The following is a 60,948-nucleotide window of genomic DNA, read 5'->3' as shown; positions in this document are numbered from 1 at the left end:
TTTCTCGGTTGAATCCAAGGGTGCAGGGATTTGTATTATTTTGAAGTACCCCCGGACGCCGCCATTGGCTAACGGAACCCCACCTCCAGTTAGCATCCCATTGACTCCCATTCATTTTGGCGTCACTTTGACAGCGAATAACTTCACATCTGAGGCGTTTAAAGACTCCATTTGTCCATTATTTATTTCTAAAGAAACACAACAATGTATAAAATGCTCCATTACCTTGTATCTTACGTTATGGCCCTGTAGAAGCAGTTTTTGTAAAAGTAGGCTAACGATTGCGTCACAGCCACGCGACTCTCTGTCGCACAGTAGAGAATTACCGTATGGACAGGAGGAGAAGCTCGCGGGCAATCGGGGGACGTCGAGGCAAAATGACAAAGTAATTAATCAGAACACCTACAAAAAGTTTCTCTTGCTCCAAGATCATGGACAGCTCCTACTCACGCTCTCCGTCTCTGCGAGTTTCGGAAGGTAATGATTCAGATTGATCTTGGCACAGCTACTAGAAGACAGACGGTTTGCTCACGTCACATCTACGTCGTCGAGCTCAGTTTGAGTCTGCGCAGTACGCTGGACCCCCAGGAAGTAAGATTTTCTAATTGGCTTCACTTTGTCTCCGTTGAATTCAATGGGGTCGCTGTGTCCATTTCTTTTACTGTCTATGGTTGAATCCAACTGTGTCCATTTCTTTTACTGTCTATGGTAGTACGTCACCTTTAATAATATATCAGCCATTTTGGATTTTAGAGCTCATGGTGCAGAGTATAGAGGTGCATCCACATACATCCTTCTTGTTTTGCTCTTGAAACGGCACAATCTGTAAGTTTAAAATACTAATCTAAGCGGTAAAATACGATTATGTATTCTGATTTGCATGTGACATGTGACGATTTGCATGCGACATGTTAAATGTAGCCGAGGCATGCAATTGTGATGCTTGATTGTTCTTCTTAACACAGCTATCTTCTAAGTTATGTAAGGGTGATTTATGTGCATCTTAAATATTTTTTTGATTTATGTGAACTGAATGTAACATTGTAAGAGATATTTTTTTTAATATCATTGTTCATTTGTGTTACAGTTTCACAAATTGGGCTTCAGTAAAAAAGTTTGACCCTGACAACTGTCTATGACGCTGCAAAAGCAAACATAAGCTGAAGGCAGAAGATTAACCAAAGGCCCTAAAGTTTTTGTCTTGTCTCTTTTGTCTTTATTCTTTATTTTGAACAAATACAGTGCTATGCATAAGTTTAGACACCCATGCTAAAGTTGACTAAAAAGAGGAATAAAAAATCATCTTTTGGAAATTGAACTTAATGCCTTTATTTAAAAAATGAGAAAAAATCCAACCTTTAAGGACACCAATTTTCTTTGTGAATGAATAATGTATCGTAAATAAATAAATGTTCTTCCTTAAAATACAGGGTGCATAAGTTTGGACACCCCTATGTTAAATTCCCATAGAGGCAGGCAGATTTTTATTTTTAATGGCCAGTTACTTCATGGATCCAGGATACTATGCATCCTGATAAAGTTCCCTTGGCCTTTGGAATTAAAATAGCCCCACATCATCACATAGCCTTCACCATACCTAGAGATTGGCATGGTTTTATTTCAGTTAGCCTAATAGCTAGTTTGATTTGCATTGAGAGATGATCTTATGGAAAGTACTCCATGCCAATCTCTAGGTATGGTGAAGGCTATGTGATGATGTGGGGCTATTTTAATTCCAAAGGCCAAGGGAACTTTATCAGGATGCATAGTATCCTGGATCCATGAAGTAACTGGCCATTAAAAATAAAAATCTGCCTGCCTCTATGGGAATTTAACATAGGGGTGTCCAGACTTATGCACCCTGTATTTTAAGGAAGAACATTTATTTATTTACGATACATTATTCATTCACAAAGGAAATTGGTGTCCTTAAAGGTTGGATTTTTCCTCATTTTTTAAATTAAGGCATTAAGTTCAATTTCCAAAAGATGATTTTTTTATTCCTCTTTTTAGTCAACTTTAGCATGGGTGTCTAAACTTATGCATAGTACTGTAAAAATATAGAAACACAATAAGAGTGTTGCAACATACCCTAGGAAAAAAACAATATCTATATATATATATGATAACATTTTTATCATATTTACCTCATGACGGCCGACACTCTCATTCATTAACATGGGCAGCGACAAAATATGTGCTGTTCATAAACCATGACAAATACCTTTAGTGTTTTTAAATCATCCCTTCAAACTTATTTTTTTAGGGTAGCTTTTATACAATTGCCATATTATTATTATTATTAATATTATTATTATTTATCAGACTTTTGATAATAATAATATTTTGATAATTTCACAGTTCTTTTTAGGATTCAGTTCAAAGTTTTATTGTTTGTTTTTAAGGCACTTAATGGGTTGGCCCCAACCTATACAGTATCACTGACCTTGTACGACCGTACTCAGTTCAAAGGTCACTGAGATCCTCAAACAAAGGGCTCCTGCTTGTGCTGCGCTCACGGCTCAAACAGAGGGGTGATAGAGCTTTTGCAGTTGCTGCTCCAGGTCTGGAACCAGTTCCCCCTGGATATTAGATCTGCCCTCTCCATTTCTGCCTTTGAATCCAGGCTAATGCCCACCTGCTGATCAGGGCGGGTGAGGAGGATGTTGTGAACAACGGTGTCAAAGGCGGCACTAAAATCCAATAATATCAGGATGGCATTATCACCTGAATCTAGTGTGAGAAGAAGATCATTGGTTACTTTGAGGAGGGCTGTTTCAGTGCTATGAAGGGGTCTGAAACCTGACTGAAAAGGTTCTTGTATGTTGTGAGTGGTCAGAAAGGAATCAGCTGTGACAGAACAGCTTTTTCCAGAACTTTAGAAATAAAAGGAAGCTTAGAAATGGGGAGGTAGTTTTTTAGACATTTGGCATCGAGGTTGTGTTTTTTAAGCAAGGGCTGGACAACCGCATACTTAAAACACGCAGGGACAGTGCTGGATGCAAGGCATGAATTTAGAATGATCTGAATGGAGGGGCCAACTGCATACAAAACATCCTTTATAATAGAGGAGGGAATAGCATCATGGGATGATGTAGTAGGTTTCATATGCGATACTAATGGAGCCTTCACGTGCTATGGTAATTATGGTAAATACCAAAAGCCGACGTGGAAAATGCACATGAACACCCCGTCATGTGCTATTTTCCACTGGGCAGCTTGTAGAATATTTTGATGCACGAGTTGCCGAGATGAAATAACCTTTGACCTTTTCAAGAGTCGTGAATGGTAAGCATTGTACACAACTAAACGTTTTTTGCAATTTCCTTGGTTCATATTTAGTCATTTTATGTCATGTTTTATTTTTTTAATGATTAATTATGTTTTAATCATCAGAAAGCACCACATTTACTTTTTTTTTTTTTGTAAAGATAAAAAAGATACTTTACTGACACAGACCTTGCGGGTACTACATTACGACAACAAAAGCACTTGAACACAACACACTGGTAAATACCAGTTCACAAGTGGAAAATATCATCTTTTCCATAGCACGTGAAGGCTCCATAAGTCCCTCAATTCAGTGAAATTGGTTAAAAGTAACAAAAATAACAGATGAGGTGGGGGTAAACAATGATCTAATGTTCTCAATTTTGTTAGTAAAAAACTCTCCAAGAAGCGTATCAGTGGATACATCAACGATTGGGGAATTTGGGGGGGTTGATAACAGAGTTTATAGTACTAAATAAAATTTTGGGTCTGTTTGAGTGTTTACTGATCAAATCAGAGAGGTGCTTTGCTCTGGCTTTTTCGCTGCTGCCTGGAAGGAAGCTATTGCAGATTTAAAATTTTGAAGCTTTTGTAAGGAAACACCGCCGTGTGTGGCTTTGTTTTGAACTATTTTCCTTGGTGAAATAGAGCAAAAACAGGCAATATGGTGTCTAAAATCTAAGTCACTTAATGTTAACTTCGTTTATTAAGTAATCCGCAGTTAAAGTGACGGCAGCCTAATAAACCTGCTGCTGTCTGTCATCAAGGATAATCAAAGAAAAAGAGAAAATCCCTCACTGCCCTTGACTGAATAACTTTTGTTGCTTTAATAAGGATTATTAAAGATTAATCTATATTTAATATAGAATTTATGCAGTGAAGACTGTGAAGTGTTTGATAACTTATTACATTTCTTCATATATCCTACCTGTTAGACCTATCTGATTATCTAAAAGCACTGTTTACAAGGTTACATGGGTCAACAACAATGAAAACAATAACTTTTTGTGCAGGTTGACAGGGCAATAAAAAAATTGAGCCCAGTAAATGTGACATTTATAATGGGTCTATGTGAAGCTTTTTTTTAAGTTCACTTAAATTAAATGTTGTTTCATCAAAAAAATCACTTTATAGGTTACTGACTTGGTTGTTTTTACATAAATTTGGAGATTAAATTACAAATGATTAAAATAAAAAATATAAAAGCTTTAATGTTAGATGCGATTAATCATGATTAATTATAGAAAAATTTGCGAATAATTAGTTATTTTTTAATCGATTGACAGTACTAATAATTATAGAAAGTTGTCCCTATGTAATGACTGCAACGGTGCATGAATTCGCTGATGTCGAGGACTTTTACTTTGAAATACAGACGTCATTAAATGGGTGGAGTTTCGACCTGGAAGTAAACAGTACACTTCAAGCTGATCGATTTGAAACTCATGCTGACTCAGAGATATTAGAAAATGTTTAACCTCACATCTGCTTGTCCGTAGCGTAACAGTCACGCAAGCACATTACTGAAACCACTGTTTCGACATACAGCGACAAACTTCAGTGTCACGCAGCAGCTGGTCGTGTCTGCGTGCTCGTCACTCAGCACGCGCTTGTCACCGTCATATTCACCTGCAGCGCTTTTTAAAGACTGAAAGGACATGAACAACGAAAACTTCATCCTGAGCGAAAAATTGGTCTCGTCCTCATATGTGCGACAGGGTCTGCAGGCTCGTCGCGGTCATGAACAGCTCATCCGAGTCCTTTTACAGCAGGTAATCACTCTATGATTGACTACTGCTGACTGTCCATGTGCTGGTTTGACAGAATGCCATGACGCTCTTTTTTGTCTGGACCTTTAAAATTATATATTATATAACATGCATTTTATAACATTTAAAATGCGTTCTATGTCTGAATTAAAATTATATTAATTTGATACGCTGTGATGTGCAACAAAAACTACTCTGCTTAATGTAACGTATATAAAAAAAAAAAAAAAAAAAAAAAACCTTGTCTGCGAAATCAGTCATGTGATGCAAAAAAAAAAAAGAGCCTTCCTGACCCTCGACTGTCAAACCATTTTGAAAAAGAAGCATACTTTAGCATACATATACAAAGAGTACTTATTACGGATACGGTTATATATAAGTGCAAACTGAATGTAATGTTTTAGGACACTTTAGGCAATTAAATGAAAATGAGTTTAAATTTATATTAAATACAGTTAGCTGAATTTAATAGTGTTTTATTGATTTAAGTAGAACTTAAGTACATCTTTATTTTCATAATTATATTTATGAAATAGTTGCACATTTGTTTTAAAGTTCCCATGAAATCAATTTCCTCAGTTCTTATTTTTTTACCGAATGTTGCAGTGTTTATTATAAATGATTTAACATTTCATAATTATTATTAATTTTTTAATTTATCTGCACTCGTAATCTTTAATCAAAAACATAAATCTCCTCTCCCCCTCCAAACAACGTCTGTTCTCTTCATGACGTGTGCCTCGGCAGAGAGTGGGACTAAATACCCTCCACAACTGGCATTTAGTTAGCAACACCCAACTTTCTACGACCCAATCAAAACCCGTGGACTTCCAGAAGCCGTTTCACTTGGATACGTCACAATTGGGAAGAAAAGACTATCACAACTTCAGTTTCATGCCGACTTTAAACTAGATTTTCAAAAGATTTTTTATCATGGTGGACACATAAATGGGTGCTTGTGACTATCAGGTTTCTCTTTCCTTGTAGGGCAAATGTCCAGAGGAGGGATGGAGTGAAAGCACCATAGAGCTCTTTCTAAATGAGCTGGCCGTCATGGACAGCAACAACTTTTTAGGGAACTGTGGTGTGGGAGAGAGAGAGGGCAGAGTCGCCTCCAGCCTGGTGGCCAGGAGACATTACAGGTTGGACACATTTAAGAAATTCATGTGAATTCATTAGTTAATGGGTGTAAGTAACAATATATCGTGTCACAAGATATCACAATATAAAAATGCAACAATATGCATCATGTATAGTTATCACAGGTTTAATTAAGCATCAAATATGGTAAACCCAGAGGGTCACACATTTGCACTTGCTATTTTTATTCTGGTGTCACCATTTCAGTGTACATGGGGAAGAAGTAGGCCTACCGAGTCCAAACCTTTTAGTCCAGTCATTTTAAGCCAAAATGTGGGTCAACCTTGAACAAATTGCAACAGAAGCAAACTCAACTGATTTTGTATCCTCAATATGTCCTGAGTAAGGAAAAAAAAGTCCCGAAGAATCCCATTAGGGAAAAGTTTCAAAAAGACCCAAATATATCCTATTCATACGCCTATTCATTCTTTTTCTTACGTGAATAGGGTAAACATTTTAACCTTTAGATATCACCATGAAAATTACTGAGTTGATTACTTACATCAAGACAAACAAAAAATGTATTACAAGTTTTTTGAAATTGTTTGTTAACATGGACAAACGGTGCATAATCTAATTACGTATATGCTAATTTGCATGAATACCACAACAGGTCTAAACATTGGGTCTAGCCAGGTGAAAATGTCTTGTTGAAACTTGTTGACACATAACAGTAAAATACTTAATGTTAAGGTCTGAATGGAACCTATTTAGGCTACCCATGAACATTAATACATAGAGGCAGGAAGAAGTACTTTAAACCAGCCTTTATTAATGTTTAAGAGATGGGGTTTGGGGCTGGGTCTGTGGGACTGTTTCTGGGGATTCACTTTTTATTTTGCCTACCTTTTGTCTTCTGCATTCTCCTTACCATTGTCTCCTGTTCTTCCCTAAGACTCGTCCCCCAGAAACAGTCCCACGGACCCAGTTTTTTTAAATGGTTGTTAACAAACCATTTAAAAAAACCTGTAATACATTTTTTGTTTGTCTTGATGTAAGTAATCAACTCAGTAATTTTCATGGTGATATCTAAAGGTTAAAAATTTTACCCTATTCACGTGAGAAAAAAAATGCATAGGTGTATGAATAGGATATATTTGGGTCTTTTTCGAAACTTTCCCCTAATGGGATTCTTTGGGACTTTTTTTTTCCTTGCTCAGGACATATTGAGGACACAAAATCAGTTGAGTTTGCTTCTGCTGCAATTTGTTCAACCTTTTTTCATAAAATGATTGGCTATGTACCAAATTTAGGATTTTTATGAACAGTAACTTTTGTCATTTGTTTATCATATGTCTTAGAAGTAATAATTAAAAAAACGTAACATTTTAAATTGGATTTGTGGTCTCAAACCGGTTCCAAGGAGGGCCTAGTGTATGCAGGTTTTCTCTTTTACCTTGAACCAAACTGATTGAGTAGGTCACTAATTGGTTAAGATCTCCCTTCACCTGGTAGTCTAGGTCTTAATTGGGCACTAATTGAAGGGAAAGACCAAAAACCTGCATACACTAGGCCCTCCGTGGAACCGGTTTGAGAACTCTGGTTTAAAGTATCGTATTGTGTATCGAACCAAATCGTGACATGAGTTTATTGTTACTAATAATTATTGTGCCCCTATTGTGCTTTTTCAGATATTACTTTTCATGTAGTGTGTAATATAGTTGTTTGCGAATGTAAAAGGTCTGCAAAGTTTCAAAGTGCAGATAAAGAGTTATTGTCTACTTTCTGCAAAAACCTACATAGGTTTGTAGCACATTTGCATAATGCCAGCATATGGTCTTCATTGGCTGCCTGCTGCACAGCATCTATTTTGCCCCGCCCTCAAACACTGTAGTTGTAGCTGAGACTGGAAGAGCTTGGTTCGTGTTGTCAAACATGTTGAGAAGATGCTGTTTTCTGTGCTGCAAAAGCAAATCCACTTTGCATACACTTTGCATGATGAGGACTCGGGGTTGAATTGATAGAGTAAAACCAACGCCATTGTTACTGTTCGTATCTCTGCATCAAGTGCTGAGGAAGCCTCCATAGCTGAAATTCAGATATAGTAATGAACGTTTGGTTTCCGACACTCGCTGTAAGCGGTAGACCAATCTCAACAGACTGGGTCATCTGACCAATCTGGGGTGTGTTTCCCAAAAGCATCATTAACCTACTATGGTCGCAAGTTCCATTGGATTCTATTGGTACCCAGAGTAGAGTAGACCAATCATAACAGACTGGGCCATCTGACCAATCAGAGCAAAGTAGGCTCTCAGAAAGGAGGGGTTTAGAGAGACCATATCCTTGATCAAACCAATTCAGACACTGTGAGAAAAGAAGTGATGCTGCAATGTTTCTTATGAGAAAAGTGTTTTTTTTAACTTGGATGCATGTAAACCTATTGTAGGAGGCCTCCAAAACAAAACAAGGAACCTTTAAAATAGCATGATATGTGCAATTTATAAAAAATATATATTTTTGGGAAAAAAAATGAATTTACTTTAAGGCTTTGGTGTTTTTCCCCTCAGACTGATCCATGGAATCGGCCGATCGGGTGACATTGCTGCTGTTCAGCCTAAGGCTGCTGGTTCCAGCCTCTTGAATAAAATCACTAATTCAGTAGTTCTGGATGTGCTGAAGTTTACAGGTACTTTCTGTGATGTTTTATTATTAAACAACATGCTTGGTAATGGGACACATCACTAAGCAGAACAAACAAACAAACAAACAGCAAGCCTTCGCTTATAATCCAGTGTTTTTGTGCATTTTTGTAACTGTTTTCACAGGTGTTAGGAGTGTGTCCTCGTGCTTTGTGGTCCCCATGGCGACAGGAATGAGTCTCACGTTGTGTTTCCTCACCCTGAGACACAGGAGGCCAGGAGCGCGATACATCCTCTGGCCTCGCATTGACCAGAAGTCATGTTTCAAATCCATGGTGACTGCTGGTAAGATTCCCTGAGGGCCAGTTTTCAATACAGCCCACCACAGAGAACACCTGTGTTATCTACAGTATATACTATTGAATTATAATTTTAAAATTATAATTGAATTAGCTTTTATATTTATTTTTTCAGATTTCATTTTAATTTTAGTTTCAGTTATTTTGTTATATGCTTTTGTCATTTTTGTTATTTTAAAAATATATATTTCTAGGTAACACTTGATTTTACAGTGTTCTTGTTACATGTCTTACATGTAGTTACTATAGTAATAACTATAAATTATGCATAATTATATGCAAGTCCTAGTCCAAAACCAAACCCAAATCCTAACCATAACCCTATAGTAAGTACATGTATTTAATTAATATAACTCAGTACTTAAATGTATAATTGCACTGTAACAAGGACACATTAAAATAAAGTGTAACTGTGTACTAAGATTGAAATGAATCATTTGATACAATGCACTGATTGTGTACATACATGTTTTTACTTTGCACGTATTTTAAAAAAAAATACCTACATGTAATTACAGCTGTAATTAATTTCTGTAATTGCATCTACAATTACATTTTTGACCTTTCCCTTAGTCCCTAACCTTATCTGTAACCCCCTCAGTAGCATCAAAAGTGTTTTGCAGTACAACATGATCAGAATAAGTACATTGTAGTTAAAGACCCCTAATATAAAGTGGGATCCGAATATGTCACAGTTGACCCTCATGGTGCTTTCCTTTATTTTAGTGTAGAAAATTATTTTAAAATGAACTCTTTTCACAAAAGTACATCATGTTTTCCAACTTTTGAAAGGGTTTGAACCTGTGGTGATAGAGAATGTCTTGGAAGGAGATGAGCTGAGAACAAACATGGAGGAAGTGGAGAGGAAGATTGAGGAGTTGGGTGCTAAAAACATCCTCTGTGTCCATTCCACAACATCCTGTTTTGCGCCACGTGTCCCTGACAGGTCAGTTTCTTTACTAAAACAAATATTTTGCCTGCAAAGTTTCTGTAAGCATGTAGACATAAAGTTTAAAGGAACAGTTCACCATAAAAAGAAAATTATGTCATCATTTTATTTTCTTTCTTTTGTGAAACAGTAATGGAGTTATATATTGCACAGTCAGTTTGCATAGTCAATTTGCATAGTCACTTTATTTTGTTTTTTTTACAGGCTAGAGGAACTTGCTGTTCTGTGTGCCAAGCACGATATTCCTCACATAGTCAATAATGCCTATGGAATGCAATCATCCAAATGTATGCACCTTATTCAGCAGGTAACATACTTTTTTGTGTAAATTTACTGCAATAATTTACTTTATTTCAATGAAACCAAATTGGCTTATGAGGTGTTTTTATAGGGGGGTCGCGTTGGGAGAATCGATGCCTTTGTCCAAAGTCTTGATAAAAACTTCATGGTCCCAGTTGGTGGTGCCATCATCGCAGGGTTTGATGAGAGCTTCATTAAGGAGATCAGTAAGATGTACCCTGGTATGCATATTTTCTTTAAACAGCAAATATGTTGTAGATGAGTAAAATGCAAGACTAAAATGCTGCTATCCCTTTAAACATACTGAATATTTACTGTAAAAAGTGGTCTGCCAAATAAATGTGTCCATTTATTTCCTCTTGCACGTACACTATCTCTAGAAATCTAGAAGGAGTTTTTGTTTGTGCAGTGTGCCACTTCAGAACTGCTCTCTGCTGGCTCCCACATATCCCTCCCACTTTTTCTGCACTGCAGAGGAAATCCCAAACACTCCTAATACTATTGATTCACTGAGTGTGCTAGAGTGAGTTAGACAGCGGAAAGCGCTTGTAATTTGGTCCATTGTCAAACAAGTGAATACTGCCTATGAATTTTACTGCAGAGGTTATCAAATCCAAAGGATATGCATCACTATAAGGAAATGAACCAGTATTAAAATTCAGGCTGAGATGACAAGCGGCTAATAATTTTCATGTTATTGCCAATAACTATCATTCTATAATGTTTTGTCTAAACAACTAAAAAATAAAAACGTAAAACTAAAATTGGTTTATTTAAATTCTGCAAGTGAATTTAGGCATCACAACATTATATTGTACAGGACATAATTTTTTTTTATTCATTTAGAGATATTATGTGTTTTTTTGTTGTTTTTTTGTTTTTAATTGTACAGGACATTTTTTTTTTAATTCATTTAAAGATATGTTTTTTTTTTTTTTTTTTTTTTTTCTCTCGTTTTTTTACATTTTCAACTTTCTTTAGTTTGTAATGTTGCTGTTTGCGCATGAAAATGGTCTGGAAAGTTACAAAGCACAAAGTCACTCCGAAGGCAGTTATTCTCTATATCAGTAAGCTTTTGAACTCTCTGAAACGCCTCGATTGTAGTCTTGAGTTTTCTTACGGAAACGAACGTCATAATTGTCAGGCATTGGTTGTATTGAAGCACACAATGAAAGAGTAAAGAAACAAAATAGTCTTTATTATTATCCACAAACTAAAACTCAGGAGATCGCTGCAGAATAATGTAACACAACCATATAACATGGAAGAGACCGGACAATGGAACACAGGGAATTAAATACACAGAATGAAAAAGAACAGGTGTTTACTAAATAGGAAACAAGGAGATTAACAAGGAACTAAGGAAAACGGGAACACAGAAAATAAACAAAAAAGAGCATACATGTGACAGTAATGTTCCTCATTTAAATAATTTCCGCCCAAGGCGTATGCAAAATAAAGGTAATGAGGCCCGGTTGAGTTGCAGTAGTAGTGTGTTAAAATGCGTGGTTATGGTAAAGGGCATGGCTTTTCAGAAGGAGGGGCTTCATTGAGACTGGAACAAAGCATTACTGACAGACTGGGAAAGGAGGTGCTGCAACAATGTACAAATATGTGAAAAATAATGTGTTTTCAATATTCAAGAATGAAAACATATTCTAGTAGAACCCAAAACCAAAATAAAGACTTTGAAAAAGTCCATAATAGATACTTAATACATAATAGAAATTATTTTAGTTTTTAAAGATTACCATTAGATCCCAGTCTAAATGCAGAAATAGGGAAAAAGGCATGTTTAATTAAGTATCCAATATCAGTCAATAATGCTAAATTCTTGAGAAATCTGATAACTGTTATGGTACTGATATATCAGGCATCCTTATTATGTTTGTACTTGACTTTCTTAATGTACTGCTATAAAATTTTGCAATGAGAAGCATTTCTTTAATGCATTATTTACTTAAGCAGTACTATTGCAAGCTGTTGATGTTAAAGTCATTGAGATTACCTGCTCTTGTCCAGGTCGAGCTTCTGCTTCCCCGTCTTTAGACGTCCTCATTACGCTGCTCACACTGGGGGCCAGCGGCTACAAGAAACTTCTGTCTGAGAGAAAGGTAAAAAATAAAATAGCCACTGGGCTCATAACTTCAAATTATAGCTGGCCAGTACGACTGTTAATTTAGAATTATTTATATACTGACATTATTTAAATACTATATATTTTCATTTGATTTTATTTCCCCTTTATATTTGTTTTTTTATATTTATAAATTTAATTTATTTTTATTTACTTTTATTTCTTAATTTAGTATTATGTATATATTATTTTTTATGAATATTAAATACATATTTTTACATTTTACATTACATATTGGACATTTTCTTTTGTCATTTTTATTAGTTTTTGTTTTTTAAATAAATTTCTAAATAGTTTTCATATATTTTCTTTTTATTTCAATTTGAGTTTTATTTCAGTTTGTAATTTTAGTACTTTAACTTTTACTTTAGTTGGAGACATTTAGTTTAAAGGTGGTTGCTAGGGCATTGCAAGGGTGTTTTGGGTGGTTGCTAGGCAGTTGCTAGGGTATTCTGGGTGGTTGCTAGGGCGTTGCTAGGCAGTTGCTAGGGTGTTCTGAGTGGTTGCTAGGGTATTCTTGGTGGTTGCTAGGCAGTTGCTAGGTGGTTGCTATGGTGTTCTGGGCGGTTGCTATGGTGTTGCTAAGCAGTTCTGGTTGGTTGCTAGGGTATTCTTGGTCGTTGCTAGGGTGTTCTGGATGGTTGCTATGGTGTTGCTAGGCAGTTGCTATGGTATGCAGTGAGTGATTTCTTTTTGGGGGGAGGGGGGGTTAATTTTTTATTGATTTTTCATTGATAGGATCACATATAATTACCCAGAGTCATCTGTCATTACCCAAATTAAAATAGATACATAAATACACAGATACAGACCGCAATATGAGAAACTTAGGATAGGTATAATAACACACAGATCATCTGAGGTTTACAAGTTCAGATTGTACCCCAAATTAAATTCTTCCATCTTGAAGCTTTCCTGTCAGTTCATCATGCAGCATGGATCGGACCAAGTGCCACAACACATTTCTAGCCAATTAGCAGTAGGGGGCGAGTCCACTCATGATGGGGGAGGAGAGAGAGTGAGCAAAAGGAAGATTTGAAGAAAGACTGTAGAAAGAAAGATGGCTGAGAGAGATTACAAAAAAAGGTCAAAGGAATATCACTGGAAAAAGAAGGGTTATGATCAGGCAAGAGCTTTAGGATTCACATTAATATTAGAAAAGCTTTCCAGTGCTGGAGAGTCCAAAGCAGGAAAGGGAAAACAGTTGTAGAAGTTACGTTGTTACTGCTCTATATGCGAGTAACTTTCGTTTTTGCTATGTTTCACTGAGCCAAGATATGCTGGTGTTGTTATGTTAGCTATAGTAACAAGGATAGTTTTGAGTGTCATAGTAGATCGTGTGTCATAGTGTCTAGAGCTTGTGTGCTGCTGGTGTCTAACAACAAGCTTGTATATACTCTTGTGTACTGTATCTTCATTTTTTTTCTTCCTTGTTGTTCGTTCATCATCTTCGCTTTATTTTTCACAAAGCATTATTTAGCTTTGCTTCAGCTATGATAAAGAGACATCCACTCTTGGTGCATTTTGGGGGCAGAGCAATGAAGGTGGGGGTGTGTTTGTTTGGGTTCATTTCAAATATCAACAGTGTTTTTCAGAAATCGCTTTCCACACCTTTAACCAATATAAAGTCATTCTGTGGCCCCCTTGGAAGTTATCTGAGGACCCCTGGTTGGGAACCACTGGCAGGTGGGCATATTATCCCAATGAGACTTGAGTACATGGAGGAAAATACCATTAGCTATTATGTGATAAGGAACTTAAGGGGATATTGATTTACTGCTAATGCATCCGGATTATTAATAATTTACCACCTTTGTTGATCAAATAAGATGTTCTCTGTGGTCGGATTTGGTGATCTAACATGTTTTAGCCAATAGAGAAAGAATATTTGGACTGTACCCATGAGAAAAAGGAAGTGCACTTTAGCATACTTTTCAAAAAGAGTACTTGTTACAAACAATGTCATTTTCCAACACTTATTTACATGTTAATTGCAATTAAATAAAAAATGTATTCTAGTTTAAATTTATATTAAAGGGATACTTCACCTCTGGAAAGATGAATGTGTATTTAAATTGGGTAATTTATGTAGTAGAAATGTGAAATTATTTTTGAATTTGGAGACTTCTAGACTGAGAAAAGCCAAAAAAATGATTTTTGTCTCATGTGGATGAAAGACAACAACTCCCAGAATGCACTTGCTTCGCTGCCCTACGAGGCCCCTCCCAAGCCACGCCTACCGGTTACAGAGGGCAGCTACTAGTTGACTCGAAACTGAAAAGACGCCGTTTTATCGTGAGTCTCCGTGACGAGTCTGCCCGGGATTTCGAGATCGCCCAAAATGTATGGGATTCGGCTTTTGCGTTCTACACTCGCCATTCATTATGTTTACTGTGGCGAGCAGGACGAGGCTGAGGGGCGCGGGAGAACGGCGTGAGACCGGTGGCGTGATTACTGATGAGCGACACCTGTGAGACGCACCGGTCTCATGGGCTATCTCTCAAGGAGGAGCGGAAATTTTCTTAGCAATGCTATAATGCACATCAACCGATCACTTGTTTAGTGTTCATGTAAACACTACATTCAGATTCACCAATCGGAATGAATTCAGTTAGATTGAAACAAAAGGTGTGCATGTAAACAATGAATGGCGACTGTAGAAAGCGAAAACTGAATCCCGGACATTTTGGACGATCTCAATGGCCGGACATGTACGAGAAAAAGAGGACCCCTACTACTCAGCTTTCTCCACAGAGCGAGAGCCTGTTGGCTTACCTTCCAAAAAAAGATGGCTGACACTATTTGTGAGTGAGATCCCACCCTCTCTGGGCGGGTTGAAAACATGTGGAACTAGCTCCTACTACTGGCTGTAGTTTCTAGCCTCTGGCCAAAAAAATCCTCCGATGACGCAAAATGACGATTTTTGCGTCATCGGAGGATTTTTTCCAGACAAAAAATACAGAAATCTCTCGTCTCAGGGGGATATGAGGGAGGGAAGCATGGTAATTCGAAAATACTACAGGTTTTCTACTGATACAAAGCTTAATGCTAAATACTGAAGTATCCCTTTAAATACACTCATTCAGTCCCACAATGCACCGCAATAACGAGTGCACAACCGATGTATGCTGAATGGCTAGAGAATACCCATAATGCACAATGAGTGTCGGGCGCCGAATTAATTCCCGCGTCTGACCAGAAGATGCCATCCGCAGCTGAATCATTTTCTAAACCGCTGGTCCAATGTGGCTACAGCGTAATATCATACAGGTAAATTGTTCAATTAAGGTTTAAACATAGTTGCCATGACAATGTTCTTTAATCTTACTACTTGCTATGCAAAAGCGGCAGCCCTTTCGGTTCTCTGTGTCCAAATTCTCTCACTTGCTTTCATTTACTCCTTCAAGTGGACTATATTAGTGGAGTAATGTAGGGAATAGTGAATGAGTGTATAGGGGACGATTTCGAACACAGCTCAGGACTGCAGACTGAGGCGAAGGCGGAGCGACCGAGGACCAAGGCAGAGCTGAAGGGAAGGAGTAGCCCGACGGAGCCAAAGGGGTGAAGGGACGAAGTGCAGCTGATGCCCCTGAAGTCCATGGTGCAGGCAGTGCGACGGCCGACCAAGGCGAAGCCGGAGGGAAGAGGGAGCCCGGTGGAGTCGAATGGGGGAGGAGCCAGGGTCGACAGGCCGAGATGGAGTGACGGGCAAGGAAGTTCTAGGTGGAGCTAGTGGGTTGACACTTCTGAGCTGGACTGTCAAACTCGAGGATCATAGCGCATCCTGGAGGGGAGGCGGAGCCAAGCGTGGAAGGAGTTGAAGGGCTGAGAGAAGACAGTGCAGACAGGGTAGGAGGACTGGGTAGCGCAAATATGAATTTCCCAAATCTTTGGAAATACACAGGACAGACAACTCTCTCTTGAACAACCCTCTTGGCTGACAGGGAACAGGCATACAGTTTTTACTAGGCAGACTTTAAACTTTCAGAAGAGATGGGAGAGGTAGGCTTTGTGGGAACATTGATATCAATAACTGATATCAGCTTGTTGATGGGACAGGAAAGATATACTCACAAGAAGTCCATTAAATTCTCCTGTTTTCTGCCATAGTAGAGGGAGTAGGGCTCCAGTTCTTCCCCTCATACTCCACCAATAGGTTCACAGGCACAGATGCCGGCTCACACCCCTTGTCAGAAGTGGCTGGCTCGGGATCTGAGGCGATCTTTAGCACTTTAGCACAGGTATCGCTGGTGCTTGGCTGTTGGTGGTGGCTGGAGCGCTGATTTCCTCCCTGCTCTCGCAGATCATAAACGGGGAACCATTGTGGAAAAGGACCCATTCCACTTAGTCTTTAAAGCTCCCTGGAGGCTCATCCTCAATGAAAAGACCAGGGTGCGCCTGCCCGGAAAAACACACGCAGGCTTGCGTCATCATAATGAACCAGATGTTGTAGCTCCAAGAAAGCCTGTGTGTGGGCCAGGATTCTAGTGCAGCAGTCCGGTCTTTAATAACAGATAACAAAGACTGATCGGACAGAGAACTGAAAAACAGGGCTTAAATAACAGAGTGAACCAATCAAGCAAAACAACAGCAGGTGCAGGCTAATCAATCAGTAACCAAGGAGACAAATGACAGGGAAAACCAACTCCTAGTAAAACAAATACAGATAACAGATATCAGAACCCTGACAATTACAAAGTACAAATTTTAAGTGTACTTAAGTCTGTTAAGACAGTCATGAAAGTATACTGTCCTTAAGTACACTGAAGTGGCCTTTTATTTCATTGATATCTGCAAGTACAGTTTATTTTTTCTTCCAATATTTACTTTTGTTTAATTTAAAGTATTGAAAGTACATTTCATATTTACCTTTATTTAAAGTATTTCAAGTGCACGTTCAAAGCATTTAAAACATTTTCACAAGGGTGATTTGCCTGTGCAAAAAGTCTATAGTCTTGTGGGTGATTGCTAGGGCATTGGTGTTTGGTTGCTAGGGTTTTCCATCTGGTTGCTAGGATGAATTTCGTTTGCATAATGTGGGCTGCTGGATAATATGAACTGTCAAAGACAGCAGCAGGGGCCGGTTTCACAAAGATAGACTTTGACTATGGCTTACATATAGTAGATAGTCAGACTTCAGATAGACATCTAAATCAGACCGTTGCACAAAGCACTTAAGACTGACTATCTTAAGTAGGACTACACTGCAATGCATTCTGGGTAAAATAATTTAACACTTTTCAAAACAAAAAACATGGCGGATCGAGTAAGCGCATTCAACCGCTCGGTGCAGTTTACCCGAGTGGAAAATATGTGTTTGTTGGAGGAGTATAAATGACAGAGTATGTTTTTATGTTTCCACTGTTCGATCGCGCCCGTGCCTCTCTCTCTCTCACACACACACACACACACACACACACACACACACACACACACACACACACACACACACACACACACACACACATTCCAGCATTGCAAGCTTGACATCGCAGCCTGTTATTATGCAGCGTTCACACCAAACGCGAATAGAGCGTCAAATTCGCATCTAGTTCGACGCTTGAACATTTTAAATCCATTCGCGCGTCCAAGGCGATTAGGACGCACGTATAAAGCGAGTGTTTGAAGCGAAATAGACGGTGCATTCAGAGCTATGACTCCACTATGACTCTACTAACCCCTGTTTGAGCAGTCACAGTGTATTGCATTTCACGCATCGCCAGTGAAGCTTGCGTATGAAAGGGAGCACGTCGATCGTTGCTCGCGTTGACTATGTAACGGCCCTAACAGTTACAAGGACATTTTACTTGGGAATGTATTAACAAGAAGAAATGTTTAAATTATGAGCCATTTTCCCTTTCCTTTTTGCAGTTTGTAATGTAACTGATTGTTACTGCTGGTTGCCAAGGTAACATAGAGTCTTAGACCTAAGTTAGTCTGGGGGTAAGGTGTCTAATTTTTTTGGTTTAAATTAAGTCAGTCTTTATTTTTGTGAAACAGTCTAACTTGCATTAGACTAGTCTATGAGCAAATTTTAGACTTGTCTAACACAATAGATCGGTCTAAAATAGCTTTGTGAAACCGGCCCCAGGTTATTGTCTTTGTGTTTTCATACTGTCTTACTAACAGCATCATAATAGGGGGCTGTGACCTCTTACAGTTCATTTATAATTGATCCCAGTGGTGGACCCACAACTCTGCCAACACAGCTTGTACTGTTGACGCAATTACATTACAGCTTCAGATGGGAAAGCAGGCTGCGTGTTTGCCTGGAAAGGAGAGAGCTAGGGGGGCTGGAGAATGATGCAGGTGGTGGGTGTACTGAAGGCCAGCAGACACAGAAATGCTACATTAGCAGAAAACAGAATGTGCGACAAGAAAAGGTGTGTAAAGTGGAGTGTGGAAATCTATTTATAACTGGAGTTTTGTATGGCCCACAGGAGCTGTACAGCCACCTGGCACAGGAGCTGAAAGCTCTAGCTGAGAGGCATGGGGAGAGACTGCTGCATACGCCACACAATCCAATATCACTGGGTGAGAAATAATACGTAATATTTAGTGCCGTGTCATACGAGCAAGAAGGCTGCTGCTGTTAATATAAAACAGTTTAATGAACAAGTATTGTTTGATTGTAAATAAAAATAGTTCCAAACGTTTTTGCATGTCGCACAAGGGGTCAAGGGTTGGTTGGTTAGCATAAACCTGTTAGCCCCTACTGGTAGATGCTGTAACTACACCATCTGACTGTATTTTGACAGAATTTTTCTTTTTCTTTTGCAAGCAACATTTAACACACACACACACACACACACACACACACGTTGGGTTTCCTTCGCTGGATTTTTATACTTCAAACTGTATATTCTATCTCCTAAACCTACCATAACAGAAAACTTTCTGAATTTTTACATTTTCAGAAAAAAATCATTAATATGTATAAGCTGTTTTCCTCAAGGGGACCAAATAAATGTCCCCACAAGGCCGTGCAACATAGGGTTATATGGCTCCTTAAGCGTTCTTGTGGTGCTATCAGTCAATCACCTTTTTGTGAAACCTAGTTGTATTAATATAATTATAATATGATTAATAAAATAAAAAAAACACTTAAGTTCACTTTTAAAAAGTGCACTTTGAAATCATTAAATTAATAGTTTTACTTTAAGTAGATTTTAAATCAGTATGTTTTAATAATCTTTTGCCATGCTTTAATGTACACTTTGTTTGATGTGTTGACTAACATACTAAAACACATGTAATGTACTTGATTATAAATTTAACTGTAGTGTGTTATTCAATATTACATTTAAAGTTAATATACAGGTATATTAAATGTACTAAATTGGAACTCCATTACAAATGCGTAATTAAAAATATATTTAAATACATGACATATACTTTAATGTAATTTCTGTTGAAACTTGTATTTTTGTTATATAAATGCTCGTCAGTATATTCAGCAGTACTTTGTAAATTGTAAAATTACATATAAAGATGTACTTAAATCCTACTTAAAATTTCTTTCTTCTGCTGAACACAAAAGACGATATTTTGAAGAATGTTGGTAACCAAACAGTTGATGTACGTCATTGACTGCCATAGTATATTTTTTTTCCTACAATGGAAGTCAGTGGGGTACACCAACTGTCTGGTTACTGACATTCTTCAAAATATCTTCTTTTGTGTTCCACAAAAGAAAAAAATGTATACAGGTTTGAAACAACTTGAGGGCGAGTAAATGATGACCGAATTTATTTTTAAGTGAACTATTCCTTTAAGTTGGTTAGAGAAGCACTGCAAAGTTCAGCTAATTATATATAATTTAAATTTAAACAAATAGTTTTAGTTAAATTTCAGTCATACAATTAAGCATCTTTTTCAAACTATTTTCAAACTGAAACAAATGTACAAAAGTGCAAATGTATGAAAAGTTGTCTAATGTCGTTCCTGTACACTTCAGCTATGTCGCTGAACCATCTCCAGACACACAGTAACGCAGCAGTCACTCAGCTGGGCTCCATGCTCTTCACCAGACAGGTGTCTGGGGCCAGGTGAGCATATATACATATATGTTGTCCTCTAATTTCACTTCAAAGCAAAAATTTGAAAAAGTATGGATGTGAAGTCAGTCTCCTCAAGTTCACAGATGAGAACTAACTGTGATGAACTGCATGCCCCACTGTTTGACAAACAGAAAGTCTCTAAATACTTTGTAACATTGTGTCAATTGTTATATAATCTATAACCTAACAGTTAACTAACTAACCTAGCTTTTTTCGTGAAATGTTTTGATTCAGAAGTGTGCATGTTATCCTTATGCCACTTAAAGTATGGATTAAGTCTCAAAATACTTTCTGGGGTCACTGTAGCTTACATTTAACTTCTTATATACTGTATACAAGCTGACTACTTGAATATTTTCACATCCCAAAGCTACATTATTTTTCTTCTCTTTATATTTTCGGTTACACTTTTACACATTTAATACAGAGTAATAATAATTAACTACATGTACTTGCTATAGGGTTAGCATTAGGGTTTGGTTTAGGGTTAGTTACAGTGCATGTAATCATGCATAATTTATAGTTATTATAATAACTACATGCAACGTGTAACAAGGACACTGTAAAATAAAGTGATACAATATTTTCTACTGGACACTATTTGATCTGCTGAAATATTGATGAAACCTTCTTTCTGCTGTCCACTTTCATTATTTAAATGGGAGTCATTCTCATTCTCTAGGGTTTATCTTGTTGCATTATCCTCTCCACCTCCTTTTAGTCTGTCACAGACTGTGCACTATATCTGCAGTGATAGATGTGCAATGAATAAATATGACACCATAATTTAAGATTGAACTAAATGTCAGTGAATATGGAAAGAGTCATGTAAAACTCTCTGAATTGGCTCATGTTTTGTTTTAGAAACTCTTTCGCCTTGTAAGAGAGACTCTTAATTGTCCTCATTAATCTTTTAGAGGATCAGTTTACTTGATCATTTTTAGTAAGAAATTAATCATTGTAGTGTTAATAATTAGGATGACACAACTATTTGGAACAAGTATTGAGAACTTTTGTTTTCATTGTCCAAATTGCATAACATTAGATAAGCTTCATCAATAGCATACTGTAAAGTATGTTTGATACTTAGGAAATCTTTGAGAAGAGACAGTAGACAGAATAATGTTTAATGTTTCAGTTGAAATAAATTATGGTGCCACTACCATATCGATACTACTGGAAATTTCAGTTTTCTGTCATTTGTCCTTGCCTGTTTACATCATGTTCGTAAATAAATAATTCTATTCTTATTCAACTTGCTCGGATAACATATTTTTTTTAGATAATATACATGTAGCTAGTCATGCATGCAGAAAACCACAGCACAAGGACATAAAAATGTTGAATGTCATGTATTTAAATTTATTTAAATTTATATTTATTTATTTGTTGTAAAGTTGTAATTTTACTACGTTAAATATATTAACTATATATTTTATTATTTTGAATAAAACAACAGTTTATTATAATCAAGTACTTTACATGTGCTTTAGTATGTTAGTCAACACGTCAAAACAAGTGGACTTCTTTAAAACACGGCAAAAAATTAATAAAACAATGAGTCAACATGTTCTTACTGAGTACTGACTGAGTAATAATAATTAAATACATGTACTTACTAAGGTTAGGATTAAAGTTTGGTTTAGAGTTAGTTGCATATAATTATGCATAATTTATAGTTATTACTACAGTTACTACATGTAACAAGGATGCTAGAATAAAGTGTTACCAATGAAAGTGTACTCTCTTTAAATACATTCACATGGCCTCTTATTTAATTAATATGATATTGTCTTCAAGTACAGATAATATAAACAAAATCTGAGGATGGATCATTTCAGTCAACTTCAGTCACTTTTACAGATGTAAAGCATAACCAGATTTGTCTCTTGCAGAGTTGTTTGCTTTATCTTGCACAGAAGAAGCTACTGAACAAAACAGTGATGTTTCTGTTGGAGAAGCAATGCGGAAATGAATCGGATGGCTTGTTCATTCATGCAAAATTTTGTTGCAGGGTGGTCCCACTGGGTGTGGAACAGACCGTGAGCGGACACACGTTCAATGGCTTCATGTCACACACGGATTCCTATCCATGCCCGTACCTTAATGCAGCCTCCGCTATTGGAATAACCAAAGAAGATATAACATTGTGCATCAAGAGACTCGATAAATGCCTCAAGAGCCTTAGGAAAGAAGCCTCTGCAGAGAAGAGTGAGTCAGTATCTCCTGCTGAAGATTTGGAAGACTAAACAGTCCCCTAATGCTCTGGTTGTTTACATAGGATTCAATAGCCCTGTGTGTGAATGTTGATATCAGCGTATGCATCTGTTTGTTTCATCTGTGCATTTAGACTTGTGTTTGAAAGCTGTGTATCCTGACTGACAATAAATACAGATTGTTTCATAATTTTAAATCATTTGTTGCTGTTGTTTTTTTAGAACATCATTGTGGTTGAATATACAAATGTAGTGGGAATTATGAAAAGAAAATTCACTGAAATGTAATGTAATCTTCACAAAGATGTAGTCTCTTGATGTACCAAACCCTACAATTAGTACAATTTGTAGTACAATTAGTAATTAGATATAATAGACAGTGGTTGTAATGACTGTACTTAAAAGGATGGTTCACCCAAAAATTATTATCCCATAATTTACTCACCCTCAAGCCATCCATAACATGGTTATCCATAACCAAGCCAGGCATGGTTTAATACAGTGTATAATAATATTCAGAGCCCACTTGACCAATGCCCAATTGGCCAAATTTTTCCAAGACAGGAATGCAGTCTGCAACTGTTACAAATATTCACCTGCCAATCCCCTGCCGATATTTTGGAGGTGTTCACAGTTGGAAACTTTTTGGCCCAGTGTATTTGACGCACTTAAAAAAGCTCTCAGCTCTAATATAGACCCTGATCCCTTGCAAGCCCTCTTTGGGGTTTCATCTAGGCCTGCATTGACAGCCCAAGATCGCAAGGTTGTTGCTCTTAAAAAATTAAAATTGAAATTAAATTAAAATTAAAGGCCTATCTTGCTCACCAGTAACTGACAATGAATAATATTTGCCTGCAATTAGAAGGAACTTCTTTTCTTCTTTTCTTTTATTTTACCTTTCCGATTTGTTTGCTTGTTTCTTGTCCATTTGAAGGTTTAATAATGGACAATGTTTTACTGTTTACCCTCTCATCAATGTACCATTCTGTATCATCACTCAAAACACCTATAAAAAAGATTTGGAGTATTATTTTTTTAAAGAATGGACGTTAAAGTTCACAAAGTGGTTGCACAATGCAGTGTTTAAAGTCTCAACTCCACACAATAGCCCAGCATGTTTAATAACATCTGTTCAGAGGAAGGTGCACAGTATCTGTTTTCACGTCAGAGGTGTTGAATCAGCTTCTCATCCTGCTCTGTAATGCATTTTATGTGCAGTCCAGCAGCATTTCTGTTAATGATTTATGTCGGATCAACCTCTGCTGTTCTCTCACTCTGCCATCTTCATCCACCGATCCCTCTGCTACACTCCACATCCATATTCCATCTGTTCAACAAGCTATGTCTCTTAGTAAAAAACTATTTTACTGTTTATCTTACTGGTTTTGCTGACACCGATTTTTCCTCTCACTTAGGCTACACTTATCCTTTTCCTCCCATCATCAATCACTCTGTGTTTATGACTGCTCTTAAAGGTATGGTAGGCATTTTTTTTTCATAAACACTTTTTGTTATTCTGGTTGAAAATCCTGATGGCAATCAATTATAGAAGTGGTCTAAATATTTAAAAATGTGCATATATTTTCTGTAGAAGTCTCTGGACCAAAAAATATTCGTCCAATCACTGCATTCGGTCCGAATGCAATGCAGAATGCAGAATTTTTAGTTATAAACTCATCGTTTCGAAATAGTTAGAATTGCGATAACTTGCAACTTGTTATAAAGTCAGAATTGAGCGATATAAACTTGAAATTGTGAGGGAAAAAAGTCAGAATTGTGAGATTAAAAATTGCAAATGACCTTTTTATTTATTTTTTATTCCGCAGCGGATACAAGCTTCCATAGTTTCCAGCTTTTTAAAGTAAATTAATGAAAAATATAGCCAGCTAAGAGGTGTGCAGTCACTGTAGAACTCTAAATCTATATTGTTTATCTCCAAAATTACAGATAATTTTAAAAGATGATCACTCCAGATGTTTTACTCTTATTGTTTACTCTCAGTCATCAATATCTGAGGGACGTGTCTCATTGACTTATCACCTACTTTAACTTCAAGTGCTTTAAAAGCGGTAATAGAACAGGCTGCTGACAATAGCATGTGTTTTTTGCATTTAGGTAATGCATTGTTTTGACAGTTAAATAGATGTTAGAATGCTGACGATTTTATAACAGCGAGACTGCCAAACTGTCCACAGAAGTTCTCTTAATGCAGAATTTGTTACATATACTCACTAATCATTAAAGAAATTGTTTAAAGGGATAGTTCACCCAAAAATTCTGTCATTAATTACTCACCCCAATGTTGTTCCAAACCCATAAGACTTTCATTCATCTTCGGAACACAAATGAAGATCTTTTTAATGAAATCTGAGAGCTTTCTGTCTCCCCATTGACATCTACACAACTACCACTATCAAGCCTCAGAAAGGTAAGACATCATTAAAAAATAATAATAATGGTTTCCATTAAGAACTGTTCACTGAATGATTTTTTGGGGAACTAAAAATGCTGCTAATATGTTATTGCTGTGAAAAAAACCCTTTTGGAACCTTTATTTTTAGAATTGTTTGCGAATGCAGCTTGGCCAGTTCTAGTGATGCAAGAACAACTTTGCCCATTGTTGTGTTGCAAAATGTTTTGGCATGGAATTAATAATCTGTGCTAGTTACACAGCTGCATTTTTATAGTGTAGCCTAGCTATTATGTATTTGTAGCTACTTGCAATATTTCTGAAAATGACTGGCCTACAGCAAGTAGCAAATCATGGTTCATGGCTGTAATTTACGGGTGCTTCTATAGCCTATTCCGCCCAAAAATCCTGTTTTTATTAGGAAATACATCACCACAGAAAAAGAAAATTGAACCGTGAGTGATTTCATGGGGGCTTTGATGGTTTTTGAAATTACAAGAGGAAAAGTCTTTCGGTTCTCTAAAATGGAAGAGAAAATGTCTTTTTTTTATTATTATTTTTTTAGAAGGATTGCATTTCAGAATTGCTAAATGAATATTGGCCGAGAACGATATGCATGCAGCTATAAAAGTAGTCATCATCATCATCGAGGCTGTTTAACCATCATCCACCGTTATTGGTCGCCCTAATAAATAAATAAGTCGCGAGAGGAGCTCTGCAGCCGAACTGCTGATGTCAGGCGCTTCAGTGCTGCATTTCATACTGCAGGGTGGATGGCGACCGAGATCTTCTCCGGATTCACACATGCGAGCCTGACAAACAACATGCGGACTGTCGTGATTATATCGGCGCTACTGTTATACCTGGCCCCGTTAGGGAACACGGGGAAAAGGGTTTTTAAATGTCCGTCCTCATGTAGCTGCTCCAAGGAGTCTATCATTTGCGTCGGGTCCTCGCATGTCCCGCGATCCATTCCCAACGATGTCAGTTCACTGTAAGTCACTCGTTTTTCTCTATTAGACCATTTAGTGGGTTGTATTCTTGTGCTTGAATTCAGAGCTTAGTTGGAAACAAAGCATTTGCATGACCATATTCAGTCATACATTGCCGTTATAATCTAGGCTATGTAACATATTTTGTGTCTGAATTGCACTGAATGTCTCATATGGCCGGTGTTTTACAGGAGTATTGTGAATGGGACCTTCTCTGAGGTCAAGGAGGCGATGTTCTCACACATGCCGTCCTTACAGTTACTGTAAGTGAAGCCCATCTGACTAAGCAAATGTCTATAGCATGCTAGTAATTCTCTTGTAAACTGTTCTTCTCATTAACTTACATTTGTAGAAGAATTTAGATTTTTTATAGTAGGCCTAGCTAGAAAATCGCTCCGATTTTTGTACAGAAATCATATTTGCTATAAACTTAAATCCACTGTCTCCTTTTGGTGATTATCTTTTCCTTTTTAGCTGAAATACAGTTTAGCTAATTGTTTTGATAAATTTACATGGCGGTAGTATCGCAAAAAGAAAAACAATTATTTTACCTACCAAATTATTATGCAAATTATTTTATATAATTATTATGCAAAACCAAAAATATTCAGTTGACCTTACTATTGGATAAACTGCTTTCTGAATTAAAAATAGCTGTCTTAATTTAATGAAAGCAAATATTTTGACCTATAAAAATGCATTCAGCCCTTTGAGTAAGTATCTAGTTGCTTTAGATGCATATTGCACAATTTGTTAAACGTGTTTTGCCTTGAGCTATTTAGCACTGGAATCCAATGCTCCTACACATGAAGGTTACGTTTGGAAGGTCTCTTTGAATCCCCCCTATAGCTATTTAAAAAGTCAGGGGACATTTGCTTTCAGAAAGTGACAGTTTTCCTCCCGTTCCCTTTTTGACACTGAGTGAGAACATAGTGTCTTTTCCATTCTGTCATTGGCGTAATGTAGGATGTCAGCGATTTGATACACTGACTTAGGGATATAGAGAGATATGTGCCTGCCCTGGCACTCATTGAGTGAGAGGGCAAGTTTTATTTGTGTATCGAAACACTGTGCAAAACACTCCATTTAAATAGCACTGCAATGTAAACCCTCAGCCTGATAATGATCATTGATAATGGTTGTGACTGTAAACTTTGACAGGTTGCTGAACTCCAATGCCCTCACTACAGTAAGGGATGATGCATTTTCTGGCCTTCCGCACCTTGAGTACCTGTAAGTTTTCTTTTAAGGATTAGTTATGTATATAAATGTCTATTGCAATACTGTTGCTATAGGAATGGAAGGTCTAAAGTATTTTAAGTAAACCAAGATATGTTGGGAAGCTGCAAGTGATATCTGAAGTTCTATGTGTGTTTGTTTACATATTGAAGATATGCACACAGTCTTTGAACATCTGAATGCATAATAATCCTAAATGTATTCTATATATATTTAATTAAAATGCTTTTATCTTATTTGATTTACTTAATTGTATAGCATATTTCTCACAGTTTACTTTATTAATGGTTCAGTTGATCATCCTGGTTCCATATCATGTAAACTGACCATTATCTTTTACTCTTATTTCTCTCTCCATTCTTTAGGTTTATAGAAAACAACAAGATTGAGACAACATCAAAATACTCTTTCAGGGGACTTAGGGATTTGACTCATCTGTATGTTTTATTACAATCAATTAATGTACCGCTGCTAATTATTTGATTTGTACATTACTCTAAAGTGTTGCTGTCTCCCTCACAGGTCTTTGGCAAACAACAACATTAAAGCTTTGCCCAGAGAGCTATTCATTGATCTGGAATCATTGATAGAGTTGTGAGTCTGAATTTCTGCAAATGCTTACTTAGCATTGTAGTAGACTTTACTGAATATGATATGTTCCTCGTTTCACAGACAGGGCTTCAATTAAGCCAGGATTAGGCTTTAGTACAACTAGGACATTTAAGTAGCTTTTAGAACCGTGCCTTAGTAACATGACTGGTGTGCATCTTGAGACAAAACAATCGCACTGACATATTTTAAGATATGTCAGTCTCAGTGCAAGTTGCTTTCAGTTAAAAAAGCTCAGACATGCATTTTAGTCTGGGAATAGCTTAAGCCTTATCTTTGAAACTGGGGGAAAGTCTCTATATTTAAACCTACAGAAAGGGGCACAATATATTAATCTATTCATGCTTGTTGATTGATTTTGTTCCTATGTATTTCCTTGCAGAGACCTGAGGGGTAATGTTTTTGAGTGTGACTGCCGGGCGAAATGGTTGATGATGTGGCTAAAGAGCACGAATGCCACTGTATCAGACGTCCTCTGCGCCGGTCCTGAGGAGATGAAGGGCAAACGGCTCAATGACATGGCGAGCTTACATAACGAGTGTATCTCTACAGGTATGTGAATGAGCGTGTGTGCATGCTTGGTATTGTGTGTGTAAGCCTTTTCAGACTATAAATCCAATCCAGTGCCTTTTGTTTGTTGTTTATAGCTATTCACCAGTAGAAACAATTCGGTAACATTTCTAAATTCTTTTATGGATTTTTGACCTGGTATTGTTTAGTCAACATGTCGTAACAGGACTTTCAGGTGAAACGACAGACTTCTCTCAGTTTATGTAAAGTATGCAGGACTTCTGCAACACATTTTTGCTTTTTCGATAATCCATTACACTAAGATGCACATCACAATACAGAAGAAAAGATCTGTTGCCACTTCCATTTCATCGACTTTAAAAGCCAATGGATTGGAAAACATTTACATTTATTCAATAAGAAGTTACTTTTGGAAATACACCCCCATTTCCAGAAAAGTTTTGACATTTTGTAAAATGCAATAAAATCAAGAGTCTGTGATTTGTTAATTTTCTTCTTCAGACAGGCAGTCAAGCACATGCACTCTATGGTGTAGAGTTTCTAATAAACCACTGTTTTAGCACATGCACAAAGAGAACTGGCATTGTCTTGCGTCCCAGGAAAGATGTCATCCTGATTGCAGTATGTCTCTGTATAATCCCAATATATGCCTCCACATCAATGGTACCTTCACACATGCAAGTCACCCATACCGTTTTGTAGCCTGGAAATCCAGACCTAAATCTGAAAGATTAATGGTCTGGCATCGACTAATGAAAATCAGAACCAAGCATGCATTTGAAAATCTCACTGCACGCAATTGGATAACACTACGACCAATCACAACAAGCCCCTTCCGCTTAGCTACCAGCAGAGCTAACTGGTAGATTAGACTCTTGCCGTATCCGGTCGGCAAAACAGCAAAAACGCCCTTCTAGCAAAGGAACGATTCGAGCGGCGTCTTCTGATCCTCTTTTAGATAAAAAGCCAAGTCTAACTTGTTCATTGTAGCGGCCAAAGCCATTTCAAACAACTGGTGTTTATCCATAGCCATCTTGCAATGTTTACTAATGACTTTGGCGCTGTCGTCATGTGTTTAGCTCGCCTCTGGCCCGCCTATATCAGATAACCTGATGTGATTGGTGCAGCTCGGCTACAAGGGCATGTTTAATGAGCATCATTACTCAACGCCAGAGTAAACTCGCTGAGCAAATTCAACTGTGCTTTTGCAAGAACTCTGGATTTCCAGGGTAACCGTTTTGCACCTGTTGCTGATGAAAGTCTGGATAGTCCTTTTCATCTTTGAGAATGGGTTTCGGGTTGAGAACTCAATGTCCATTTTTTCCAAAAACAAACTGAAACATGGACTCATTTGACCAAAGCACATATTTGCACTGTTTTTTGGAGCATCTGAGATGAACTATGAATGTTCTACTATGATGAAGTAGATTTTTTTCTTGATGCAGCGACAGACTGTTAAGTGACAATGGTTTTCTAAAGTACTCCTGAGCACATGTGGCTGTATTTAACAGAGTAGCATGATGGTTTCTCATGCAGTGACAACTGAGGGCTCAAAGGTCACGCACATACAACGGAGGTCTCCTCCCTTGCCCTACACAGACAGATTTCTCTAGATTCCCTGAATGTTTTCACAATATTATGTATGGTAGATAGTGAAACACCTAAATTCTTTGCCATCTTGCATTGAGAAAAATGATTTTTGAATTGTTTGACAATTCTCTCATGATATTTGGCACAAAGTGGTGAGCCGTGGCCCATCTTTGCTTTATACCCAATAATGATACCCTCACAAATTCACCTGCTAATTGTGGACTGTTTCAAAACACTTTAACTGGGATATTCGTTCATTTTTTCACTTTTATTTAGCCTCTGTCCCAACTTTTTTGGAGCCAAAATTTGTTTACATTTACAAAATAAAATTAAGTTGGTCTGTGAAAACATTGGAAATATTGTCTTTATACTTTTGTCAGTCAAATGAAGGTTTAAGAGAATTAACAAATTACAGATTCTTGATTTTATTGCATTTTACAAAATGTCGTATTTCATTGACACGTTTCATGTCTTACAAAGAATACTTTCCTTGGGTATGTCTTCAGGTGTTTCATGCAGCTAATCATGAGATACAAAACTACTACTTAGTAGTAAAGTTACTAAGGCTATGTCCACATTAATCCGGATAAAATAATTTTTGAAAATGCTTTTCCTCCATGTTTTGGCCTTTCATCCACACTGAGATGATGTTTTTTTCCAATGAAAACTGAGCTTTTTGAAGATGCTCTCCGAAGTGGATACATTTGAAAATGCCATTTTTGCATTGTAGTGTGGACTGAAACCGATGATGCATGTTTAGTCATGTTACGCATATTGCACCATATATATATGGTTATAACTGCATTGTTCTGTCTGCTATTCACTTTCATAGTGTTGCTAAAGATAAATGTTACTTTATATTACATTTCTGCAAAGATAATGTACTCAAAATTGCTGTCCTGCTGCAAAACACGAGGGCAATTGTCCTTTTAGACCATACATGAAATGGCAATCCAGTGGGACCTGGAAACACCAGTAAGTAGTTGGATATTTTAGAAGAATAGCGTGAGAACTGTATTATGTCTGGTTTCTTGGTATCACCTCAGGGAGCTTTAATGATATTTAACACATGCGCAGCATGGTGATTTAAGCCACTTTTGGAAAACACTTAAAAACGCTAGTGTGGACGAAGAGTGTTTTGAAATGGCATTTTCAAATATATCCTGATTAATGTGGACATAGCCTGAGATGTCATTTTACCATATGTTGGCCAGATTTCATTCCTCTCCACTCTGTGCCTACGGAGTCTTTGTCTGTGGACACCTTCTCCCACAAGAACGACGTGTACGTGGCCATCGCTGCTCCTAATGCAGAGAGCTGCTTGGTGCTCCAATGGGACCACATCGAGATGAACTTCAGGAGTTATGACAACATCACAGGTGCATTCATGGTAAAGTCATGATATTAATGATTGTATGATGCAACAAATCTCATGCAGTGTGTTTTCTTTCATCTCAGGTCAGTCCATTGTTGGCTGCAAGTCTGTGATTATCCAGAACCAGGTCTTTGTCATTGTTGCTCAACTCTTTGGTGGTTCCCACATCTATAAGTTTGATGAAGACCAAAGCAAGTTCACAAAGTTTCAGGACATTGAGGTATCTAAGATTTCCAAACCGAATGACATCGAGGCCTTTCAGATTGGTAACGACTGGTTCTTCATCATCGCTGACAGCTCGAAGGCTGGTCTGTCCACTCTCTACAAATGGAACGACAAGGGCTTCTACTCCTACCAGTCCCTTCATGAATGGTTTCGTGATACAGATGCAGAGTTTGTCAATTTAGATGGTAAGGCCCATCTTATCCTTGCAAGTCGTTCCCAAGTTCCGGTCATCTATCAGTGGAGCAGGAGCACTCAGAAATTTGCTTTGCAGGGTGAGATCCCTAACATGGAAGATGTAGTTGCTGTCAAGGCCTTTTGGATCAAGGAGGAGCTTTATCTGGCCATGACCCGGTACATCGGTGACTCCAAAGTCTTGCGTTGGACTGCTAAGGAGTTTTCTGAGGTTCAGGCCCTTCCTTCAAGAGGCTCCATGATCCTGCAGCCTTTTTCCTTCAAAGAGAGGAACTACCTGGCTCTGGGAAGCGACTACACCTTCTCGCAGATCTATATTTGGGATGCTGAGAAGAAGGTTTTTGAGCGTTTCAAGGAAGTCTACATCCAGGCTCCACGTTCCTTCACCGTGGTCTCCACTGACCGGAGGGACTTCGTATTTGCTTCCAGTTTTAAGGGCAACACACAGATCTATGAGCATATCATCATTGATCTGAGCCTTTGAGTGCTATTGTGGACACAGTTATTGAGGCACGTCTGCTCAGCAGCAACCCCTCCTTTGGCAGTTGGACATTTTTCTGGGTAATTCAATTAGTGGGTTTTGTAACGAGAGAGACATCTGGGAAGCAAATGGAATATGGAATTATCAGGTTCATAGTAAAATAAGTATTACATCATGCATCTGTGTTGTTTTACATAGATTCTGGGAAGGCCCTGACATTTTTCTGTTGTACTATATTAGAATTGTTAAGTATTATATATATAACAACTCCTCAGCCCTGCTGAATCAGAGAACATTTCTGCCGAAAGTATGGTGCAAGGACTGCGTAAAAGAGTTGCACTTGTCACCTGTAACAATCTAAATCACTCTACATAACGATATATACTGTACCTTTGAGAGCCTTTCAAATATCTGTATGCAACAGCTGATAGCATGCATGATGGCTGCAACATTAAAAAAAATACAATCTTCAGAGCTGGCATGCAGATCGACAAGTGACACAGGTGACAAATGCAGTCCTATTATCTTTAGAAATATTAAGTAATATTTTACCTCCTTGTTCACCATTTATTGAAATCATATCTCTCTTTTGGTCAATGGTCTAAGTTGTAATGTCAAGTAATTAGTCAGTTAAAAGATTCGCCTCTATCATATTTATTAGGATCTGTTCAGAGTGAAGCAAATCAAAACTTAAATTTCAGCTGTGTGGTCATTAAGCAGAAATGTGGGTTTATGTGGTTGGGTATATTGAATTCAAGCCTTTCGTGAATGAAAAAGAGAATCTTTGCTTAAATACAGGGAAATTGTCAAAAGCATAAACCTTTAAAACCATCATACTAATTAATACAGAAAGTAACTTAATCTCATTAACTTCAACATCCATCTGTCAAAGACATATTTTTTTGCGCTGTACAATGAATGTAAACAGTGTTTTATTTTAAAAGTGCAGTAAGCGATTTCTGAGAAACGCTGTTGAAAGTGGATCGGACCGAGCACCAAAACACACTGGTAACCAATCCGCAGTAGGGGGCGTGTCCACTCATGATGGGGGAGGAGAGAGAGTGAACAAAAGGAAGATTTGAAGAAGGACTGTAGAAAGAGAGATAGCTGAGAGACATTACAACAGAGAAAAGGTCAGCGGAATATCATTGGGAAAAGAAGGGTTATGATCAGGCAAGAGCTTTAAGATCAGCGTTAATATTAGAAAAGCTTTCCAGCGCTGGAGAGACAGAAGCGGGAAGGGCTGAAAATTAACGAAGAGGTTGTGTTGTTTCTGCTAACCATATGTGAGTAACATTGGTTTTTGGTATGTTTCACAGAATCAAGATATGCTGTTGTTGTGATGTTAGCTATAGTAACAAGACAGTTTTGAGTAGAGGTCGACCGATTGATCAGCCTACCGATTAATCAAGCTTATTTTTGGAATTTTTTTATTATTCATCATCGGCCGATTGTGCTGCAAATTAGGCCGATCAATAGGCAGGAGCATCTGTGAGCAGCTAAGCATTGTTGTGGAACACGTGACATTGCCGCGGGTAACAATACCTGGTAACGAGCCCAGCGGCTATATTATTATAGTAGCCTGTTTTGTATAGATAATCTCCAACGTTATCAATTCTGTTTCTGTCCCGGAGAATTTCTCTCCCTCTGAGGCTGCGTGTGAGATGGAGCAACTCACACTCTGCAGCCATGCCTTGTTAACACACAGCTTCAGCCAGGCACGCTTCTACAGGGGTGCGTCAAACACAAGCAAGAGCACCCTCTGCTGATACTGTAATAATATATTGGCAAAACAGATTTGCCAAACGCTCCCGCGCATTTGTGTTTACGCTCTGGAGAACATCAAATGAATCTATTTTCAATGTGTTTTTGCAGCAGTGAGCAATGTAGACAATCACAGACAATGGCCAATCAGATCATCTTCACTGATCATAACGGAACTTTGTGAGATCGCGATGAACTGACAAAGCGACAGCGTTTTAGTGATTTTAAAGGAAGCAGTCTTGGCTTGCTTTTGAGGCTTCAGCATATAATCCATTGAATAAAACTGTAGTTTTTCATGCTGATAAGAGGACTGACGGCCAGTTTTGTGCACTAAAACTTTATTTTTTTCCATCCAAAAGTTTATTTATTAACTCTAGATTTTTGATGACCTGTATTTAATATTTAATGTATACATATTTTTTAATTTAATTTATACAAGTGCACTGATTGGAGAGGCTTGTGTTGTTTAATAAATGTTTAATTTAAGCAGTTTTTTGTATAACTTTTTTATTACTTAACTGTTTTTTATGATATGAAAAAAAAAAAAAAAAAAACGGGCAAACATATCGGCCAAAAAAATCGCCATCATATATCGGCCATCGTCTGCCCTGATTTCTAAATATCGGCATCGGTCAGAGAAAACCCCATATCGGTTGACCTCTAGTTTTGAGTGTCATTGTTTGTCTGGAGCTGGTGTGCTGCTGGCGACTAACAACAAACACTTGCTTATATATACTCTTGAGCACTCTATGTTCATTTTTTGTTCTTGTCGTTCATTCTTCAGCTTCAGCTATGAAAAAGAGACATCCACTTGCATTGCGTGTTTGTGCATTTTGGGGATGGAGCAATGAAGTTGTGTGTGTGTGTGTGTGTGTGTGTGTGCTTGTTTGGGTTGATTTCAAATATCAACAGTAATTCTCAGAAATTTCTTACTGCACCTTTAAGTACTAGTGACATAAATATTGAATGTAAAACTTATTTTGATAACAAGTGTGTTAAAATAAGGGTGTGTTCACACTTGGCATGTTTTGTTCAATTAAAACGAACCCTTGTGTGATTGCTCTGTTTGTGTGTTTCATTTGAATAAGGGTGTGTTCATACGTGTAGTTTGGTTAATTTTGTCTGGACCAAAAAAAAAAAAACATTTAGTCCTGGTCCGCTTAGCATTCTGGCATTTTTAACACTGAATAACCTCAAGATACCGAACCTAAAGGCATAGGGATACGTCCAGGGATAAGGATACAGCTTTTATGACGTAGCCTATATTTGGAGAAGGACCTTATTCAACACCCAAAACAATGCTGTGTGCTGGGCTAAATGCACTCGTTGTATGTGCGTAGCCTACATATGATGGTATTTTGACCAGGTGGGAACTTGTGAAGAGCTTTTAAAATGTGTAAAGGAGTCAAAACAATGACAGGAATCCCTCCGTCACACACAAAAACGAAGATCTGCTGCAATGAGATCCGGTTCTGATCCCTGTGATGGGCAACATCGTACCTATGATGAGAAAAAAAACAGGAATGCGTGAGCATTCTGTCCTTTTTAGGGTCTCATCTTGCCATTTTGATTCATTTACATGTCTTTGGTTCGTATTGCATTCATATATCATTCGATATCATTGCATTCATATATCCTGGTGCGCACCTTGTTTGGTGCGCACCAGGGTTCGGATGGCAGCCATTGTGAATGCTAAGCAAACCAAGACTAAATGTTTTATTTTTTGGGGGTCTAGACCAAATGAAGTGTGAACACACACTAAATTTTTTTTTTTTTTTTTTGTCATTCATTCATTCATTCATTCATACAAATGTAAACACACTATGAACCTCTTTTCCTTACTAATTTGCTAGTTGGGATACAGAAAGAAAAACACAACCCCACATAATTATTGCAGCCTGCAAAAGCATGATTTTCAGCTATTAATATTCAGTACATTTCAGTCTGTAAAAACTCAATAAAGAATCATTCTTACTTGATCACATAATGTCCTTATTCATATCAGTTTTAGCTTAATCTGATATGCAAAAATAGAACTTTAATTTTGTTTGTTTTTATTCTTATTTGTTGAATGTGAGGCATATGTTTTAAATACTAATGTAAATAAATGCTTATGAAGACTGATTATCATTTGATTATTAATTCATAACAAAAATGTTTTTTTAAATGAATGCTGTTTATAAAACTACATTACACTTGGTTGCTAACAGAACGTATCTAGTTGGTGTTCTAAATCAATAAAGATGGTTAGCTTTCAGAAAGGGAACTGATGAAGAGAATATTATTAAAGTGACTATAATAAACATTTATAATAAACATTACTGGATCAAGGCAAATGGATTTAATTGGCTGAATGCATTCAATTTGATTACATGCTATGGTCAAAAGCTTTTTATTTTTTATTCTTTTTTTTTTAAGCCATCAGCTTCATTTGGTACATATCTAGTCTACAGAATTACAAAGCACAGATATAGTACATTTTAGGTAGCCTACAGTTGCAATGCTGAGAAATCTTATATCATTTAATTGTTAAGATGTTATTTAGGCAAATTCATATTAAAATATAGCTGCAAACAGCGATGAAAGCCCCAAGCCCCGGTGCCAACGCCATCCCGGTGGCTCCAGGACAACTGTGCATGGTGGGCAATATGCTTTTTAAGTGGATAAATGTAAAAGGACTATGTCAAAGTCATATGAATACTCAACATTTACAGCAGACAGCTGGTAACACTATGACCACGACCCCAGAACAGCCACATCCATAAGATCATTCAAACATGATAAATTTCATGTTGGATGTCAAAGGTCACTTTCAAATGAGTGCAGAGTTATCATTTGCAGCTAAAACTTTTATCTAGAAGTCCAGTATGTATCTTAAGGTCTTTATATATTTTTTATTAACATAATTATTAAACTAATTATATAAACTATGTTGTGCCCTACAAATGAACTGGCTCTATACCTTTAGGTTGTTATTCAAACTTATTTAAAAAGAGAAGGCTTAAGAGATTTCTTATTCTTTAATGCAGGCAAAAGCACTTTAATCCTTTACCATGGCAACATCATTCAAGATATCCAATACCCGTTTACAATTTAGCATCTTCAATATATTGGAATCATGTTGAGAAAGTTTGACGTGAATCGTATGACGCCATTTAGAGCTTGATTTAGATTTAGAAAATCCACATTCATACAAAAATAGCTGACTTTCTGTTGGTCGGAGTTAATGACTGTAAATTAGAAAGTTGTCCGGCTAAATGAGAGCAGTATATGTGCTGAGTTTGGTGACTGTAGGGAAAACTAACCCCCCACTTTAGTCAAAAGGTGGCACTTTACTGAGCCCCTTATACACGCCCATTTCTAAGGGTTTGTCTATGTCTACTGGCTGATAACCCTTATGTATTTCACAAATCATGTTTCAAGTTGCATGCAATTTGAAGCATGCTAAGAGTATAAAAGACACCCAAAAAGGATACTAAAGTTTGACGTGTTGCCATGACAACAGTATTCAAGATACCAAGAATCCTTTCACAGGTCTACATCTGCGGTGCCTTGCCATTATTCTGACTAAGTTTGAAGAAAATTGGATAAAAATAAGGGTGATTTCAAAGCCTTTTTAAAATGACACAGTTGTAGTTTGGTTCATTTGGTCTGGACCAAAAAAAAAGACATTTAGTCCTGGTTCGCTTAGCATTCTGATTGGCTTTTTTAACACTGAATAACCTCAAGATTCCGAACCTAAAGGCATAGGGATACGTCTTGGGATAAGGATACAGCTTTTATGACGTTGCCTATATTTGGAGAAGGAACCTAGGGCTGTTGGAACGAATTCCGAAATTCGAATATAATTCGAATATTAAAAAAATCAATACTATTTGAATGCTGAAGTTCCTATTCGAATATTGCTTTTTTATGTATATTTTTAAAATAAAATGCAATCTTGCCTTTCTCGCCGCCTTGGCACACACATGTGAAAATTAAATGCTTTTGTTTCGTCTGATAAACAATAAAGTTTTTGAATCATAACACAATTGTGCACGTTATCCACGCTTTATCATCATAACTGTCAAAAGTCGCGGAGAGGAATGTCTCCACGGTAACGGAGATCAACAATTTGATTCTCAGTCCACACTACAATCAAAGAGTATAGAAGTAACAAGAGGCGAAACTCAATAGAACGTTCCATTGCAACAAACTCACCCATGCGCAGAGCTGCAGCTCCGCCATCTTGGACTGAACGCAACACCGCTGTCATAGGATTGAACTATACCGGTTCAAATTCAAAAGCGGTTAAATTAACTAAAAAGTAGTTTCTAGTTTTTAATATCTCTAGAGCAGACATCCCATGTCTCCCGGAAGATCCGGGAGTCTCCCGCATATTTATAGCGGCTCCCTGATGCCCGCAAATTAGCTAAAATCACCCGGAATCTAGAGCGAGCGAGCAAGAGCGCGCAGCTCCAAACCGTGTAACGTTAGAGCACACGGCAGAAAGGGTGAGGGAGCGAGATATCAACATATCAACCTAAAATGTGGAACACAACTTGTTCAGATTTTTTGCTTTCATTTTCTTGCAGTTCTAGAGTAAAATATATTTTGTAATATATATATATATATATATATATATATATATATATATATATATATATATTATATAAAATATAAATAATTATATTTTAAAATTTGTACATTTTAATAAACTCAAACTTATATAACTTTTTTCTGTTTCACTTTCATAATTTATTTCACTTCAACAATAATCTGACAAATTAAAACAAGACCAACCATAGTATTAACGTTACAACCATACTAACGTTACAACCATTTAAGTTTGGATAGTGATTTTCATGTTTAAGCGAAAAAAAGGTGACAGTTAAAGGGTTAATTTAGTGATAACAATGAATTAATAAAGCGGTCATTTGCCAGGTTAGGTGTTCATATATCTCTGAAAGTATGCGATTTAAAAAGCCCATTTTGAGTCTTGACAATTTCGACCAAATACATAACGTTAGCAAACTGTTACTGCGGTTATGGGATAGCTTACATTAACGTTACAGCACCTGTTATCGTTGACGTTAGCTCACTTTAAAGTTAATAAAACCTTTTCTACTTTACCTCTCTGGATCTTTGGGGAATCTATGAAATGCTAGTTGATTGGTTGTACACTGGTAGTTGTTGCAGTTGATGGCAGAACACTGTTTTCTTTGTTTGCAATTATTTTCAGACATAATGTTAATGCTGTACAGTAGTTGTGCTACCAGTAAAGCCGTTGGTTCAGTCCAAAATGGCGGCCGCGCTACCGAAGCGCCACCTAGTGGCTGTTGTCAAAACTGCAACGGAGTTTCGCCTCTTGTTACTTCTATACTCTTTGCTACAATGTGAAAACGGCGTCTTCAAATATATACACTTTGGAGTGCGTTTTCATTAATAAAAACGCCGTCTCATTGCTGACGGAAGGCCAAAACGGAGAGGAAAATATACGTTATTTTTTTTATGACAACTTACAACCTGACAAGCTAGGCGATCTGTCCGAGGAACCGCCGCTAAAACAGGCAAGAATTACTGATGTTCTGCCTCTCTCTCTCTCCTCATCACGGGGCTCAACTGCTAAGTTACCAGCTGTCTGCCAAAAGGCAATAACAGACAAACTGACGGTTTATCTGTGAAGATATGAGACCGATCAACATCACGCATTGGCGATCCATAAGACTGTGTAATGTCGTAAATATTAATAATAGGATTAATTTGAGCATTTAATATTCGAATATTATTCGAATATTAAATAAAATAAGGAATGGAATTCGAATAGTATTATAGAGGAAGATTGACAGCCCTAGAACTTATGAACACTGGAACTTTACTCCAGTGTGCTGGACTAAATACGCTCGTTGTATGTGCGTAGCCTTCATATGATGGTATTTTGACCAGCTGAGAACTTGTGAAGAGCTTTTAAAATGTGTAAAGGAGTCAAAACAGTGACAGGAATCCCTCCGTCACACAAAAACGAAGATCTGCTGCAATGAGATCCGGTTCTGATCCCTGTGATGGGCAACATCGTACCTATGATGAGAAAAAAAACAGTAATGAGTGAGCATTCTGTCCTTTTTAGGGTCTCATCTTGCCGTTTTGGTTCATTTACATGTCTTTGGTTCGTGTTGCGTTCATATATCATTTGAACAGCACCAGGGTTCATTTGGGAGTGGACCGAGACCCATCTTTTCAGCGGTCTGCAAATGGTGTTTGGTGCGCACCAAGGTTCGGATGGCAGCCAATGACTGTGAATGCTAAGCGAACCAGGACTAGATGTTTTATTTTTTTGGAGTCCGGACCAAATGAACCAGGTGAACCGAACTACAAGTGTGAACACACTCTAAATGTTTTTTTGTCATTCATTTATTCATTCATACAAATGTGAACACACCCTTAGAACCTTAAAAATAAGGGCAATTTCAAAGCCATTTGAAAGTGACACACTTCCTGCTGTCAGTTGGTGGCACTATGACTTTGACTCACTACAGTCACATCCATGTGATCCACCTTGAACAATGACAACGAACACACAGATTCATCAAAATCAGTCAGTGTAGTCATAAGTTATATGTACTGTTTTATAATAAACTGAACGCTACACCTGCTTAGCATTTCTCTTGTAAGCATTTGTGAATCTATCAATAGTGCTTGGGAGAATTGTTCTACCTGGCTGATAACGCGGCGCGATATGGCAAGTATCAGCAGTATGTAGTGTGCACGTTACAAGGTAGTGATCAGTGACGTCACTTTGTCTTTGGGGTAGAATATCTATATCGGTAGGATTGGTTCCATGCAATACAATTAAATCTAGTGTATGATTAAAACGATGAGTGGGTCTATGACATTTTGCTTGACCCTAAACGACTAGCGCATCATTTGTATTATCTATGTGAATGTTAAAATCACAGACAATCAATGCTTTTTCGACATTGACCAAATTCGAAACTCTTTTAGGAAATCAACATAGGGCCCTTGAGGTCTATACACGGTAACCAAAGCAAGAGATAGTAGGGATTTTTTTCTTATATCTGAGAGTGTAACATATAAACTGCACGTTTCCACCGAAATTACCCAGAACAATTTCTCCCAGGATTTTTCACTGTCTGTGTTTCCATCTTGGTCTAAAGTACCGTGAAGATTAGGCAAAGAAGTCCAGTTACATAGGATTCTTGCGTGTGACTTTCCAGTTCCTAATGGATTTCGTCCTCCACAAATAAGCTTAATAAAGCCTGATCCTCATTGTCGGTCCATCAGCCATATTTTTTAAACTCCATTGTTGATTCGAATTGCAAACAGCTCTTACTGCACGCAGCGCAACTGATTCGACTTTTAAAATTGGTGGTTGAAATAAAATGCTGTGTGGAGTCAACCAATTAAAATGCTGCATGAACTCAACCAATCAGCATGTTCAGCGCCCCAGTCCCACCCCCGAAAGTTCCTGAACTTTGAAAAAGTACCACCTCGCGAGCTGGAATTTTCTGAGGGGGAAATTTGTCTAAACTTCATTTAGACCCTGGTCCCTGCAGTCGAAACACACAGAGTATCACCCCAAAGTCCCTAGTTCCTGGTAGTTGGGGGCCTTAAGCACATAAATGGGTAATTTCGCGCAAATTCATCTAAAAGCGCCAAATTTGGCACAGATGTAGCTCAGGTCATACCGAAATGATTTAGCTAGGGCGCCGGAGCCAGCGACCCTCGGGGCCAAGATGGCGGCCAAATCCAATATGGCCGCCGCCCGAAAAGGGTTCCGGCTTTAACTTTTGAACCACATGAGTTACAAATACAAACTTGATATGTTTTTCAGCTTAATTGATCATGAGAAACACATAGGAATGTTTATATTTATGACCCAGTATATCTGGACCCCTTGATCCTCCAATTCCAATATGGCCGCTGTCCAAAAAAGCAGTTTGGGCTGTAGTATGGGGCCTTACACACCATTGTTCGCGCAAATGCATCTACAAGCACCAAATTTGGCACAGATGTAGCTGAGGGGATACTGAAATGATTTAGCCAGGGCGCCCGGGCCAATGGTCCCTGAGATCAAGATGGCGGCCAAATCCAATATGGCCGCCGCCTAAAAGGGTTTCGGCTATAGCTTTTGAGCCAGATGAGATACAAATACAAACCTGATGTCTATTTTACCTTCTTTGACCATGGGAAACCCATAGGAATACTTACATTTATGATTGGGTATATCAGGACCCCCCAATAACCCTAAATTCAATATGGCTGCTGTCCGAAAAACGGTTTTGGCTACAAATTTTGAACCAAATGCGCTACAAATGAGGATGTGGTGTCTATTTTATGTTTATTGACCACAGGAAGTCCATTGGCATATTTATATTTATGCTTGTGTAAGTCTGGAACCTGTATTCTTTTCAAGACTGTGGTTGAAAATCCTTTTTTTTTACCACAACTTTGAAGGTTATTCTCAATGTTGATTCATTTCCTTATAAAAGTGAAATGGTTTTCAGTTTACCACAGGTGAATACATTTCAAAGTGTAATCATATAAGAAAGAATAAGACACAAGTATTATTGCAAGGCAATATTTATATTATATCAAATTGTTAAAATAATAATATAGTCAATTTTTCCAAAACTCTTAAAGGTTTGCTTAGCATAACAAAAAAACAGCAATAAAATAAAAAACAACAGTGAATTCTCATGGTCTCTCACATGAATTATCATTATCACTCACAATCACTGGATCTCTCATTGTCTTCACCATCATTGTTTGTACAAGCACCCTCACATGCACATATAGAAGTGCAACAAACTACGGCTTTACAGCACTTACAGTGCCCTCTACATGCTGTCTTGCAGCCACAGTGGAGGAGAATGGTGCAGGCTTTACTGGCGTCTCCGAGATTAGTCCAGTAAGGTTCCCAAGTCTTGCTCGTAGAGTCCCGAAACCATCCCCATGCATTGAACTCTGGGATATCTTGCTGGACAGCGGTTGCCTGATTCCAGTAGAAGCTGGCCTGCAGCAGTGCTCTTTTGATGTGCTGAATCAATGCAGCTTGGGTGGGTGGCAGGTTCTCGAAAGACTTGGTACCATTCGAGAAAAGGTGATGTCTAGCTTCATCTACACGGCTGGAACCACAGCTCTTGCTGTACATGATGATGACCATACGCTCCAGTCTTTGGACATGGACGTCATTGTTGATCTGTTCAGGCTCCAAGGTGAGGGTAACCAGAGATTCTGTGAGATCTGGTGTTGCCTCCCAAGCTGCCCATGCACTCTTTTTCCCATGGCACAGAAAGGGTGAGGTTGTGTCACAGCCTGTTAAAGCGTGGAAGAGTGGTAAGGCTAGTGACTTCTGGGGACCAAGATCCTTGCCGTCCTTCGGATGAGAAGTAAAACCGAGGTCCTGACTCTCTGTGGTCATTAAAAATCCCATGGCATTTCTCATAAAGAGTAGGGGTGTAACCCTGGTGTCCTGGCCACATTCCACACATTGGCCCTTACCAATCATGGCCTCCTAATAATCCCCTTACATTGAATTGGCTCTATCACTCTCTCTCCTCTCTCCACCTATAGCTGGTGTGTGGTGAGCGCACTGGCGCCGTTGTTCTGTGGCTGCCGTCGCATCATCCAAGTGGATGCTGCACACTGGTGGTGGTTGAGGAGAGACCCCTGATATGATTGTAAAGTGCTTTGGGTGTACAGTAGTACATATGAAAGCGCTTTATAAATGCCTCATTCTATTCTATTCTATTCTTGCTGATTTCATGAGCAGGAATGTCCCTATAGTTTTTTCCACCTGCAAAGCCGATCCAGAGCTCTGTGAGGCCGAGTGTGTTGAAGAAGCGGATGGCAAGGATGACAACATCGCTGTCGACAGTCTGGACAAATGCCTTTTTATGGCCATTGGCCCCAGCATGTGCAAGATGCAGGATTATTCTAGTGCTTCTGGATGATTACAAGGCTGAAGGGCAGACATGTCATACCCTGGTCTGTTGGAGAGTACAGCATCTTTCTTGGTGGAAAGGAGGAGTTTACCTGACATGCCATGCTTGGTTATCTCTTCACTGATATATCCAAATAGTTAAATATATAACAATATATCCAGTATATACTGTATATAATAGATATATCCAGTTACATTTTGGAATTGGAGTTCTCCTATCTCCTTTAGTTCTTGATCCGGTTCCTCTGCGTTGGTGAGTTTGTGTTTTGAGGTTCTCCTCTGGATATGTGTCAAACACAATATCCAGTCACGTGACAGATTCATAGCTCATGTGTGACCTCACAAACCCAGCAATATTGGTGTTAACGTAGTCATGGAATGTTTTTTTAAGTAGTTGGCCGGACCATTTGGACCATGAGCTATGAATCTGTCACATGAGCTCATCATGTACAGCAAGACCTGTGTTTCAAGCCGTGTAGATGAAGCTAGACATCAGTCTCTCGAGAACCTGCCACCCACCCAAGCTGCATTGATTCAGCACATCAAAAGAGCACTGCTGCAGGCCAGCTTCTACTGGAATCAGGCAACCGCTGTCCAGCAAGATATCCCAGAGTTTAATGCATGGGGATGGTTTCGGGACTCTACGAGAAAGACTTGGGAACCTTACTGGACTAATCTCGGAGACGCCAGTAAAGCCTGCACCATTCTCCTTCACTGTGGCTGCAAGACAGCATGTAGAGGGCACTGTAAGTGCTGTAAAGCCGGAGTTCGTTGCACTTCTATATGTGCATGTGAGGGTTCTTGTACAAACAATGATGGTGAAGACAATGAGAGATCCAGTGATTGTGAGTGATAATGATAATTCATGTGAGAGACCATGAGAATTCACTGTTGTTTTTTATTTTATTGCTGTTTTTTTGTTATGCTAAGCAAACCTTTAAGAGTTTTGGAAAAATTGACTATATTATTATTTTAATAATTTAACATAATATAAATATTGCCTTGCAATAATAATTGTGTTTTATTCTTTCTTATATGATTACACTTTGAAATGTATTCACCTGTGGTACACTGAAAACCATTTCACTTTTATAAGGAAATGAATCAACATTGAGAATAACCTTCAAAGTTGTGGTAAAAAAAAAAAGATTTTCAACCACAGCCTTGAAAAGAATACAGGTTCCAGACTTACACAAGCATAAATATAAATATGCCAATGGACTTCCTGTGGTCAATAAACATAAAATAGACACCACATCCTCATTTGTAGCGCATTTGGTTCAAAATTTGTAGCCAAAACCATTTTTCGGACATCGGCCATATTGAATTTAGGGAATTTGGGGGTCCTGATATACCCAATCATAAATGTAAGTATTCCTATGGGTTTCCCATGGTCAAAAAAGGTAAAACAGACATCAAGTTTGTATTTGTATCTCATCTGGCTCAAAAGCTATAGCCAAAACCCTTTCAGGCGGCGGCCATATTGGATTTGGCCGCCATCTTGGTCTCAGGGACCATTGGCCCGGGCGCCCTGGCTAAATCATTTCAGTATCCCCTCAGCTACATCTGTGCCAAATTTGGTGCTTGTAGATGCATTTGCGCGACAATGGTGTGTAAGGCCCCATACTACAGCCCAAACTGCTTTTTTGGACAGCGGCCATATTGGAATTGGAGGATCGAGGGGTCCAGATATACTGGGTCATAAATATAAACATTCCTATGTGTTTCTCATGATCAATTAAGCTGAAAAACATATCAAGTTTGTATTTGTATCTCATGTGGTTCAAAAGTTAAAGCCGGAACCCTTTTCGGGCGGCGGCCATATTGGATTTGGCCGCCATCTTGGCCCCGAGGGTCGCTGGCTCCGGCGCCCTAGCTAAATCATTTCGGTATGACCTGAGCTACATCTGTGCCAAATTTGGCGCTTTTAGATGAATTTGCGCGAAAATGTGCTTAAGGCCCCCAACTATGGGAAAAGTTCCTGCAGTGGAAACGCAACTTAAGTAACACAAGCACTTCAAATGATGTCCCAAATTCTGAGCTCGGAGCTCGGAGCCCTCCCCCCGGACAGCACGCCAAATACACATAAATAAATAGAAGAAAAGATATGTAAGTGTGAACTCTTGAAACTAATTAAACCTGTGTCCTGTTTTCTGAGTAACATTAAGGGTGCATTCACACCTGTCTTGTTTGGTTCAATTGAATTGAACTCAAGTTCGTTTCCCCCCTTGGTGCGGATCTTTTGGGCAGGTGTGAATGCAGCAATCGCACTCAGGTGCGGATCAAACAACCGTACTGAGACCCAGCTGAAGAAGTGGTCTCGGTCCGGTTCCAAATGAACTCTGGTACGGTTCGTTTAAGGTGTGAACATGACCTGACCCCATTACAGAAAGCACTGTGCCTTTTTTGACAGTGTCAGAATTTTACTATGTAATTTGGGGTGATGAAGTGCATATACATGACTTATTAGGGATAGCACTACACATAGTGGTATGCAGTAATGTTAGCAGTAATAATAATCTGTTGATCTGGTTGTATGAACATAGCCCCTCTCTATGAATGAAAACTTTGTACCTAATCCGCCTTCTGCGCAGTGCCACACTGTCAGCATGCCATAGATGCACATAAGAGCATGCTCTCTCTGCCAGAACCGTCTTGCAGCGGGTCTTCGCAAAATCACACATTTACAAATTTTGGTTCACTTGCAAAAAGGGTAGTGTGAAAGCGAACCACACCAAACAAAAAAAATCAACATTGTATTTGGTCCGGACCAAAGCAAGTGAACTAGCGGACTTTCCTGGTGTGACTACACCCTAAGAATATCTCTATAGAAAGACCGCCGCCACGACCAATCAGACGGGGCTTGTGCTTATAACTGCCTGGTGGAGTAGACTCATTAAGACAGAAATAATCATTTAGTTTAAGCCAGGTTTCAGTCAGGCAGAGTAGGCCCTAAAACCTACGCCAAGACAGGAAATCAAAACGGCTTAATATTACCAAATGAAATGAAGCGTAACCCATGAAGAGAAAATGACTGTGAAGCTTCGGTGGTGTTGGACTCGATCTACTCCATCTGTGTTTTGATCATCGTTTTGAATCTGATCAAGGCATAGTCTTTGACAAAAATGTGATTTTCTCAACTTTTTTGTTTAAAATGTTGCCTTTCTTTATGAAACTTACCGACATTCAAGTGTTGATTAAAAAAGGATGCATGCAGCAAATCAAATGTTTTTTGTTTTTTTTTAAGTACAGTTAAAGGTATTCATTTGTAGTTGTTGGTTGTGAAATGCTTAAAAGCCGCAAAAAGAAAGTCCAAAGTCTCAAAATCCAAATGAATCAAATAAGATTGACTCAGAAAAGACGTACGTCAATGAATGCACGCGTGTCACTTGATCCACACATGACGCCTACGTATTCTTTGTTGCATGCGCAAATCATGATACACTAATACAAAAGAAAACATTTGTATTCACAAAAATGTCTCTATTTGTACAGATTCCAATACATTCATTCAATTTTGAATTTGAAAAAAGTGGGGAACCAGAATGAGACCGAAAACTGTCGTAATGTTGATGAGCTCCTTCATGCCATTGAAGAATACACTGAGGGGAAAAGCTTTTCTGAATGGAAAACTAAAGTGAGTCTAACTCATATTCAAACATATTTATATACATATGTAAGTATAAACATAAATATAGTTAAATAAATGAAAATAGTAACAACTTAAAGAATCTGATTTCATGACTTCAATATTTTCCTTGTTACAAATTATTTGAATGTAGTTCATGGCCTGCTTTACTTTAAGTAAAGTAAAGCAAAATTAACTAAATAAAAGTAATAAAGTAAATATTTCTTTTGTCAGTTGCCATCTGAGCTTGTCCAGAAACTGGATGGTAAGAAGAAAGGCTATCCTGAGAACACACTGGGCCTGCTGCGTTTTATACGCAACCTTCACGAGCATTAGTGAGTTACATGTGACGTGAGGCACATTTGTTAAATAATTAATTTAGGGTAAATGAAACTAGACAGATGACTAGTTCTCAAACCTTGTGATAAGTAATCACAAAAACAGAGTTTGCTTGTGCCAGTGACTGAGGGAAAAGGATACATTTGCGGAAACATTTGCTGAAGTCTGTTTGTCGATTATTCCTGTGCAGGAAGTAAGCTAGTTTAAGGAAGCAAGTGAGTGAAAAACTCTGCCAGTTGTCGACTGAAGACGCAAGAGCTAGTGTATAAAGGTATTGGGTGTCGATTTGGAGACGCCCCATAAAGGTATTGGGTGTCGATTTGGAGACGCCCCCAGTTAATAAGATCAATTGGGTGTCGATTGGAGACGCCCCAGATAGTTAGGTTTAGGGAAAAATCTACCACAATTTGGCAAGCCAGCCAGGAGTCCTCGGATTCTCCCTCTGTCGGGTGGACGGGGATGAGGAACCACATTGTCTCCCTGTTCGACGGAGGGACCATTACAGACGGGCTAAAATGACTTAAAGTATTAAGGTAGGTAGGATGACAGACTTCACATTTTTCCTTTAAAATGCTTCTAAATTAATTTAAAGGTTTAACTGAAAATGGGCTCTTCTGTTAAGTAAAATTTGAATTAATTTACAAGGTCACCAAATCACAAGGTTTGAGAACATTTCGGTTACTAACGTAACCTCTGTTCTCTCTAGAAGAGGGAATGAGTATTGCGTAGTAGCTACGCTACGGGAAAGCCTTTCTTTCTCGAGATACTGAAGCCAAAAAATTATCCTTAATTTTTATAATCTTGTCAACGCAGTGCGGCAGCCTGCAGACCTAGGGCAGGCTACTAGCGTGCCCATTGGCTGCCCTGCGGCAACTGCAGCAGCCTACCGCTGAGCCCTTGGCGTGACGTCACGACCAATGAGCGCGCTTGGCGCGCTTAATGCGTCACAGCCCGCCAAAAGGGGTGTGGCTTAGCGTATATAAGCAGGGCTCAGAGGCTGCTTCACTGGTTTCTGTCGCATGAAGCGAATGAGCTCGTGGCGCGAGCACGGCAGGCTACACAATACTCGTTCCCTCTTCTAGAGAGAACAGAGGTTACGTTAGTAACCGAAACGTTATTTTACGAGAGGTTCTCTCGTATTGCGTAGTAGCTACGCTACGGGAACACCCTTGTCAACGCGCCCAGCATCCACTGAATGAGTCCCAGGGAGAGCCCGGGGAACGTGATAGCAGAGAGCCGGGCGGCCAACAGAGGGCTAGCGCAGTACACAAGCACACACTAGGGGGTTCAGAGCGGCACAGCCGGTCCAAACTGACAATTCCCTGCATAGTGCAGCTCAACCAGTAGAGCTAAATCACACAACGTAGCCCGCGCACAGATAGTGGGCTGGCTTACGCGAGACTTAGACTGATAACACTTTCGCCTGCAAGGCAGGAACTTCCAGGTTGTAAAACCTAACAAATGTAGAGGGGGAGGCCCAGCCTGCCGCCGCACAAATGTCATGAATGGGAATCCCGCTGGACCACGCCCACGACGAGGCCATGCCTCTGGTGGAGTGAGCTTGAATGCCCAGTGGGCACTGCAGGTCTTTAGACGCATAAGCAGCAGCTAGCGTCCACTATCCACCTGGACAGGCTGTGACCCTGACCCTTGGTGCGCCCACCAAACGAAACAAAAAGCTGTTCCGAGCGCCTGAAAGCGGCGGACCGTGAAATGTAGTTTCTCAACGCCCTGACCGGGCAGAGGAGATTACTATCGGCCTCGCTGCCGTGAGTTGGCAGGGCTGAGAGAGAAATGACCTGCGCTCTGAAGGGAGTGCCCAGAATTTTGGGAACGTACCCATGCCTCGGTCTGAGAATAACTTTAGAGTCATTGGGTCCGAACTCGAGGCACGCGGCGTTAATAGATAACGCGTGAAGGTCTCCCACTCGTTTGACTGAAGACAGCGCTATCAGAAAAACGGTTTTGAGTGTGAGGTATTTCATATCCACAGTTTCCAAGGGTTCAAAGGGATGCACTTTCAGGGCCTCCAAGACCAGTGAAAGATCCCACATAGGAACCGATGGGGGGTCGCGGGGGGTTCATCCACCTGGCTCCTCTAAGGAAGCAGATGACGAACTCGTTCCTTCCTAATGCGCGGCCCAGCTCTGAGACAGAGAACGCTGAAATGGCCGCAACATAGACTTTGAGCGTGGAGGGGGACCTGCCCAAGTCCAGTAGCTCTTGAAGGAAACACAATATTCGCGATACCCCACATGTCTGTGGATCGAGCCCCTTAGCAGTGCACCATCTGTTAAACACCGACCATTTCGACGTGTAGAGCCGCCTCGTAGAGGGGGCTCTGGATTGTATGATCGTGTTCATGACCCCTTCTGGCAGATCAGCGTGTAATCGTTGAGGCTCCATGCATGCAGAGACCAGCGCTCTGGATGGGGATGCCAGATCGAGCCGCGGGCTTGAGAGAGAAGGTCTCTCCTCATCGGTATCGGCCAGGGGGCTGAGTCTGCCAGCTGTATAAGTTCCGGGAACCAAGCTTGGTTCTCCCAGTATGGGGCTATGAGGAGCACTGTGTGGCGCGCTTCCCTAACTCTCTTGATGACCTGAGGCAGCAGAGAGACCGGGGGAAAAGCATATAGCGGGCCGCTGGGCCAGGTCTGGGCCAGCGCGTCCTCGTTCTTCGAAAAGAACTGTGGGCAATGAGTGTTGTCTTTTGACGCAAAAAGGTCGACTTTCGCTTTGCCGAAACGGCGCCACAGTGACTGGACTGTTTGGGGGTGTAGAGACCACTCCCCAGGGGGAACGTTGTCCCTGGACAGTCTGTCGGGGCCCTCGTTCAGGTGGCCAGGCACATGCGCGGCTCTCAGCGAGCGCAGAGAGTGCTGAGCCCACACGAGGAGGCGTTCCGCCAGGGCGCAGAGCGTCTTTGATCTGACACCGCCCTGGCGATTCACATAGGCCACTACCGATGTATTGTCCGTGCGGACTAGAACATGGTGACCGTGGAGGAATGGGAGGAAGTGTTTGAGCGCTTTCTCGACCGCGAGCATCTCTAGACAGTTTATGTGTAGGAGATTCTCCTGGTCTGACCAGCGGCCATAGACCGGTCTGCCTTCGAAGAGCGCTCCCCAACCTAGGTTGGAAGCGTCTGTCGAGACAACTTTCCGGTGTGAAATCACCCCCATAGTCACTCCTGTGTGATACCATTCGGCTGCCAGCCAGGGCTGCAGGGCTGAAATGCAGCCCTGATTCACTCTGACTCGCGAGCCGCCGGCCAACCAGGCTCGGTGGGGCACGCGCGCTTTCAGCCAGCGTTGAAGCGGGCGCATGCGCAGTAAGCCCAGCTGGAGCGCTGCCGCAGCTTAGGCCATATGCCCCAGGATACGCTGGAATGCCCTCAGCGGAACCCGGCTGCCTATTTGGAAGGATGCGGCGAGGGGACGGATGCGACGCGCGCGCTGCTCCGACAATCTGGCCGTCATAGCCACCGAGTCCAGTTCTATTCCAAGAAAGGAAATTGACTGACGGGGCGATAGCGAGCTCTTGGTCTAATTGACCGAGAGACCCAGACCCTCCAGATGGCTGAGAAGCGCTGTTCTGTGAGACACAAGTTCCGTCTCTGACTGCGCTAGAATAAGCCAATCGTCCAGATAGTTCAGTATTCGCATTCCCTGTCTTCTCAGGGGAGCGAGAGCCGTGTCCATGCATTTCGTAAATGTACGGGGTGCCAAAGACAGGCCGAACGGCAGGACTGTGTATTGATATACTCAACCGTCGAAGGCGAATCTCAAGAATGGCCTGTGACGGGGAGTTATCTGGATCTGAAAGTATGCGTCCTTTAGATCGAGAGAGATAAACCAGTCTCCTGGGCGAATCTGCGCGAGGATTTGTCTGGTTGTGATCATTTTGAACGGCCGTCTCATGAGGGCTTTGTTCAGTTGTCTCAGATCTAAAATGGGTCTTAACGCTCCGTCCTTCTTGGGTACGAGGAAGTAGCGGCTGTAAAAGCCTGACTCGCTCAGAGAAGAATTAACCTGTTCTATAGCCCCTTTGCGCAGCAGCTTCGCTATTTCTGCTTGAAGCAGATGCGCTGCTTCTGAACTCACTTTCGTCTCCGTCTGCGCTAGAAAGCGCGGGGGGCGACGAGCGAGTTAAAGCGAATAGCCGTGTTTTATAGTATTCAGCACCCATTCTGACGCGCCCTGAATAGCTTCCCATGCTTTCGCACGCATAGCTAGGGGTCGAATGGTCTCTGGGTTCAGATCGCCGCGCTGTGCGGGATGGGGAACCTGTATCAGAGAGGATGGAGCGGCGCGCGCGCCGCTGGTGCTCGAACACGGGGCTGGTAAACAGTGTTGGCCGGCTGTACAGCGTTCGGTAGCTCGGTCCCAGAGGATGGAGCGCGATTTGCTGTCAAACACCCCTGGCGCGAGAGCGGCGTGGGGGATATTGTGTCTGAAAGTGAGTGCGCGTGCTCACACTTATAACACGGCCAGCGTTTGGGAGCTTTAGAGGGTCTGTGACCCGAGGTAACTGAATGGCAGAGAGAGCAGCGGGTAGGTGTGAGCACAGCGTTGTGGGCACATTTACTACACTTAGCACTCGAGCGGCTTGTGTCCGCTTTATGAGAGGGCGCTCTGGGCGCGTTACCATGGGGACCATGTTTGTGTGAAGAAGTGAGCACATGGGAGTGGGCACATTTTCTACACTTATGACATCCCCGGCAGCCGCCCTGACGTCGCTGCGAAGCAGTCGGTGGCCGAGACGAGCGTTGTGTGGAGCTGCGCGCAGGAGGCTGAGTTTGAGAGCGGCCTGCGGCTGTGCTCGAGCGGTGGGGCAGGAAGAGGTTCATAGCCTGCGACGTCTTCTGCACTTCGGAGAAGCGGTGCAGCGGTCTTAGTAGCACGGAGCGAAAGGTCCGTAGCGCTGCGCAGATCTGTTAAGGCTGTGTGATCCGGGCCCTTCTCATCCAGTTCACGGAGGAGGTCGGCTTGCAGGATCTGAAGTACAGCCATCGAGTGCAGGGCAGAAGCAGCTTGGCCGGAGGCGGCGAATGCGCGGCCGGCGAGAGCTGAGGTGGTCCTGCAGGCTTTGGACGGCAGGGCAGACTTTGAGCGCCAACTAGCAGACGGCGGGCAAAGGTGCGTTGCCACCGCCTTCTCCACGGAGGGGATGCCAGTATAGCCTTTCTCGGCGGCCCCGTCCACCTGGGAGAGAGCCGAATAGACTGAAGAGCGGAGTCTAGCGGAGAAGGGCGCATTCCATGACTTTGATAGCTCCGTGTGGAGCTCAGGCAGGAAGGGTGCTGACCTAGAGGCTGGCGCTTGGCGGCGGCTAGGCAGAAAACACCCATCGAGTCGATTAGGCGCAGGCTCCTTCGGTGGGGACCAGTCCAGTCCCAGTCGGTCGACCGCTTTGGTGAGGAGGCGGAAAAGCTCCGCGTCAACACTGGCGCGGGACCTGCTAGACTCTTGAGTCGAGGAGGCGGAGCGGTGAGAGCCCGACCACTCCTCGCTGTCCGAAGCAAGCAGAGAGCAGCTGTCAGCGGCGTCTTCTGCTTCGTCCCCCGAGGCGACGGCAGTGTGGGCAGAGGCCGGCCGCTGCGCGTCGGTGAAGGGCGGGGGAGAAGGAGAGTGCGAGGCACGCGGGAGGGGCTCCAGCGAGCGCTCAGCTGTTACCTCTGGCTCGGGCGGCCTTTGAGAGCGGCGTTTCTTTTTACGCGGCCCGGAAGAGGCAGCCGGAGAAGGTGGAGGATCGTCAAACATAGCGAGTCGAGCCCGCAGGGTCGACATCGGCAAGTCCTCACACTGTTCGCAGCCGCCCTCGGAGAGAGCGCGGGCTGCGTGGTCAAAGCCCAGGCAGAGAGCGCAAACCACGTGGCAGTCTCCGTCGCTGAGCGCGGCTCTGCACGAGCCACAGGATGAGCGAGGCATTTGAAGCAACGCCTCGCGCTCTTTTAGATGCAAGTGTGTCGCGGGGCAAACACACAAACACACACACACAGAGCAGAAAAGGATATAATCGCCAGATAGCGAAGCAGGCAGGGAAAGCTGAAGGCGGCGAAGGCGGCCGGCTTCCTCAGTCTGAGATCCTCGGTGTGCTGGTCGCTTGATTCGACGGCGGCTTTCTCAGAGTCCAGCGATGCGGAGAGCTTCGCTGAAAAGACAGAAATCAGTGAAGCAGCCTCTGAGCCCTGCTTATATACGCTAAGCCACACCCCTTTTGGCGGGCTGTGACGCATTAAGCGCGCCAAGCGCGCTCATTGGTCGTGACGTCACGCCAAGGGCTCAGCGGTAGGCTGCTGCAGTTGCCGCAGGGCAGCCAATGGGCACGCTAGTAGCCTGCCCTAGGTCTGCAGGCTGCCGCACTGCGTTGACAAGATTATAAAAATTAAGGATAATTTTTTGGCTTCAGTATCTCGAGAAAGAAAGGCTTTCCTGTAGCGTAGCTACTACGCAATACGAGAGAACCTCTCGTAAGAGAACTATAGTCATCTGTCTAGTTTCATTTCCCCTAATTGTTATTTATACACACACACACACACACACACTCAAAGTCACAAGTTTTCACCTTTATTTTTTTACAGTCTATGGTTTTCACCAAAGAGTTTGGAAACATTTAAAAGCATATGAATGTTGCTCCTGCAAGAAAAACAATTGTTAGTTGATTAATTAAAGTTAATTAATTAAAAAATCCATCACAATTTCCCTCTCTGGTCGTATTCATACACGACCACTAGCTGGATTTTTAATTCTTCTAATAAATTATTATTTACCCGCATGATTTACCTGCAATCTAATTTACCTTTACCAAATCATCCAATTATAAGTCAGTGACTTTAATACCACTTGATATCTCTAATCATTTCCATGTTTAATTTTTTACTTTATAATACCCGTAAGATATTCCTTCAACTGCTTCAAAAGAAAATAACATTTCCATCTCGTACCCCTGGTGATGACAGCATGTGATTTCAAAAGTTTATAATTAGATCCATTGTTATTATTAAATCTAGAAAATTACCTTTTAATGAAATGGAGTGACCAATATTGTTGAATTTCTTTTCATAATGTATTTTCTATTCTCAACAAATACATGCTTTTACCACTAGTTGGTTAATGTAATGTCTTTTCCAGAGAATCCAGCCCGTTTTAACTGATTCATGAGTCATGCACCCACTTCCGCTATTGATCTTCCTGCAGTAGGGCTGTTACTGGTACCTACTGAAAGCAGGTTCAAAGTGTTAGTTAAAGAATAATGAAGAATTGCTGAAACCAGTGGATAATCAAAAACAATCAAGATAAATAATAACTACATTTGAAATGGTCTCTGTAGTGATCATTGAAATGCAGCACCTGGCCCACAAGGCTCATATATTGGATTGTCTTCTGTGTGGTTTGTCATTCAGTTGAACTTCAGGCTGATACATTTGATCGTAAGGCTGTGATGGGACTCTCCTCGGTCTGGCTTTTGATCCATTCTGCCACAAAATGTCATAATACATGGCAAAATCGTCTTTAGGAAAAGTCTCAAGTGAATTGTGAATTGTCACCTTTGCACGGACTCACTCCATGCTCCATGCTGACCCCTCTCAGAAGTGTCATCTTCCTCTTTCAGGAGGGTGGCTGCATTTTCCAAAGTTACTTATATTTAGTAGAATGTGTAAAGTGGACTGAAATGAAGTGTAGGTCTAACCCATCTTTGAAAAATCCTACAATTGTCTCTTCAGTGTTGCAAATAAAACTGGTTTGACTCTTACTTATTTTAAACTTTGCTTAAGGAGAACTTTGGACAAGTGTGGTTTAAGCAGCCGTAAAAGGCAAAGCTTCGATGATAACAGCTAACTCAACACACAGGACTGCAGCACGGAGCAGGGGAGCAGTTATCTATCCCATTGTTATATTATTTTAACATATATTTTCTAATCCTTTTGTTATTGTTAAACTAATGCAGAACATGCGGTCTATGCAATTCTGTGAACCCCTATAGATATTATTTAGTTTTTACTCTTTACTTTTTATATTTTAAATGTACAGTATGGTGAATTCCACAAATTGTTGAACACATTGTTTTGCTCAGGAGATCCTGTAATAAATTACGTGTTCTGTCAGGTGTGAGAACGAGGAAGTGCGTATAGTTTCATTTCCACGCAAATCTGAAGAGTGTTTGTAACGCCATTACACTCAAAAAGTACGAAACTATTGTGCATAAGTATTCTTTTTATTTGTCATTGTTACAGGCTAATCGATTATTGTTTCTTGTTTTAATCATGTTTTGCTTGTTTTTATTTTAAGCTTTAAAGAATGAATGTGTTAAGACACAGATTGACTTTACTATTTCCTTAACGCATCACAAACAGAGCACAGATCTGATCATTTGCCTCTTTAAAATCGGATGCAGTGATGACCAGCATAATATTTAAAGGCTATATTAATTGATGATATCAACAACAATCAACAATGAATAAAATGGACGAGCCAGTCATAAAGCAGACTTTAAAGTCCTAACCTGTATTTGTTGGTTGAACAGGTAATCAAAATAAAAATCACAATGTCATAGGAAAAGGTCAGTTACGGTCAGGGCCGGATCTAGACATTTGGAGGCCCTAGGCAAAATTCATGTTGGAGGCCCCCCACCCCCAATAAAACACACTTGAAACAAATATGATTCCTAACCTTTTTATTTATACAACATTTAATTTTAAATTTAGTATATTTTTACTTACACAGTACATAAGTTTGGACAAATTACTATTTGTAATGTTTTTGAAAGAAGTCTCTTATGCTCATCAAGCCTGGATTTATTTGATCAAAAATACAGAAAAATAATATAGTGAAATATTATTACAATTTAAAATAATGGTTTTCTATTTTACTAGGCTATACTTTAAAATATATTTCTGTGATGCAAAGCTGAATTTAGTGTCACGTGATCCTTCAGAAAACTTTATAATATTCTGATTTATTATCAAATGTTAGAAATGGTGCTTAATATTTATTTTATAACATGTGATACTTTTTTTCATGATTCTTTGATTATTAAAAAGTTGTTTTAAAAAAGTCTTCAATATCACTTTTATAAATTTAACACATCCTTGCTGAATATTCCTGTTTTTTTTCTGTATTTTTGATCAAATAAATGCAGGCTTGTAGCATAATAATAAACTTCTTTCAAAAACATTAAAAATAGTAATGGGTCCAGACTTTTTACTGGTAGCCTATCAAACTTTATCTAAGCTAATCTCTTTTTTTGTTTAATGAAGATGTTATTGTTATTGTTGTTATTTTGCTGTTTTATTCAGTTTATTCACAGTTCCAGAATACCACTTCAGTAGATGAACATGAACGTGCTTTTATCATTTTTCTGCGTTATGGGCAGGATTTTTCCCTCCCATTTAATCAATATTGACTGCAGATATTGTCATATTATTAATATCAGTAATATGTTATTATGTATTGCATTGCTACCTTAAATATGCTATACACAAATCAAGTGGAAGAGAAAGACACGATCGCTACTGAGCAGGAAAAAAAATCTAAACTAATATTCCTATAGGCTTTGATGTCAGGGTATTATCTAATCATCAGCATCAGAATATAGAAGATAGACCCATATGAGATCTTTTATTTGAAACATTTAAAAATGTTGCAGTGTGTTGGTTTTTTAACTTTGAATACAAACGTCTTGTCTTTTACTTTTGTAGCTTTTTTACTAGTCAGCTCTGGACGCGATGTTATTCATTGATTGTACGCGCAAATTCAAAGCGTCGCGTCTGGGCACGTTAATGACGCTCGCGCTCTTTTAAACTCATAAAGCGGTGAATGGTTTTTCCAGAAATGACGCTGATCTACAGTATCCCACAAGTTTATATTTAAAATACATTGCAATCACACCAAAATCGATGACCTGCATTACGAGCTGTGCTTCTTTGCGTGCCTATTTCTGCTTTTGCTTCGCACTCAGCACCTGATGGATGCGTTCGTTGACCGCCTCTGATCGCCTCTGACGTCCCCTCGGACTAAACTGGCTGGCGCCTCTACAGTCATGGGCTGGCGTTAATGTGACGTAATGTAACAGTCTATGGTTAAGATAAACATCGTCACTATTTTTAGTTGATTAATAGGCTACATTTTGAAATAAATTGTAGATAGGACATTTAATTTTTTTTTTTTTTTTTTTTTTTTTTGTCCCTCTGTCTGGGCCCCATCCCGCCAATCGGGCCCTAGGCACGTGCCTAGTTTGCCTTTGCGTTAATCCGGCTCTGGTTACGGTATATGGAGGTAGATTTCAACAGAAAGGATGACAAAAATGTATAAAATTTATTGATTACAATATTTGTTGGCCAACAATGGTCTTGGATTTTATACATTTACCTTATGTATATTTTTTATTTCTTGTCGCAATTGTGTGTTATAAAGTCAGAATTGTGAGAGATAAACTAGCATAGAAATGCATTACCTTACTGTAAGAATTAAAAACGAACTAAGCGCTTGTTGGTAAGGAAGGTTGGGAATTATTATATCTCATATGGCTGTCACGTCACATAACAAAAGAACGAATGACTCAGACCCGAACACTCTGGAGGTGAACTGATTATTTCTGTTTCCGGTACCGACTGCATTGCCTTAGCCTATGGGGCTGTCACAGGTTGAACGAACGACTCAAACCCAAAACTAATTATTGCTGTTTCTGGTACAGAACCTAGGATGTTGTGCATGTGCGGTCAACAATAATTTAACAAATCACTCTCTGAGACAACTCGTTGTTCAAAATGAATGAATTGTTCATGATCGACCTATTTGAAGAAAGACCATGGAAAGAAAGATAGCTAAAAGGCATTACAAAAGAGAAATGGTCAGAGGAATATCACTGGAAAAAGAAGGGTTATGATCAGGCAAGAGCTTTAGGATCCGCAATAATATTAGAGAACGCTTTCCAGCACTAGAGAGACAGCAGCGGGAAGGCCTGAAAACAGTTGTAGGTTGTGTTGTTTCTGCTCCATATGTGAGTAACATATGTGTCCTTATTCATTCCAGTTTTACCTTAATCTCATATGCAAAAATAGAATTTTAATTTTGTGACTCATGACTTGTTTTTTAATGTTAGGCATATGTTTTTGAAAACTATTGTAAATAAATGCTTATGAACACTGATTAGCATTTGATTAATAATTAATAAAGTAAATTTTTAAATATATGATGTTTATAAAACACAACTCTTTGTTTCTGACAAAATGTAAAGTTAGTGTTTTGAAAGAATGAAGATGGTTAGCTTTCAGAAAGGCGGTGATGTTTCATCACTGATGCAGGTGATGATATAAAAATTATATTGAATTATGCCATAATAAACATTACTGGTTCAAGACAAATGGATTAAATTGGCTGTAGGCCTACATTCATTTTTGTTATAAGTATTATAGGATGATCAAAAGCTTTGTTTACTATCTGCTTCATTTGGTGCATATAACAAATACTCAGGGAAAAAAAGAATTACAAAGCTCATATAATTATTTCAGTGTTCATTTTAGGATGTTTTATTTTTATCCATATTATACTAGCATGATCGACAGTGTATTATACAATAAAATAGTAATGAATAGTTGGCTATAATTATATAATATCATAAGAGCAAAAATATAATAATAATAATATAGGCTATTGATAATAGCATATAATTTATGCATAATACTTTAATAATAGCAATACAATATGAAATATAAATTACAGAATAGACAATACAAAATAAGTTAAATAATGACCAGTGAATAGTACAATAATTTAACAGCATAACTATAATAAATTGATAATCGCAAGTAGTATAATATTATAATGTATGTATGTATATCTATTTTGTGTTTTTTGTTATTTTAATAATTTTTGTCTATATTTTTGTTTTATAATGACAAAAAAACACAAAAAACTTTAACTAAAAATGAATTGAAAACATAAGATGTAAAAATGAATGGTTTAATTATTCCACTGGATCACTGCATAATTTTATACAAGCCTGTGGTAACATTCAATGCACTATTAAATACTATTGTCCTACGTTATAATGCATTATTAGTAAAAAAAAAAAAAATACCATGAGTATGGCTTACTACGCATCGGGCGTATGTCTAAAAATGGACACCCTGTCACTGTCACACAATGGTTTATTTATCACAAGCTATTTTAGTCTGACTGACTCTGGTGGCCAGCTAACGTTACTATTACTAATTATATAATGACCAAATACAACCAGAAACAAATGTTTAGTCAAAGGTAATTCCCCGAGACCTGTTTTCAATTGTGTGGCGATTTGTACAGCCCAGTACAGCCCCAAGCAGCACACGAAACAGGCACATTTTTCTCAATTCCCGTTATGGGTAAGTTGCCCTCCGCAATATGGCGGCGCCGTTGACGTAAGATCCAGCGGCCAATAGGGCATAGATATATATACACTAGATGTCGCCTTGGGGTTCTAAACATGCGTCAAAACCGCCGCCATCTTTGAACAGGGGTCTTGTCATAGGAAGTAGCTAGGCAACGCTGCTATCTCCGCCTGTACTTCGAGTTCATGGATGATACCGGACTTTAGTGCTGCGTATGGATGTTCACACGAACGAAATCTAAACCAGACAGCATGGGATTACATTTACTATGTGGATGGTAGTAGTCAAGTTGTTTTTTTTATAAGTTAAGTGTACATTTCTCTGCTTGGAGGAAGAAAATGCACTGTGATTCTCGCACAGAAAATTAACTTTTGGCTGTGATGTGCTGTGTTGTTCTTTTGATAACTTTTGATTTTTTACCGATTGTGCTCAAACCTTTTAATAAAAAAAAAAAAAAACGTGTGACGCTTGTAACCTGTAA

At 39.4% G+C, this 60,948-nt stretch overlaps 2 protein-coding genes across 5 annotated transcripts; both read left to right on the top strand.

Annotated features, from left to right (window-relative positions):
* Window positions 1-4,612: 4,612 nt before the first annotated feature.
* Window positions 4,613-22,976, top strand: sepsecs (Sep (O-phosphoserine) tRNA:Sec (selenocysteine) tRNA synthase). 4 transcript variants are annotated; one of them, XR_014029714.1, is made up of 12 exons: window positions 4,613-5,042; window positions 6,027-6,181; window positions 8,687-8,805; window positions 8,945-9,103; window positions 9,910-10,063; window positions 10,271-10,373; window positions 10,458-10,587; window positions 12,389-12,480; window positions 14,099-14,189; window positions 18,944-19,037; window positions 20,461-20,551; window positions 22,578-22,976. XR_014029714.1 is itself a non-coding variant. In XM_081359584.1 (11 exons), the coding sequence occupies exons 1-11, from the start codon at window positions 4,929-4,931 to the stop codon at window positions 22,810-22,812; spliced, it is 1,446 nt and encodes a 481-aa protein (XP_081215710.1). In that variant the 5' UTR covers window positions 4,613-4,928; the 3' UTR covers window positions 22,813-22,976. The 4 variants fall into 4 exon arrangements, 1 of the variants encoding a protein (XP_081215710.1); XR_014029715.1 differs by having other exon boundaries at window positions 14,089-14,189; XR_014029713.1 differs by lacking the exon at window positions 20,461-20,551.
* Window positions 22,977-25,896: 2,920 nt separating this feature from the next.
* lgi2a (leucine-rich repeat LGI family, member 2a) lies at window positions 25,897-34,716 on the top strand. The gene is made up of 8 exons (XM_081359590.1): window positions 25,897-26,183; window positions 26,373-26,444; window positions 27,343-27,414; window positions 27,786-27,857; window positions 27,943-28,014; window positions 28,412-28,581; window positions 31,365-31,529; window positions 31,609-34,716. Exons 1-8 carry the CDS (start codon window positions 25,963-25,965, stop codon window positions 32,424-32,426), a joined length of 1,662 nt encoding a protein of 553 aa, XP_081215716.1. The 5' UTR covers window positions 25,897-25,962; the 3' UTR covers window positions 32,427-34,716.
* The last annotated feature ends 26,232 nt before the right edge of the window (window positions 34,717-60,948 follow it).

The sequence above is a fragment of the Scardinius erythrophthalmus genome, assembly GCF_964197995.2.
Source record: "Scardinius erythrophthalmus genome assembly, chromosome: 2".
Classification (NCBI taxonomy): Eukaryota; Metazoa; Chordata; class Actinopteri; order Cypriniformes; family Leuciscidae; genus Scardinius; species Scardinius erythrophthalmus.
Note: the sequence above shows the minus strand (reverse complement) of the source record. Positions and strands in the feature narration are given on the sequence as shown.

Excerpts from the sequence above, each read along its gene's own strand:
- sepsecs (XM_081359584.1), top strand. The coding sequence starts at position 4,929 with ATGAACAACGAAAACTTCATCCTGAGCGAAAAATTGGTCTCGTCCTCA. Across the intron at positions 9,104-9,909 it reads CAAATCCATGGTGACTGCTG|GGTTTGAACCTGTGGTGATA; the intron begins GTAAGATTCCCT and ends AACTTTTGAAAG. Across the intron at positions 19,038-20,460 it reads ACACAATCCAATATCACTGG|CTATGTCGCTGAACCATCTC; the intron begins GTGAGAAATAAT and ends TGTACACTTCAG.
- lgi2a (XM_081359590.1), top strand. The coding sequence starts at position 25,963 with ATGGCGACCGAGATCTTCTCCGGATTCACACATGCGAGCCTGACAAAC. Across the intron at positions 26,445-27,342 it reads ATGCCGTCCTTACAGTTACT|GTTGCTGAACTCCAATGCCC; the intron begins GTAAGTGAAGCC and ends AAACTTTGACAG. Across the intron at positions 31,530-31,608 it reads GAGTTATGACAACATCACAG|GTCAGTCCATTGTTGGCTGC; the intron begins GTGCATTCATGG and ends CTTTCATCTCAG.